The sequence below is a fragment of the Pseudomyrmex gracilis genome, unplaced genomic scaffold (genome assembly GCF_002006095.1).
Source record: "Pseudomyrmex gracilis isolate BER0280 unplaced genomic scaffold, ASM200609v1 scaffold_5, whole genome shotgun sequence".
Taxonomy (NCBI): domain Eukaryota; kingdom Metazoa; phylum Arthropoda; class Insecta; order Hymenoptera; family Formicidae; genus Pseudomyrmex; species Pseudomyrmex gracilis.
In genome coordinates this window covers 321,199-393,287 of record NW_018020589.1, presented here as the reverse complement: position 1 = coordinate 393,287, position 72,089 = coordinate 321,199, and the positions used below count along the sequence as shown (strand labels likewise).

Below are 72,089 nucleotides of genomic sequence, written 5' to 3'. Positions count from 1 at the left end.
TGGTAGGAAGCGCTTTTCGTCGCGGGCTCGGCCGAACGTGACCCGAGTAAGAGCCCGCGAGATAAGCCGAGCGGGTAATGGCTTTCGCTCGTGACACTCGCGCCATGTTCGGGGTCCTGGATGAGATCCCGGAAGCTTTGGACCCGTCGCTCGTCGACCCGGGGGCGACTAGTACGACACGATGTTAACGGCTGCTGTCGCTTTTCCCGCCCGTACGTACACTTTCCGCGAGAAAAGTCGGGATATGTTTGCTCGCGGTACACCACACAACGTGATAAAAAGTCCACGTGTCAGAACGTCACGTGGTCGGATTTTTCAATCGTCTCTATTTAAGACAACTATATAAGTAAAGTTTTTCGAGCAAAACCGGTAGAAACCGGAGCGTGAGAAATAAAAGTGAAACATCGAACTTCACACAAATCGTTCAAATAAGTTTATAAGAAATTGTAATTTGTGAAAAAAAAACAAATAAAACAATATCACCTCTCTCGATTTACATTTACACGATCGCGTTTTAATTAAACTTATGACATCTATTTTCTCTCGATATCTCCAACAAAAATTGCCCCCCACTTATGTAATTCTGAATTTTAATGATTTATTTTCTCGTCCGTTTTAAATCGAGCAAAACAATCAAACCGCGTAATCACCGTGGCCAAGATCAATAAAAGCGATAATAATCTTACCTATAAATTCTAAACACGGTATAGAGTTAATTGTCAGGTTCATAAATTTACCAGCGCATCTTTTTTCAATTTCGCGGCGCGCAAAGTATGAAAACAACGTTGCTCCTTATTTTCTCTTTAAATGGCGATTAACGTCACCGTCCGACGTAATTCCCGATACAGTTATATTAATGATCATCCGGCGTCGCTCGCGGAATGGCTTTATCGACCACGTCCAGCCGCCCACGCGTTAATTCCGAACACGGATCATCCGTTAGGAAAACTCGCGGAGATTGGACGTCAGCTGGTGCTTTCCGAGAGTGTGTTGCACTCGCCCGCTCGCTCGCTCGCTCGCTCGTTCGCTCTTCCCAGACCACGCCGAGCAAAACGGCCTTACGAGCTGACGGCTAATGCGACCTTATCATGCGTATGTAATGAAACCATTAGGAGGCTCACGTCAGCCCACGTGTTCCTTTACGTGGAATTAGAAATTCACCGCTTCTTGCACGTTGTTGCAACGCCTATCTCGACGTCGCCCCTCGGGGGCTCGAAAAGAGACAGAAGAGTGGTGGAAAGGAGGGAGGAGGGGGAAGGGACGAGTATACAACTACGTCGATAATGCACTTATAAGCGTCGGCCTTCCCGGCGATCTTTCCCACGTGAGCTCATTACACTCCGACTTCGATTTTTTAACGTCACCCACCTTGATGTCTTCACAATTCTAAACGAACGTCGCTACATTATCGCGCGCGCGCGCGAGAGAGAGAAGCGACAGCTTTTATAATTGCATTCGCAACTGAGATAAGATACACCGCGAACATTTTTTTTTTTTTCCGAAGAAAATGACGAAGCTCGTAAAAATTGTTTCGAAGACGTTGTTACGTCATGCGTGTGAATTATAAATTCGCAATTTTCTTTACAAGTGAAACACACATCAAAACGTAAAAACAAAAACCCCACACGAAGCTATTAGAAGAACCTCGCACACGTTTGACGATTAATAGCAGCGTTCGCGTTAATTGATCGGCGATCGATCGCGCGTGCCACGTACGATCGATTAACGCGAGCGATCTGTTTAGAGAGAATCGGCGGCACGGCCCATATCCGCGCGCGAGATTACCAGCCGGTTTTCGTCGGGAGGGACCGTGACGCAAAAACTCGTTGATTGGAATCTCGCGGCGGACGTACATACGTCTCGGAGAGGACGGGGACTACTACTACTACTACCTGAAACCTGTCGTGGAAGCGGGTTTCTTTGAGGCCTCCTGTGCGCGCCCTTCCCGCGCGCTGACAACACCCGAAACGACGCTTTGATTCCGCCCGAACAAACGGACAGACGAATGGGCGAACGACGCCGCGGCCTTGCCGAGAAAAAAAAAATAAGATAATTGTAGAATATTTATTGGGCTCGCTATTTTTCCTTATCGGGATCGCCGACCGAAGTGTCTCGACACCGCACTGCGACACCGGTTGCGATTTTCTCAATTTTTCTCTCTCTCTCTCTCTCTCTCTTTCCCGAAATCTCGTGACTCGAATGAAAACGAGCAAAGAGATGTGACGTCTTGAATAAAAAATTTCAATAGAGAATTCCGAAAATACGTTCGATGTATATTAGCTGACTGATCTCGTAATAAACAAAACAAAACGTTAATGAGATCAAACAGTGTTTTTTTCCCTTAATGTTCGTAATTCGAAGCGGTTTCCTTTACCCATTAATTTTTCACGCTTCAGGTGCCGCGTACGTCCCTATCCATCACACACGGCTCTGCTTTCTTCGTACGCTGGGAAAAAAAAAAAAGAGGAACCGAGGGAGGTTCACGCGGGGGCTCCTCGCGCTTCCCGCATATAATTCCCGCTACGTAATAGCGCTATAACTCCCGTGACATAAACGCGGCAGCACGCGGTTCTAAAGTATACAGCAGGCACGTTTCGCACTTTTATACTTTCCGTCTCTTCCATATCGTTTGAGAATCTTGCTCGGGCGACGCATACAATTACGAGCGCGGGATTGCGCTTATGTATATTCGAAGCACGAGGCCGGCGCGCGAGGTGAAGAATCGGAAGGAGGAAAGAAGAATCGCGCGTTGAGAATTGAACGGGAGGAGAGGAGAAGGACGGCAAAAGTCCGCGAAGGGCGGAAGCGAAATGAAAGCTTCAGGGGGTTGGGGAGAGAGAGAGAGAGAGAGAAGAAAATATGTGATTTAAAATAATTATAAACGCATTACTCGGCCGGTCGGTCGGTCTGCCGAACGCGCGCGGCCGGGCAGACGAGATTGTAATCTCCATGATTTGTTATGCCATTGTTGACGCCTAATGAGGCAGGTAGAGGGTGCGTATATATATATATATACATACGTACCCGCGGACATCTTCCATTGCCCGACAAGTCGACCGTGTGTGTATGCTTTGGAACTCGAGGTTTATCGGTCCGTTCATTCCGGTGGCGGATTTACAGCCCCGTGAACGGGAAAACACTCAGGAGCTCTTCGCATGTGTAATTCCTGGAGCATAATAGTTCTTTTTGTCCGTTATTAGCGATACAGTTTCGCATTGATTCGTGATGAAAAGAAAGAACGGAAAAAGAAATCGAAATAAAAAAAAAACCCGAATAAATTTATGTGATTTGCAAATGTTACAAATGTTTCAACTATTCAAATAAAAACAAGGCATACTTACTTTTGCATTAGGGAAGCTAAATGTCGCGAGAGCTGCGGCGGCGCGGTTATCGAAAAAACGACTCTGCTTGCTCTTGGACTAAATACGTCCGCGCAAAACGAGATATTCGATTTTCCGCTTACACGCGCGCGCGCGCGAGAAAGAGAAAGAGAGAGAGAGAGAGAGAACGGGCGGGCGCGAGCAGATGCGAGCGAGTCGCGTGCCAAAAATGTGCCACCGCGCGTGCGAGATATACGTAAGTACCGTTTTAAACCTTCCTCGCGCTCTCTCCTAGAACCGAGCTTTCCCCGGTTTAATTCGTTGAACGTAAACGCGCGCACCCCGAATATCCGTCGTCGGGCCGACAAACACGGCGAGAATAACGACAAGCGCACTAATACGCGTTAAGATGTTTCCCGAGTAATCTCGCGTGAATCAATCTCGAAAACATCCCGAAGAACTATTATAAAAGCGTCTCTCAAGAAGATCTCAATTAATTCTCTCAGTCTTCATTTTTATTAAAAAAAAAAAAAGTAGGTAATTCAAAAGTTTTTATATACTTAAGAAAAAAAGACTTTGATTGATGACTAATTGATTTAGTTTCCAAATAAGATTTTTTAATTATAATTTTTTAATTATAATTTTTTACTTAAAAAAAAAAGACAGCATACCTATACCATTCTACATTTGTGTATTCGGATTTAATTGGATTTGGAATTTATTCGCTTTCGCGTTCAAGTTATTTGTGTGACTGAAAGATTATTAAGCGATGGGTTTGGCACACTTGGATGTGTAATAGATTTTAACTTCAAAATAAAGATTTCACATCGCGGCCGATTCGATCGGAGGCGCGATATGGTAACTATAAGTGGCGCGTTATCTCATTTCCACGTTCTCGTTACAGAGGCGTTGCGCGCTCGTAACGCTCCGCTCTCTGACTCAATGCAATCTCTCAAACGTTCGTAATTATCAACCGTGTTCCGAAGTGTGGGATACCTTCCGAGAAATATTATTACTCCCCCCTCCCTCCCCGAGATCGCTTTCGTAATCGTATTTGCGACGTGTGCGCAACCGATCGGCTCTCTCGCTACTATTACAGAATTAATATCCACGTCACATGTTACCCAACTTTATTTGGCTTATGCGATTTCTTACGAGAAATTTGCTGAAAGACCGTAAAGTTACCAATTACCGGCTGTCAGGTGCAGCAGAAAATGTCAATCAGAAAATCATAACGTAAAGATAAAATCGGGAAAGAAAAAGTTTTCTCTGTGCGCGCACACGCGTAAGTAAATAAATTTATTTGAATAAATTAAAAACAAACAAAGCCCTTAAAATTTAATATTTTCGTGCGATTTTATTAATTACGTGTAAATAATAATAATAATATCAGCTTTTTCCACACATCAAAGAGTGTTTCGAGCGAAATTAATATGAAAACTCTCGGACTTTTGATAATGCCGGTCGTTATTGTTGACTTGCGCGTGTTAAAAAAAAAATTAACAAAAACTTGAAAATATCTAGGCACGCAGATGCGAAGTTGGGAGAACGAGAGAAAAGAATATGCGAGTATAGAGCGAGCTCGAATGAAGCGGACAGAATCGCCGGGGAGATTTATGCGCCCCCGATAAGATTCAAGCGGGCAAAAGAGTTTCGGTGCAGCTACGTTTACGAGCACCGAAACCAGTTTCTCGAGGAGGCAGGGCACAGGCAGGCAGGCGGACGGACGTCGTCGCGTAGGTACCTACACAGTTCTGGTCCGGACAAGGGCCCCCATGGATTTAAGAAAAGTAATCCCGCCTCGCGGGCACGTAGGGAAAAGAAAGAGAAACAGAGAGACGGAGAGAGAAAGAGAGTCCCCGGTCGACGATTCGATGGGATGATAAGCTGCCGCGCGCGCGCGCGTCGTAAACGCATCGATGCGTCGTTTTCCATCCACACACCGTTTCTCTCGCTCGTATCTCGCGTCACCTTAACTCTAAATTGCGCCTTCGTGTTGTCCCGAGGGATTCTTGTTAATTACTGAATATAGTTTGTAGAGATCGAATAATTTAAACGTTCGAGAACAGCTCGTCTAATTCCGAGGAAGAGAGAGAGAGAGAGATAGAGAGAAAGAGAGAGAGAGACTCCGGGTCGTTTGAAAGTCACTTATTAAACGGAATACAGCCGGCTATCATGTATTGCAGTCAGAGCGCAATTTGAAAACAAGTTGCTGTCGACATTAATTGCCGCGCGACATTAATCGCCAACTCGTCTCTTTCACGGCCGGCTTCAACGGCGGCCGATTAATCACAATTTTAATTCGTTGACATAATTTTTCCGAGAATTAAAAAGAAAATTCTCTTATCTGCAACTTTTTTTTATTTGACATTTATGCAGATACTATGTTGACGAATAAACAAAATGCGCGCGCGCGCGCATAGAGATAACACGCGACGAGGAGCGCGAGATAAGATCGCCGTGAATCACTTTCGAAACTGTGTGACACTTGCGCATTAAAAAAATAACGATTCGACACGATACAATTCGCGCCTTTATTTGTATCATATTTATTATTGTATGTACGTAAATGTGTGTAAAAAACTCTTGCGCGTTCTCTTCATCTTCATTTTCTTCTCCGGAATTTATCACGCGGATGTGTGTACGCGAAAACTATATTATATATACCCCTCCGTGTGCTCCGTTGGAACGAGCGGGTCTTCGTCGATTTTATTGGCCACGATCGCCGGGGTCTTATCGAGACGATAGTCGAGGCCTCTCTTTGTGGGTATCTCTCTGGGTGCGCGCGTATGGCGACATATATACACGCGCGGCGGCGTATAAATGCGCCGTTGCATAAATTATCCTCGATCGGCAGCTCGAACGGCCGCGGTTACTATAAATTAACGTTATCGGGGTGTTTACATTACTTTCTTGTTGCACGATTAGTAATCGCGCAATAAGAGCACGGCGAAACAAATCAGCTACGAGGCGGGGCGGCCCCCGATATATATACCGGCGGCAAATGCGTATTTATTGCCCGAGGAAAGCACGATAGAAAACGGTGCGGAGTTGCGCGGAGTTTGACGGAGAGAAAGAGGTCGGAACAATGAACTTGCCTCTTATAATAATCTCACGCGCGCCCGCTGGGACTGCAAGCCGCTGCTGCTGCTGCTGCTGCTGCTGCTGATCCGCACACGCGCGTTTTCTTGCGAAAAACCGCATCGCGGTTCGCGATTAGATACGCGCGTGATATCGCGTCGGGAATCTTTTTGCCCGCCGCGTTCTCTCTTTCCTGTTTTCAATTCGGTTTTATTGCTCCCATTTGAAATTGGCGTAAATCACATGAGCGCGAAAATATCGCGCTCACATGTAATTACGGAAAATTTATGGATGATGAAGTAACTGGCAGTAAATCATACAAGACGGTGATAAGATTACCGCTAAAATAATATAACAAGAGAAAGTGGGATAGATCATGGGTAAGCTAATGGATTTGGTTTAAGTGTTCCAACTGCGTAGTTTTCGTCGAGCGATTATATCGAACATTTTCCTCAGCGTTTTCCGAGAAATTCTCTCTATAAAAGCTTTTCACGGAAAAAGAGTTCGACATAGCAGAATCTACACCAATTAGCGCGTCTGCGTGTCGTCATCAAGATTAACTTCAAACTAATTTACAATAAAATTAAATAAAAAATACCGACAGAATTTTCTACTCTTTGAACACGCACACACACATGCGCACGCACATTGATAAGCGCTCTAAGTAAAACAAATTAGAAAGAAAGAACTTGAACCTCACGGAAACTTCTAGCATCTCAATTCAAAATGAATAATGACTTTTGGTCCAGGTCCAAAAACGATCTTAAAACTCTTTCGAAGATAAATCATTTCTGTAGTTTCTCTGTAATTTCCTGCCAAGGAATTTCGAAAAAGAGACGTGAAAAGAGAATTTCGTGATTTAACTTAAGTAAATGTCTGTGAAGTTTTTTTCAAAAATCAATCTCTCGTTCGAAGATATCTCGTCGAAGATTTTTAATCGTCTCGCAAGCGGAATAATAACCGGGGGGGGGGGGGCGCCCGGTATCGTTTCTGAAAACGATAGGAACACAATCGCTCGACGACACTTACGCGTCTCGCACACACACGCGGTCTCGCACGTAGAAGACGCGCACACATAGATTCGCATATGTCTAACGCGGTAACTGTGCAGTCTGCAGGTAAGTGGGTCGCACACGCAAAGCGCCCGGACTCGCTCGGACTCGCTCATGCAGGACGCCACACGAGCCGGTGTCGCAAGCTGTGACTAAGAGACGCAATTTTTCCCCGCGAAACTAGTTGGGCCAGCCATAGACATAACTATGGAGGCAATACATTGCGACACTCAACACCCACACTCCCCGATCGGGATATAGCGCGCGAGTTCCAGCGCGCGCGAAACGTCGACTACTACTTGCCCCGCGCCGGGGTTCCTTCTTCGTCCTGCTTATCGATCTCATCCTGCTTGTTTTTTTTTTTTTTTTTTTTTTGTTTCCTTTTTTTTTCGGTCCGATTTTGTTTTATATTCTCGGCCACGGTTCACGAGATTTCATCTGCGATGTGATTACGCAGTGGTTTGGTAGTAAACAATTAATCATGTGTATCGACCGCCTTGAAACGCGCATTTCTTATACGAATCTTCTATGATGTTTTTTTTTTCCTCTCCTAATCAAAGTTTCTTAATGTACGTTTCGTTTCCATTTACTGACAAGGTTGAATGCGATAATAATTTTAATCAACGAACAGAGACCGTCGTTCACCGATCAAACGTGTATCTCGTTGCAGATAAGAGAGAAAAGACACAAACAAATTTCTCTTTCTGTGCGTGATTTATACTCGGGGAACATTTTATTCTAATATAGTTTTTCGTATCGTCGAGACGTGTTTGAATGTATGTGTTCTCTCTATCGGTCGTGGAAAAATTCGTTTTAAACGCAACGACGCGTGTAATCGAAAAAATAAACATTGCTGGCGGCTTTCTTGAATTTCCTCTTGTTTCCTGAAGAACAAAAAGTAACAGTCTTATTACATGTCAATAGTAGATGTTGCAAGAGATGAAATATGTTCCATTTGTTATGCGAGAAGAAAAGTCTGGAACCGTCTCTCGGTTCTTCAACTAGTAAAGTGATTCGAATCATCTGGTGAGACTGTCTCGAGAGATAACTACAGATGAAAAGTATATATACGGACCACATCTCCCCATATAAATAAACATGGTCGGTATTCGATCCCAATCTATAAGAGCATCTGAAACAACTTAGCTGCGCGCAACTTTAGCTGCGACTGAGTGACTCGCAGTTGAACTGCTCAAGGATAAAGCAGCGCAGCGACGACTTTGGCTATCAACGTCTCGACATTTCCATCCGAGAGGCTCCGACCGGTCGAGGAAATCGCGAGCCTTCAGGCGAACGTTGTTATTCCTTGCAGCTCTCACAAATGTGGAGTATCGTCGCGCATCGACAACCAAGCAAAACAACTCGACCTATTGCGTCAAACTAATTAATAAATCTGCGCTTCTCGTGCTTCGCGCTCACCTTGCGTCCGTTTGTTTCGATCAAGCCTTCGTTCAGGTAACTTTTAAAGCCGAAGCCTGGGATCAGAGCGAAGTTGAGGCCGTCCCGGAGGCTGGATATTAATCCTTGATTCACGACCCGGACTTTGAGTCCGGCGTCTCTCTCGTCGATGCTCTGCTATTCGCTTACGAAATCGCGCGCGCGCGCGATATGCAACTGCGAAACGCACATTGCGGCGAACCAATAACAACCGGCTCTCTCCCGCACGGCTACGCACTTCGTGATCGTCGTCATCACCGAGCGTGTTTCTAAACCGTTCGATCGTGAAGAAATTGGATCCTGCGAGGATCCAATAAATTTTTTCAAAGCGTTCTATCGAAGAAGAACGTATCTATTGATCCCGACTCTTTATAAGAATACGTATAAATGTGTCTCTGTTTGTGACAAATAATTGTTAACGCGACAAGGATTTATGAATTTTCATGAGTTTTTCTTTTTTTTCTTCTTCTTCTTCTTCTTCCATGAATATATTATTCAGAATTCAAAAAAGATTTTTCCTTCATAAAATTCTTACTATGGAAATGTGACATTTTTATCTTAAATATTCATGCAAATCACTTCGCAAAGCTTATTTCGCGGAGAACAAGCTCGGCGGAAATCGCGTTTCTTTATCCGCACGCGGAGACCAAAACCGTTTGGTGCACTTTTTTTTTTTTTTTGTTTTGTTTTTTTCCACGTTAATAAAACATCTCTCGCGCGGTCTTTCTCCGTGTGTTTTCTTCGCTGGCTGGCATCTACTGTTTTCTCGCGTGTAAAACGATCATTCACCGAGGAGGTGAAGCTCTTCTTGAAAACGCGAGAAAGCCGACGGAAGCGACGACCGCGTATTTTTAGGGGACCTCGGAACGTTTTCTCCTTGTCTCTTTCTCTCTTTCTCTTCTCGCGCGCACTTTCGGTTTTTGGCGCAACGACAAAGTTTCGCGGTGCGCGACCCCGGTAAGCGAGAAAACGGGGTATATAAGAGCGATCTTAAAAATATACCGGCGAGGTGCGCGAGAGATGCGCGGCTTTGATAAATCTCCCCTCGACTCGGACGCCGTGGAACAACCCCGCCCGAAGGAAGCGAAGAGAAAGGAGTGTACGGCGGCACGTCGTCGCTAATTTCCAACGACGGCGAAAATAAATTGGCCGCGTCCCGCGCGAACCGCGGACCCGGCCCCGCGACACGCTGTAATTACGGCGAAAAAAAAAAAAACCCACCAACCCTGTCAAATGCATACAGAACGTAACAGCCGAATGTTCCCGGTCCGCAATTCTCACGCGATACAATTCCGCCTCGCGGTGATAAATTCGGCGACGATTTTTTTCTCCGGAAAGGATTTTTCTGCGAAGCAAATCTCTCTCCGTGCGGAGAACGTTTAATCTTCTGGCATTAAATATTCTGACAAATGAGCGATAAATAAAAAAGTTCAGTTCGGGCACGAGAGAACCCGTTAAAATTAATTGAGAAGTAAGTCTCGGATATTTATTCGCACGCCCGGAGGCTCGGTCGGGACCTTTTAATTTTAAATGCTAAGTAACTTCGTAATTATTGCTATCTCGCGGCCGGCGGAAACAAATATCATTTTTCTCGATTGGAACTTTAATAAACGGCGAGTTGATTTTTTTTTTTTTTTTTTTTTTTTTCAAAAAGACGGTCTGCGATCGCGAGATTTTTTTTACTTACGCGATGCGCGTGACGTCCGCGCGACGATCGACGAGCAATATATAATGGTATATCGTTTTTCTCGTTGACTCATTGTCACGTCAAGATCATGGATTATCAATGATAAAGCCGCGCTCAACGGTGAAACATATCGAGCTGACGGACGCTCGCGACGCATTTAAGAGTCAGCACTATCATCTTAAATTTCGTCGTCGCGTGACGTAGACGCGAAGGAAACTTCGACGTCAGGATTCGTGAATTATCGATGACAATGCTGACGAGGATGCATCGCAGATTTCCTCGGCAATTTTGACGTATTTCATAATGCACGGTGAAAAACGAAATATTACCTCGTCGTCGAGTTACAATGACGTCACGTGTATATATCGGAGATATACGTACATATATATATATATATATATCCTATCCCGTTTCTGTGACAGCTCGCGACGAGCCGAGCACGTCGGTGATTCGCGATTCCGGTGTTGAGTAGATCGCGCGTGCAACGACGTTAATTCGCCGACGACGATTTAACAACTTGCACTTGGCACGTTTTCAAAAGATTGGAAATTTCCATCGACGCGCGCGCGCACGCGCGTTAAGATTGCGGATTAGCCGCGCGCGAGCAAGAGAGCTACATCTCCGTCTCTTGTACGTGATTATTCCGCGATCGCGCGTGCAATGTAAATTATATCATAGCTTTCGCGACTCCTAGCTCAATTGACATGATTACAGCCTGCATAATAAGCGCTAATAACGTACACACACACACACACACACACATGTTGTTTATATATTCTCGGGAGAATTGCAAAAGAAGTCGCGGATATATATATATATATTGTACATACATAATATTTGTCTGTAAAATAAACGCCTTCGCTTCTGAAGAACTGGGGAGAAAATAATTGTCGCCGATGATGCGCGTGCATACGAACGTCGACTCCATAAAAAGAGATGATTCGTCGAATGACTAGATAATCGCCCGGGCGAATGCAGTCGAGCCGGTGTGCACGTCGGTTCGGTGACTCCCAAGTTGCACCACGTCGCGCGTCGTCTGTATTAAGGAGAGAATAAACGGAATAATAATTAAGACCGAGACGCCAAGTGGGACGACGACGACGACGACGACGACGACAACGACGCGGCGGCTTGAGGATTCACAGGTAGAGAAGAGAACAGTATACCAGAGCGTCTAAACTCGATTAGTCTAAAACATCGCCGCGCGGTCGATCCCTCCGTGCCAGTAATGTAACTACTCGAGTCCGCTCCCAGAGTAAACACAACAAACACATTCTGAAATGATCTCAAGACTCTTGTCCGTTTTTCTTTTTGAAATAAATATAAATCTGTTTTACGAGAAGAAAAACGTCGCGTCACACGTTTCGTTCACTAAAACGAGAAGACGAGAGATCTAAAATCGCACAACTCGAGAACTATTTTTTTTTCGAGAAATATTTGACTTCGAAGAGAAACTGATCTCGTCTCAACTGCGTTCTCCAAACGCACAAGAATTCATCTAACCTGATTTATCGAAACAAATAGAAACGAAACCGAGACGAATGCTTTCGCGCAAAGCGAAAAGTCAAAAATTTGTTTGTGAATGACGGGGGGCGATCGAGCGCCGATCGATTTTTGCGACTTGCAACAATTCTTTCAACACCAGCGGTAGCGGTATCCGAAGCTGCGAAACACAGCGATTAAACACGCGGGCCCGGCGCCATTAGGCAAATTGGGTCTCGTAAAGCGCGCGAGGAGTCTCGAGAATTTCTACATTTTGGTCACGCAATCCCGTCCCGCGTCGAATTTCGAGAAGAGGAAAGAGAGAATGAGAGTGGATAATAACGGAGCTCTTTCTCTCCCTTTCCTTGTCTCTCCCGGGAGGGCCCGTGCACGGACCCGGAGTCTGCCCTGCTCCCAGGAGCGGCCCCGTGAGCTGGCCCGTCTCTCCGCCCGCGCCCTTCCCTCGTCTCCGTTGGTCCCATCTATCTCACTGCGTCTTCCATCTCGCCAGAGCGAAGAGAAGGAACGAGAGAGGCCCGAGGAGAAACGGGAAGAGAGAGAAAGAGAGAGAGAGAGGGAACATGGGGCCCGCCGACCGTCTGGTGGGCGGACGCTAGCCTGCAGCAAAGCAGAAGAGATCGCTGCCTTCCGCCAAGGACAATCGCGCTCTTCCTTCCTCCTCGCTTCTGCATCCTCGATGCTTCTGCGTCGAACGGTTGTAATTTCGGGCAATGCGTTTCTGCTAATCTCAGACGCTATTCTTAATTCTCTTCGTATAATTTTTTCTCCGACGTAACAAACAAACATGAAAAATATCAAAAATCGTGACGATTTGATGAATTATTGTTTTATCGATTTTCTCGAGTTAGTTTCCGCGACGGTAAACGCGAGCGGCGCGCGTATTTGAGACGAGATAGACGATACGACGACGATCCCGCGAAATACAGCACAGACAGAGAAAGGTGATTTCGTTATCGTAATCTCACGGCGATATCGTCGAATTGCGAACGACACACAGCTCGCCGCTATCGCCGCGACGACGCAAACTGCAACGCAGGCGTGACGTTCTATGCTGCCAGTACCTTAAGTTAACATCGTTCGGACACGTTTGCACCCTTATCGGTAATAACATTATCCGTATCGTCTTTGGGATACGGCGAGCCCAGAAGGGCTTATACACAGGATCCCCCCGATGATGGTCGCCGCAGCTTTACAGCTCGCTCGTCAATTTCGATCCCTCTGTGCCGGTTGCGTTTCGCGTTCGTTTATTTCTTCAAACATGCGCGTAAATTTTTATTGTAAAGATAATAACTGTTCACAATAAGATAGCGTATATATCGAACGGCTGTGTAAAAAGATACTCGTAAAAATGTTGAAAAGTAAATTTTATATCTCTATAAAAATTTTTATATTTCTATTAAAATTTTATTTTGACAAATCTACTGTGTTTACGAGATTTTAATACATTGTATTTGAATAGTAGTGTATGGAGAGGAGAGAGTCCTCGGGTTCTTATTTGGAGATTACCAAATTTTGTGATTAATATTGGACGGTATGAACCATTAGCGGGATGTTTTGCAATTAACAAATGCTGTATGCAGACATGTTCAAACGTTTCGATTTTATTCTAAACTATGTTCAGTGGGTATACATTTATTATCACTATTTCTTGACAATAAATGTATGACGATGTATATGTTCAAATGTTAAATGAAAAATTGCTCAAATGTTAAAACTCTGATGAGGTTGTTATGTTGTAAAATTATCTTGTCAATATTGTATTTGTATTTTTATAAGAGATATTATATATATATATATATATATATATATATATATATTTTTTTTTTTAACAGATCGTTTTATATTACAGATAACTTTACTTGTAATTTATTTATTTTTTAATTAAAATTAATTAAAAGGTGTTGATAAATTTATCGTCAGTTTGAGCAAATCGACAGCAATCTAATGGATGCAATATGGCGAATCGCGTATCTCTTCTTGGCATAAGTATACAGTGCTTTACTCACAGGTCAGAACGGAACGACTTTACCGTGTCTGATTTAAAACCGCTCGCGTGATTCACGGCTTTCTCTCTTTCTCTGACTTTCTCTGTCTTTCCTCTTTCATCGCATCGCATCGCATCACATCGGTCGGACCGGTTTTGGCAGCGGCACGTTGAAACACGTGTTTCCAATAAGCTTTTATTGGTAGATAAATCAAGCGCGATCTCTCTTATTGTGGGATTATGATGTTTGCACGCACCGAGTCGTTTCATCGGACACGCGTGCACCGCGATGCTCGTAATTCGTGCGTTACGAGGCGACCTTTTATCCCCATTCCCTCTTCTCCCCCTCCTCTCTCTCTCCTAGCTTTTTTTATCCCGCGCAAATCAAGTCCGTTTTTACGACATACGCGGATTTATGTGCTCGTCCGGACTTTTTGCGATTGTATATAGACGGGTTTGCGCGGGAAATATATTGCCAGACGAAATGGCATTGGCACAGACATGAAACTTCGAGAACGTAGAAACGATCTTATCTAATTTGTGTTAACGATTTTGAATTTTTCAACAAAACCGCTAAGACGATACAATTGTCGCGCGTTAATAAAGAAACTCTTCGACTTTTGTTCACGACGCGTGTTCATTATCAAAGAAATAAGAGCCGACTCGTTCGAGTCGCATCTGGTCTCTCTCTCCCGGAAACGTTTCCCAGATTTTCACGCCAAAAAGACGTGGACGCGCGCGAAACGGTCTCGGGACGGACGCCCGCCGTCGTCGACTATTCTAGGAACGGAGGCTGTCTACGTTGGCAGGAAACGACGACGCGGCGCTGCGTCGAACTTGAGTTCGAACCGGAGACCTTGGACCAACCATTGACCTCGATCGCCACGTCCACCTCCACCTTCCACCACCGAGTACAGCCGCACGGCCGTCGCTCTATCCAATCCACCGCCATTCTACGTGTGACGTTTCTTCGTGTCGTTTTTTCTTTAAATCCTCACGCGCGCACGCGCGACGTCGTCGTCGCCGCTTGTTGCACGCCGATCGCGCTCTGATCGCGACTACTTCGTAAATCATAAAATGCTAATGAACTGTAATTGACTTAGTAGATACACGTAAGACAACTTGTAGCCCCCGCAAAAGACGCACACATTAAAAAAACAAAAAGAAAAAAAAGAATTGAGATGATAATTTATGCAAAACTGTTTATGCATTTTCTCTTCTCGTTAATTGCCAATCGTCAACGTGATAATGCGAACTTGAAACCAACGGATATTATAATGTTCAGCCGATGCGTGGTTATATGTAAAAATTTTATTATGTGACGTTTTATAGTGAATCTTATCTATTTAATGTCTATAATAAATCCGCTTAAAGAGCTGTGTCTTTTCTTACTTAAACTCTTTTAACTTCTTCTTTTTTTCTTTTTTTTTTTTCTCCTGAGAAAGCGAGTTTATTCTTTTACATAAGAGCGCTTTTATGGGATGTAACGTAGCAGTTTGCGGTCGCTCGAGGCGAGTATATAATACATGTAGCGCTTTAGAGCGCGAGTGCGATCGGGATCCCAACGCTCAAGCCTGCCTGGCCTCTGGTCACTTTACACCTCCGACCAGTGTCGATTTCGCGACCGAGGCGAAGGCCGAGCGAGATGTCAAACGCGCTCTCGGGAGAGCTGCCAACTATTCTAAGAACGGGAGGCTGCCGCTCTGTGCAGCAGCGGGAGGAAGCGCGCGCGCGCGTGCGGCTCCGCTTCTCGCGCTGAACTCGAGAGCTCGAACCCGAGACCTTGGAACAACCGTTGCCCCCGATCGCGCTATATGTACATACGTATTCCGCGGTAAGAGAAATCGCGCGGACCACTCGCGCGAGTTCCGATCTTCTCTCTCGCTCTCTCGCGCGCTTTCCCACCTCTCTTCCTATTTTTCGTGCACCGATAACTTGTGTGCGCGAAGAAAAAAAACATCGCGCTACACTCGCGCGCGTTACTTGCCGAGACTTCGGAAGAGTGGAATATAACAGACAATAATTTTTTTTATATAGAATACGATTTTTTCATTTTATCTTCGGAAAGTATAATAAATTAATAAATGATTGTGTGAGAGTGTTAAGATATAATGATATTTGTTTATTTCGTTGTACTCCGCGCGCGAGTAGGTAGTTAACGAAACTATTATTTTCTAAGAAACAGACTTGTACTTTCGGATAGAATTAAAAAAAAAATACTCGTATTCGGGATATAGCCGTCGATTTATTCTGTAGACCACGTGGCGACAAATTCTCGGCTTACCGAGAGGAAAGGTCGGGATATGAGCTTTCTCGCATCCGCGTCGTGAGATGCACACATTGTCAGATCGACAAAAAGACGTACGAACCACTCGCGCTGACCTTGCGAAAAAATCTACTACCGTAAAAGTAAAGTTCTTCTCGCGCGGGCGCGCGAGAACCGTTTCCTAGTGCGAAACGGTAAATTCGCTCAGGGTCGAATCGAGCGAACGCTCTGGGAACGAGCGGCTCGAATTACGGAGCGAAATCGACTCTCTCACCGATCTAACTTGCAGAGTCCGTAAAATGGATCATAACCTCGCTAAAGTCGTGAGATTCTGATTTCATAATGAAAAATCGCTTTTTGTGCGACGATTAATTCATAATTACCGTTTCGTGATCAAAATCCATGAAACATTTAATTACATTTTTCAAAACAATCAAGTCAACATAATTTTCCGCTCTCTTTGTTGGACTCAATTAATACGTTGCTAAATTTACTCGCGCCCGACGACGAGATCGATGTATTTTCTTTACGGAACAAAATTGTTTTTTCTCAGAAATTACAGTCGCGTGCAAACTTACGGAAAATTTTATTATATGTGTGTGTGTGTGTGTGTGCGTGTGTGTGTGTGCATGAGATGTTAAGTTTTTTAAAAATAAAAATTAATTGCGATATTAAGAAAAATATCGGAGAACAATCGTATATCTTAACACGCGAGCACACACATTGTACCGTTTAGAATTAATGATAGCGAACTACTCAAGCGTTTCGCGCGTCGCACGTATTATATATACGTATCCTATCCTATCGGTAATGAGGAGCGTCGCCCAATTACCGAGATCGCTATTATTCCGATCGCTCGCGGTGTATTCGCGCATTCGCGGCGCTAACGAAGCCACGTCATTCGACGTCAGTCGGTTCCTCACCGTCGTCACGGAGGTCTCCGACATTTATCTCACGCTTCGAATCTTCCGTGCGCGCATTCTCTCTGTGCACGCTGTGTGCGCCTCTGATCTGACGTTATCGTTCGCCATTCAGGGACGGCGGTTTGATTCGCGTAAGAAAGAGACGGAGACAGAGAGACAGAGAGAGAGGGAAAGAAAAAGAGTTCGACCTTCGTCGAGGCAGGCGTACGATTCCGGTAACGACGAATCATCGCTGGCCTCGAAATCCGTACCGATCGTTTCGTACCCGTGTATGCTCGCTAAAGGAAAATGCCATTACCATACGTTCCAGCTCGCGGTAGGTAGGTTCGCGCCAAGGATACTCTACGAAATGCCTCTCTCGCCTCCTCAGTCTCTATCTCTGTCTCATTCCTTCTGATTTGTGCATTCCCCGGCTTCGAAACAAAGCGCGAAACACACACGTTGGGAAAAGCCTGATTACGGCGCAGCTTTCGAAACGAGAATTGTTGCGCGTACATTGAAACGCGCGACATTGTATGTGTTTCGATCTTTTTTTTTTTTTTTTGTTTTTTTATTCCGATACAACCGTATTACAAAATACTCCGCGATACAAAGAATATAAATTCCTTTAAATTATTCTAAAGGAATATTTTTTTTGTTCTAAATACAGCACGCAAGAATTCTTTTTTATTTTGTTACCAGAAATTATTTTTATAATTTTATGATACGTGTAACTGTGCTCACGCACTTCTTCGTAATCGGAGAACGAGCGATATATTCGAGACTCTTACTCCGATCCCATTGTCGGTCAGGAGCCAGGGTCCGTCGGCGGAGTTTGCTCAAACGCTTCGCACCTGCGTCGAGCGCCTAAAGCGCAGTGCAGACGCACACCGTTGCGGGCGCCGCATCCATTACCGTCGCGTCGCCGCGCGCATTCGCCTCGCCTCAAATAAGCAAACACTAAATATTTATTCGGGCATGCCGCCGAACGTGTGTCCGCGCGGTCTTGTGAAGGACCGCCGGCTCGCAATTCCACGCCAAGTATGCACTTTCGGGAACAATCAACAGAAGCTTCGCGCTCGAAAAGTTTTGCTCGCTCGAAGGAAACCAGTTTTTTTTTTTTTTTTTTTTTTTTTGAGGTCTTTGCTTTCAAAAAGAATTTCGGCAAAGTGAGAAATTGAATGGTATTTAATACCGCGTAATTATATATATATATATATATATATATANATATTTGTATATAAATAACTAATCTCAAATCTGAAATGCGTTTTCTTTCACACGACGACGAGATGATAATAATGAAAGAACGTCCGTCGCCGTGACACTGACGAATGCGCGCCGAGGATGAAATTTAATTTGGGCTGACAGATTTATACGTGCCCGGAGAGCTCGCGCAAGTACCGAGTGGACATTCATGTCCGCGCCGTATTACACGTTGCATTAACAAGGTGATGATTTATAACCGCGCGTATGTGTAATGCGTTCCGTTGAATTTATCACGGTTGTCAGATTTCTTGAACCTCGCGGAAACTCGCGGTATTTATATTGATACACATTTCGGAAACGTGCGGAAAAGATCGTGCGAAAATTCGCGAGAGAAAAAGGAGCTCTTTGATTAAAGAGCAAAGCCCTCCGACGTGAAATCACTCCGCGCTTCGACCGATTAAAGTCCTTCCGCGCGAGGAAGATAACGAGATTTCCAGAAGTCGTCGCCATCCATCTCCTCCTCGGAAACGGCGGTTATACCGGCCCGTTCTCGGTTCGCATGTACGTTCGCCCACGGCGACGGCGGCGATTCGTAAAAACCAAGAAGTCGAAGACTCGAAGAAAACGCGGCTGTAAACCACGAAGGGAAGACGCGCCGTTCGCGATGGCGTGGGCGCCGGTCGGGGGCCAGGGGAAGAAAGGAGGAAGAACCGACTCGCAATAACGTGGTCGGTGAGAAAAGTGGAAATGTCGATAAAAATAAAATTATCGTCGGACGGGATGGGGTTTTTGCTCGACCGGGTTGCCTCTTGACTCACGAGGTATCCCCGAGCAGCGTCCGCGAACGGACTGAAAATCGCTTCCTCGGGAGGAAACCGCTCTGCGGTAACGAGTTCGCATTAGCGGTGGTTGCAAGCTGTCGTAAAACTCGTCGTAAAGCAACATTACATTACATGTATGTTTCTCTCGTTTTTCGCATTAAAAGAGCGTGCAACGAAATTTCTCGAAATTCGTGCATGTTCTCTCCGTCTCTCTCTCTCTCTCTCTCTCTCTCATCTTCTCTTTTGTGACCAAAAAAGATAAGGAGAGAAAGAGACAGAAACTCCGAGACACCTTGTAGATGGAGATGCAAATGTGAGATGCGGATATGTGGGAAAGAGAAGATTCGAGCGGCGAATACGGAAAGAGACAAGGAACGGGCGAGATCGCGGTAGCCGCTCGATACCGGACTCTCTCTCTCTCTCTCTCTCTCTCTCTCGCGAGAATCTTCATGATTCGCGTCGCGAACTCATCCCGAGCCGTTACTGCCGATAGGGGGGAAACACAAGGCGGAAAGACCGCGGAGCGTGGGAGTACGCGCAGAAGGACAGAGACACAGAGACAGAAAGAGAATCGAAGAGAGTCGGCCCTATAAAAAGCTATCGTGCCTGACCTCCCGCAACGAGAGACTTTTCGCTTCCGAGCGTAACGCGCGCGATACTCGTTTCTATTCGCGAGCTTTCGCGCGGTCGGTCGTTCGGTTTAACGAGATGCGCCTGACTTGCAGAAGAAACGACGTTAGAGCATTCGCTAATTTTACTCACGCCCACAATTATAATGCGTTTTTCTTACGAAAGCTCTTTCTCTTCACGAGAGCGCGTCTCCCGGGAAAACCAAAAAGTTGCGGAAAATACGAAGCGCGTACATAAATTCTTAATTGTTTTTGCGTTTGAAACAATCGAGATTATTGTTAAATGAAAAACTTTCTGAGAGAATGTTAGAAGACTTAACGGAAGTTCCCGAGTAAGTTGTTCTGTTCGAAAGCAGGTCTCGAAATTTTCGCGCGAGCAACCGAGCGATGATGAACACGGATGCAGAGATTCTCTCGCTTGCTCGGATGCAGCGCGACTTTGTGGCTACGAAACTGGCCGTGGCGAAGTGCGCCGCGATGGAAAGAGAGAAACGAAGATAAATTGACAGACGGATAGAGAGAGAGAGAGAGAGAGAGATGAAGAAAGACAGAGAGAGAGAGGGAGAGAGAGAGAACGAGGGATTCGAGGCGATGCTGGGCGCGAAAGAGAAGGCGAATCGGGACAGGCCAACTTCGCGAGAGAGCGAAAGGGAGAGAAAAGGAGAGCGAGATCCTTGAACCCCGATGCGGGACGAAGGACGAAACACTAAAAATATCCGCGCAAAAATCACCTCGACACGGTGCAACGGGTTTAATGGCGGTTTGGCATGCAAAATCTTTCGGAGGCGATACACCGCGCCGAGACTCTGCTGCATTTAACGGCGGGAGAGCCGGAAGTCGCGCCGCATCTGGTAGAAAATCGCCGCTCGTCTCGTCTTCGGAACGGAAAATAAGAACCGCTACCTCGTCCTGAGCGTGCGTTTTACATCTTCGAATTTTTGTTTTCACCAATCGAATATCGAACACATCCTGACGAATTAAAAATAAAAAAAATAAAAAAAAAAATAAAACAACTGACGATGTTGAAGGTTTTCGTTTAGACTCGATGCAATCCCCCCCTCCCCCCCCTTTGATTTCGCAAGTTTTTGTACCGCGCGCGTCTCCCACTGGCGCATCGCGCCCGTCAACTTTCAAGCGCCGCGCGCACGGTCGCCGCCGCGGTCGGAGAAACGAAGTGTGTAAATCGTGCCCGGTTTATATTTAGTGATACCAATGCGACTCTATCTCGCGTAGTTTCGTTCCCCACGCGACGAGCTTCGAACTCGCGAGAGCGAAGTTTTGACCGCATACGAGAAGGAGTCGGTCAACATCGGAGAAATCCCGAGTGGTTCGGGATCTTCAAATAGAAGATCTAAGAATGCAGAACTTCAAACAAAGTCGTCACAATGTATCAGTCGCTGTATTTTCTGAAGTATTCTCCTAAATAAATATGACGCTCCTCGCGTCTCATTTATTTTTTTTTTTTTTTTTTTACTTTCACATTATTATTTTAAACAATTTCGTTGTTATTTATTCCTTTCTGTTCCTATAACACGCTTCATTAAACCTGATTTTTTCATCAAAAAAAAAAAAAAAAAATCTAACCTTCGTACTACCGCGTCGTTTCTAAATATTCCGTCCACGTTTTGCCGTCTATAATTCTTCGAAAATCCGCCCGAATAGTTTCGTCTAGGGAAAGGCGCGGGGGAACGGCACGGGAGGGATCGTAGCAGCGATCTTTTCTATTAAACTACCGGATGGTCGTCAACACACGCGTTTGGCCATCTGTCCGCTCTCGTGATCTGGTACCTGCCCTCGCTACGGCCGGTACCTGCTTCGGTCCGCACGTCTCTCTGCCGTGGATTAACTGCCTCCCTTCCTCGTCCGTTCTCTCCGGTCTGCCTATCTACTTGTCTTTCCGCTTGCCTACCTACGCGTACAATCGCGCGCATTAGGGATGCCTCCGGGTACGCTCCCATCCGATCGCCGACATCAGGCTTTTCTCAATAAATGTTTGAGGAGAAAACAGCAGAGAATCTTTTTTTTTTTTTTCATTTAAACAACGAAAACTGCGCGAGTTCGAGTTTGTGTTCGCGAAGCGTGAAAAAAAATCGCCGAGTCACGCGTGCCTAGCTGGAAGAGAGCAGCGAAGAGAGTCCTGGAAGCGAAGACTCGTCGAAAACCTATTAATGCACCCGATTGTACAATACACCTTAACTCCTACTCGTCTACACAACCGGCTATCTGCTCGCTCACCTACCAACCTACCTACTAGCCGACGACGTACCTGCCCGCCTGGTCAGGAGGATAGCGCAGATACGCATCTTCGCTTCGCCCTGCGAAGAATCGATTTCGTTCGTCGACCGTGCAGCAGCAGGCGTGTCTTGGCCGGCTAAACAAGCGCCGACAAATCTAGACCGGGGCGATTTAGAAAACGCACAAGAACGCGCGGAAGCGAACGCACTCAACCGGCTATCCGCGCGGCAAGCGAACGTTTAGAGAGAACCGAGATAATGCAACGTGAAGACGTAATTTTTTTTTCTCTTTTTTTGTTTTGTTTTGTTTTTGTTTTTTTTTTCTTTCGAGAAAGAAGAAAGCAAAAGAGAACATCGCTCGTTGCGAAACGAACCTTTTACTTCGCTGCGCGAAAGACTAGAGATTTTCTCGTGATGATGACGAGAGCGAGCAGTTTTCCGTCTCGGATAGAGTCGGAGCAGTTCTTTGACAAAAAAACACTAAACTGCGAAAAAAGATGCGCGTAAAGAAAATAATAAGCTACATGGACTCGCTTTATTGTTCGAGATCGACTGCGCGGTATATATACGATTGTATTTACGGATCTCACGGACTATACTACTAATCTTTCCGCGAAATTGAGAAAACTTTTATACTATTAAACTTTTATACTATTTTCAACCAAATGAAGGTCAGTACGAGCCAACAATGTCGAATGTGCGTGCAAATATAATTGTTTAAACGTGTAATTCTAAAAATACATGGAAATTGGAAATTAAATTTGAAAAGATTTTTTTTGTTTCACTTTGTTTTCACATTTATCCCATCGTGTAACGCTTAACGTTTTTTTCGCGCAATAATTTTTTTTAATTTTATCGCAAGAGAAATTTACACGTCACGCGATTTAATTCGAAAAATACAAAGTCGGTGTTTTAAAATACACGAAAGTAGTTACGTTGAGATAATTATCGAAAAAAAAGTCATTCGTTTTACTTTTAAATTTACACTCACGCACTTCCGAAACGACGTCAAAAAGAGTACAAATCGTGTGATAACGATCAATTGTGTATCGCGCCAACTTCTCCGGTTGGAGTTGATACAAATGATGAAATTTTTGTTAATCGCGTAAAAAAAAAAAAAACGCGCACTCGCGCGTCGAGATTGAGCAAACGCGCGAACGTTAAAATTGACGCAACGTTTCAAGGGAAATTTTCAAAACCGAGAATTACATCATTTTCGCGAGGTAAAACCGGGTTACACGATCGCGATATAGATAAGCGGAAGGCTAACGCGCGTCTGTGTTTCTCTTTGGCTGCTTCCAATGTTGCACATCGGTTTGCGAATGACCTAGGCCCTGTAGACATCTCAAGCGTGAAGAATCCTTGATACACACACACACACGCACACACAACACGCGCATCTCAACACACACAGCGCCGCTGCGCGTTTATTCGTATATATTTAACGGACATACGTACGTGTCGAAACTCGATAAACATTGCGTTTTGGCACAACATTTTGTTTTGATAGAATATACTATGTGGAATATGCGCCGTAGTTAAAAGTAGCAATAAAATGCTTTTGTTTGATGCGCATCTATATGTAAAAAAAAAAAAAAAAAAANAAAACAAATCTAACCTGCGCGTAAAAACGTGTAAATATCGCGAAAGAAAAAAAAAGAAAGAAACTATCGTCCGAGAATTCGAGTTGAGTTTCGAAGGGCGTCGAAACACGAGAAACGTGAAAAGAAGAAAAGTAAACCCGAAGAAAAAACCGGAAATGACAAAGAAACTTCGACTCAGATTTTTTTTCTCTGACCTGAAGAACAGATTCATTTTCTAAGGTCGCCAAGAAATTTATCTTTTCAAGCATTTTGTCGAACTTCGTAGGAACGTATCGTTTTCGCTTAGTACAGTAACGAACTTCAAACGGTTAGGGTACATATCTCTCGACCGAGACGAGAAGCAAAGAACTTCTCCTCGCGAGAGAACTTCGAACGCGCGGGTTGCAACGCAAACGGTGAAGTGTTGTCTGTTGAAATAATTTGCAGTGAATGTAATTCATCTCTCCTCTCGCGTCCCGTTCTCGTCTACCGTTTCTTCTCTGATTCTGTTCGTGCGGACGCGGATATCAGGTGAGTTTTGACTGTTACAAGCCGCAATGGCAAACGCTCGTTTGTGAATTCTTTCTTTTTCGAACGAGGCGCGACGCGCATTTAAGAAACTCTCCGCAAAAGTCGTTCGCTTTTATCTGCTTCCGACGATTAAGAGGTCGGGAAACGGTCGCGAGAGAACTTATTTTTGAAATTATCATTACTAAAATAGATGAGGCGTATCGCGGAGAGCGCGCTTGCTATTTATCCCTCTCAATCACTCGGCTCTCGGATTGTTGGCAAACTCGTAACACGTGTCTCTCATCCGCGCCAACATAGTAGAACGTCGAATTATAGACTAGACGCGCGTGCGTCCACGTACACGAGCCGTTATACACACGCGGTCGCTCTCTCTCTCTCTCTCTTTCTCTCTTTCTCTCTCGTCTTTCCGTCTATATTATCTCCAATTCAACGACACCCGGAAGATTCTTTCCCCAAAAACACGTCTCGAACACTGTCGCGGAAACTGCCGCGCTCGATTTACGATCGCGCGTTAAGGTCTTTAATGAGCTGTAACGAAAGATTTAGTATTTTCGAGTTACAAATCTTCGGGACCTTCGGTTTGGGACCCACGTGTCGCGTTGCTGCTGCTGCGCGCTTAGCTTTCTAGATCCATGCAGCAACGATCTCCCACGCGATCTCCATCGCTCGTCTCTTCGATTGTGTTTGCATTCGTTATTTGTAACGTGTGTCCGTCGTCGCCGCGACACATAGGAATTGAATCGCGCGTGTATATGTACGCGCGTGTGTGTGTGTGTGTGTGTGTGTTGCAAAAGCGCGTGTTATACTTGTCAACCGTGGCTACCGAAGCGGCGATATACGCAACCGTGTTGTTGCATATGCATACAGATGCAGTCGCGCGTGCGTTTCGTCCGTAAGAGAGAGAGAGAGAGAGAGAGAGAGAGAGGAATAGAAAGGGAGGAGGCGTGAGAGAGAAACGGAGCTCTCTCTCACAAACGATGCAGCCGGCGCGTGTATACGCGATGTAAACAGTGCGGTTGCTGGCAGCCCTGACCGGCCGGGTGCAACGCCACCGCGGACCTTGAGCGATTATTTTACTGTGAACCTCACCTCTCTCTCTCTTTCTTTCTCTCTCTCTGTCTCTCTTTTTCTCTTCTTTACAGCGAGGAAACGCGCGCGTGCTTCGGCAGCTCCGTTTTACGTGCATCGCATTTACGAGTGCGGTGGTCCGCGGCAATACGAAGTGCGGGGTTTTACGCGCGCGTATTTCCACCAAAGAGGAGAGAAGCGGATGTATCGAGAGCGTGCAAATCGCACGGCTCCAGGGAACGAAAATAGTGGCGGCTCGTAATATCGTCTCTCGAGAAATGCGTGTCCTCCCGGGTCACCAGAAGGAAAACAAATAGCGGTCGTAAATTGTGTGCGGATAAACTTATTGCGGATCGATCGAATATTTCTGCGCGCGGCAACAATGTAAGCGCACGACTGAAAACAAAAAATGCGCGTGCAACAAACACACATAGCGACGCGCGCGCGCGGTTTGAGATACGCGATTAGCGACCTCCCGCGTTTTAGCGTTTTAATCTTAGCCGATTCCACGCGTCACCGACTCGACTACTTGGCACGTTTTTACGTCGCCTCGTTCGCGTGTTTACGCGCTCTTTGAGAAAACACTCGGGGTCGTCTCTCAATACGATACGTAGGTACTGTTTCGCCAGCGTTTTTTTTTTTTTATTAGCGCGCGCGTGCACGCGCATGCAACACATATCTGCAAAAATTACGATTATCTATTAATAACAAATCTCTCGAGTATCGCTAGTGTATGCGATACTCCTCTCCCGCGATCTCCTCTCTGCAACGCTCCTCTCTCGCTCGCCGCAGGCTCCAAAAATACGCGACTCTCGAGCGCGCGCGCGCTCCGCGGCGGTGACGTATCAACTAAACGAAGGAAAACACAGCCGCGAGAATGTTATTTCAATCATCGCGCGCCACGAAAAAGAAATCGCACTTGGAAAATATTTATCTTCTGTTGCGCGGTAAACGACAAGCCCAATCAATCGTGGAAACGCGTGATCTCTTGATTCGATGACGCAACAGCGTCTGTGTGATATCAGTCAGCTGACAAACGCATCCTTTGAGTTATCGATTGACCGCGACGCAACAAACGAGAGCTATCAAATAATAATCTTCGAAAGAGAGTTATGTGAGAAATGGAAATTACTTACCGTATCTCTCTCTCTCTCTCTCTCGGTTATGAGCGATATCGAAGAAATAAAGAATTGTCTCGCGTTGATTTCGGGATCTCGTGTTGCTGAATCTCGTTTGCTACTATCGCCGCTTCGTGCTCGAGCTCCGCTTCGGCAATCGCGAAGTGTTTCAGCACGAATTACCACATCTCGGCGCAGCTCCACGAAGGCCTTGACGAGGAGGAAAGGGCGGATGACTGCATACGGGTGTGATAGGATGAAATCGAAAGCGCGGCACGTTTCCACGCGCGATCGCGAGAGGCCCCGCTATTAATAGCATATTGCGCGTTATTATCACGTCGATGAACGGCCGGCCGCGGCGACAACTCGCCTCGCCTCGCCTCGGGGAGGAAACTCGAAAGAGCGACGTTCATCGTCGTCGTCGTCGTCGTCGTCGTCGTCGGGAATCTGCATCCTTTCTACGCCTCCCGCGCACTTTACTTATCGATTACTTACTTACCAAATCACGAAACAAACGTGCCTTCGGCGCAAATTGAATTCTCGACTGTTCCACAATTCGCCAAGCTGTTTTAGATGACCGAAAAGAAACAAAGTGGTTTGCGAATCGAATTTCGCTCGAGGCTGGAAGAGTTTCAAACAGATTTGTCTCGAAAAATTGCATAAAACGAATGCACGTATTCTATCGACATTCTGTATACGCAGTTTCTGTTTTTTCTGTTTTTCTTTTTAACAAGAATGCGAGATTTGCAGATTTTCTGAAAACAACGAGAAAAAAAAATAGACACTGGCTAGATATCAGAAACAAAGTTAAATTCAATTTCTTGCGATGAAATATATTTTTTGTAATCTCTCAAGAAGGTTTTAAATTACAAAATCGCATTTAAAGAGTAAATAAGGTGCGTTTATTTTTGTGGCACGCAATGCGATCCAATGTTGAAACGACAAGAATATAATTGCGATATGTATACAAGTGAAGTAATACTGTAACGATAACAAATTATATACCAGCCGTTACTTTCTATATTGCGTATTTCTTCTTCGAAGCGAGATATGAAATAATCAGTGCATTCTGCGTCTCTCATTCTGCGCAGCTGCGCGAAGGTTAATTAATGCTGAAAACGGCGACGGATCGTGAAAGGAGTGGTCATGGTTGTGGTTGTCCGGAGATTTATTATTACGAGATGTTGTGGTGCTCGCAAAAATCAATAAAGACTTCACTGTGGTGTATTTTTAAGTTATTTTTTAATAATTTCGTTAAAAAATGATACAAATAGTACTTAATAACAATATAATAATATGTTATAATGTATTATAAACAAGATTACTAAATACAAATGTACAGTTGGTATTTAAAGTTAGTCGTTATCGTCTGGCTTCCTTTTTTTTATTTTTATGTATATATGCTGAAACTTAGGAGCTATATATAATATATAACTTAAAAGCGCATATCTCTCTCTCTCTCTCTCTCTCTCTTTCTCTCTCTCTCTCTCTCTCTCTCTCTTATACATGAAATATATTTCATTTCTTTCTCGTAAAACGACGAAACTCCATGATGCTTCAGCTGAAGAAACGCAGTTATATTATCAGAATCATATATAAACAGAAAAATAAAGCAAAAGTCGACGATCCTCGACGGAAATAGATCTTCCGTCTCGCGTAACGAGTGCATACACGCGTGAATCGACGAAGTGAATAAGAAAAAAAAAAAAAAAACGGAAACGACCAAGCGACGCAAACGAAAAACGCAAACGATTGGCGCAACGCAATAGTTGATAAGAAAAAGACAAGAAAAGCAAAGATCTACAGACTTTTCCCCCTCCCCTGTGTTTTTTCTACGATTCGCGAGAAAGTTAAGAACCGACCGGTTATTGCGAGATACAGATTTGTGCAAAAATACGATCAAAAATTTACGCCATCTTCTCTCTTCTCGAAAGTGTTTGCTTCTTCTCTTTCTCTCTCGTTTTTTTGTTTTTTTTTTTTGTTTTTTTTTTGTAATATATCGCGACTTTTCTTGCCACATGAAAAATAGACATCTCGACTGAGATCAGCGCGTTACGTATCTCGATAAAGGTGAAGTTCTGCTTTCGGAGCTAAACGTTCGGGAATATTGCACTTTTGGTGTACTTTCTTCTCTCTCGCGCGCGAAAGACTGTGTGTAATCCTGTTAAGTGTTTTTTTTTTCGTTTTTTTTTTGTTTTTTTGTTTTTTTTTTAATTAATTTCTTTTCCGAACAACGTGGCATCGAGGAAATAATCTGTATCGGTGTTTTGTTTTCTTTTTTTTTTTTTTATTTTTCATTACGAAAGAAAGAAAAACTCTACGAAAACCTACCCGCATCCTCGATACATATTGATACAAGCGATTACAAATGTCACGCGACAAACGTCTAAGGTACACGAATGCATTAAATCCGATCAATATAGATATTACACGATAACCGTAAATAATGGCTCTCAATAAACCTTATCACGTACACCAAATGTAACTTGTATAGCCCCATCGAAGCGCAATCTCGAAATATATCAAAAAACCCCTTTCTTCTCGTCCCGCGACGCTCTCAATTGGACATATATACACGCTAAGAATTTGTTAGAAACTACTACACACCTATTTGTCGTTCATACACATATATATATATATATATATATATATATATTTATATATTTATATATACGAGTGCACATGCGCTCGCATCGATTTACATTCGGAATTGTCGTGACTTGAATGAGAAATGGAGTTAACTTTCTTATTTTTTCTTTTTCTGTTTTTTTTATTTTTTTTTTATTAGATGTTTACTTTTTTTCAATTTCTCGTACCTTTCGATCGAATTGCTGTGAAATCGAGCGACAATTGTCTTGCGACGATCCGAATGTCGACGAGCGGCGTAAAGTTTTTACGTGTTACTCGATGAAGTTTTTGTAAAAATTGAAAAATCCTAATTGCAACAGAGAGATGTTGTGTCGTCGGTGCGGCTTTGAGTCCGTCGAGGTGTGTGTTTTATATATATTTATATATGTATATATATATATCACGGCTTATACGATTTATTTGAGCAGCGATTTGTAGCGGGGCGGGAACGTGTGCGAACGACGCGTCCCTTCAAACGTTCCCACAAACACCTACACGTGGAACGCGACATTTGGTACGTAACAATTATCAGAGATCGGACAATAAAAAAGAAAAAAGACCCGCGATCTTCAAGTCGTACCGATGACATTATTCGTTAAGGATAGAAAGAACGCGCGATTGCGACGCGAAGAAGGCAAGAAGATTCGCGAGCGCAAGGGGACTCTCGCTGAGTCAAAAGTCAATCGTTCATTTTCGACGACGATAATTGGCGTATCTCATAAAAATACACGTGGAGAGTACAAGTTACGCGCGCGAGGTAGATGAATCAATTTGCTAGAATTGACTGAAGAAAGTCATAAATTTTTCAAAGCACCTTTATAAATAAAGTGCAAACTAGCGGCAGTTCGCGCTCGAAGAGAAAGTTGCAAGAAACAATTTGGATGGAAGCACTGAATCAGAATTTCTCGCGTTTCCGCCTCTCGCGGATGATGGGTGTGCGCTTTCGGCGTGAGACGGGAGCTCGAGAAACGCTCTCGCGATTTAACATCCCGCATATATCTACTCGAGAAAGCGAAACACGCGTCCGTCTTGCATTCTTCGCGGCGCGCCGCGACTTGTTTTTTTCTTTGTTTTTTGTTTTTTTTTGTTTTTAACATACACAATAACTACGTATCTCATTCCATATACTTTGTAACTCGTTCGTTAACTTCCTCTCTTTTTATTTTTTTTTTTTTTTGTGTTTTTTTTTGTTTACTCTTTTGGTCGCTTATATATCTCTCTCCATCGACTTGGGTTTATCTCGCTGTTGTACCCACTCGCATGCGAAATTCCCGCTCCTGTCCGCCGAGCGAACACGCTTCTCCATCCGCTCGCTCGCTCGCTCTCTCATCATCCACTACGCGCGCGCAAAATTATACGACCGTAAATAACGAATGCATGTTTGGACGAAAAGGAGCCTCATTCGAATAATCTATATAGCGCCAGCCATTAATTTGCGAACGCTCGTAAAAACTTGACGCAAGTTCGGACAGACGAAAACGATCAAACATGTATGCGAGCCGGTTTCTCACATTAGCCGAACAATTTTTTCCCGTCGGAGATACGTATGCAAATATGAATTTGTATCAGAAACAAAAATCTTCAGCGACAAACGACGTACCGCGGCAGCTATTATTCTTTTTCGTCGTTCGTTTTTTTCTTCAATTTCCATAACTCATAAATCATTCGACGGTCTTCGCTTTTTTATCTTCTCAAATGCACAACATCCCGAGATTGCGGTGTTTCATTTTGTCAAATCAATTTAATTAGACATAATTCTTATTGCATTTTAATTTTATCGCGTATCTATATTTGGAATATTTCAATTTTGGAGTTCATAAAATAAAAACAAAAACAAAATAAAAAACAACCCACAAGTCCGAACACGCACCCGCCATAATCGTAAGTCAAGAGAGAGAGAGAGAGAAAGAGAGAGAGAGAGAAAGAGAGAGAGAGAGGTCGAGCCTCTCACGAACTGTGACCCAGCTAACGTACATACGTGGCGATGCGCGTTGCGTACTTATCGTCGATCTCCATTCGCGCGAACAATGGCTTTCACAAAGTCACAGAGTCGCGAAGGCGGATCAAAAAAACGTTAAAAACCTAACTCTGTTCATTTTGGCCGATTCTCCGGAGTTTCTCCCGTTTTTCCCGTGCTCTCTTTCCCTCAAACCTCTTCCACCCTCTAGTTTACTCGACGAGAGATCCTTCGTAGTCGCGTGCACTTGGCTGCAAATTCATCGAGTCATTTACGGTATATCTTGAATTCGTATTTCGCTCTCTGTACCGCCTTCACACGCGAGTCCAAAGCTTCTATCTTTAATTTGGATTACACAGGCTTGTGAAGATTTTTGTTTTAATGAAAATGAACCCTTTTTTGTGTATATATATATATATATACACACAATATATATATATATATACACAATTGTATATATATATACAATTATTATATATATATATGTTCTTAAACTAATTTCAATTCAAATTTCGCAGGCCTGTGTTATTGAATTAGAGCAATTTTAAATCTCGATAATTGTGTGGGTGTTGCAATTTAACAATCGATATTTTTTTTCCTTTTTATTCGTTGCCTCATTAAAAAATCATTCCAAGCTGCAATTCGATGTGATTGTGATACAATGAGAAACGATCGGGTGTGAGATTTAATTATGTACATATTTTTCGCGCGTGTGATATTACTCTGGCAGTTCTCGTCGCGATAATGCGTTGGCGATGGTTCGCCACGCTCGCGAGACGTGTGTGGCATTACGCGGCCTGATATGTAAGCGCTCTGTTTGTTCGTAGCGAAGAAGCGTTTTCGTAACAACTTTAGAATCGACACAGCCTGTTGCTCGTGAAAAAGATCATTCACATTTTTATTCTCTTACAACGCACAACGGTTTGTTTTTTCAATTCTTCTTTCCTCTCCCTTTGTATCCGTGAGTTTTTTTTTTTTTACCGACTTCGATCTCGTTTCCCGCAACGCGTAACAATCGTGCGATAATCCTTCGGACGCTTCTCGCGATTCGTGTGATCCTATAAATATACGGAGACGAGAATTTCGGAGCAATCGCATTGTAATAATTCTTATTGCGCATTTTTTTTTTTTTTCGTGTAAATAGCTATCAACACTAACATTATACTTTGTTCCTCTTGGCCCTGTATATGATTTTTGTACGAGAGTTTCCAGACCGGAGTGGTAGGCACTGTGTTTCCTTTGTATCTTATTCTCTTTTTTTTCTCTCAGAGTTTCAACCGGTTTCTTTTAGGTCCCCCTTTTCCCTTCCTTCCCCTCGCTTCCCTTCCCAATCCCCTTCTCTTTTTCTTCTTTTTCTTCTCTGTCTCTTTTTCCCTTCTCTTCCTAAACACATCGTTTTCGCCCTTCGCCGAAAACGACGAGCCCTCTTCGTTCTCGACGGAAAAATCAAAACAAAAAAACAAAAAAAAAAGATAAACTAAAGCGTTGATTGCGACGCGCATTAATTGGCGCAGCGTGACGGCGCTCACCTCCACGTTGGTGACAGAAGAGAAGAAAAGTACAAAGACAAACAGAACTCGCGTGAATTTACGCCGAGCAACTCGTCTCTTTTTTTCTGATCGAAATTTTTATTATTTTTTTTATTTTTTTATTTTTTTATTTTTCATTTCTTCTTTGCGAAAGTTTCAAGAATCGATCGATCCGCAAGAATTTGTTTTTCGCGCCGATTAAGGAGGCGTTCGCCGAGTCCTTTCCTCTTTCGCCCAATCGCAATTCATAGCAAGTACAAGTAATAAAAAAAAAAAAAATGGTAAAAGAATCGTTATAATATAGTAATAATAATAATATCCATAATAATAAGAAGAATAAGATATCAAAGTGGGATTCATTTTACCTGCTGACGCGTCGTAACAGCACGTAGCTGCAGGTCTCTCAGAAAATTTGAGCTCAACCTATTTTCTCCCACAAAAATAAAGCTAATAAGTAATGATAATAATCGTAATTACACTAAAATAATAATAATAATAATAATAATAATAATAATAATAATAATAATCATAGATAACAATGTTAATACGATTAATAATAATAATAATAATAATAATAATAATAATAATAATAAACATAAGATCAGCTATGCATCGGAAACACAGCGTAAAAAATCTTATTAAAGATAGAAAAAAAAAAAAAAAAAAGAAAACAGTTGGTAGTGAAATCGCTGGTATCGGTGCGACTATCGATAATCACCGTCTTACGAACAATCGTCGAAAAATTAAGCGCTACGCAAACGTAAATACAAAAGACACTATGAGATCAAGAGTTTGATGTATCGATAACCGCGCGTGCAACCAAGCGTGGCTCGCTCGCTCGATCGTCGCCGGATCTTGACCGCTGGATCCTGGCGTCGATCGCGCGCACGATCGATCGATGAAACGGTCGTCGTGTGTACGTGCGTGTATGTAAATGTGTGTGTGTATGTGTGTGTGTGTGTTGGTGCGTATGTTCCTTCCCGTCCTTGTTCCCGTTTCCGATCGAAGCGACGCGCTTCCTTCCTCCCGACGATCGCCCTCAGACTGACGATCGTACGCCCTTCGTACATTCTCTTTTTTTTTGTTTGTTGTTTATTTATTTCTCATATTTTGAAAAAACTCTCTAGAAGATGTCTCGAGAACATCTCGTCAAACAATTCTATCAAATCACGCGTCAAAAGTCGTCGCAAAACTCACACAGCGAAAAATGATTCGATGAAATTTTTGATTTAAATCGATCGGGGGCGTACGAATCGTTATTTGCTTCTCTGTTCCAAATCGATATGAAACGAGTTGTATTGTTTGTTTGTTTGTTTTTTTTTCTCGAGGGAATATCTTAATGATCGTTCTTGCCGATCGTGCTTTCGCCGTTTCTCTGTGAAACGAGACGAAGCGATCATCGTCGACGTAGCGATAGCTCGCGCATTGTTCACTTCTCAACACTCTCCCACACACATCATTTATAGCAATATTTAATATATTATATATCTTCATTGGCGCAACACGCGCACATTTTACCGATCGATCGACGTTCTTCCTATTCAAAATTTCAGGTTTTCGATTGTTCACATTGTTGTGACAGTAAGTAGCGCACACATTTCAGACTTCCTTTTTCTCAGGACTCATCATCAGGCGAAGCAACTCTCGTTGCTCTACATTTTGCACGTCGCCCTTTCTTATCTTCTCACATGTTTTTTTTATCGATCAGAAGAAATATAGAAAGTAAAAATAAAAATAAAACATATATATATATATATATGTATATATATATTAAGAGCTCTCATTTTCCTGTGCCGGTGTCTTTCAATCATCGTCTCAATTCAATAAAACTCCCAAAACTCCCACGTATTTGCTTTACATTTTAACGCGTATAAACACTTTTATAATTTTAAGCGATCTAATAATTTATAATAAAGAATAAATTATTTTCTTTTTTTTAAATTACATCTTTTTTCAATCTCCTAATTTTTAAAATAGTTTAAATAAATTGTTTGTTTTATTGTATATTGTGTTAAATAATTTTGTCGACGTTTCGGAAGAACGTCGACGTCGTTGCAACATGTGCACGTCTCACATCAAACCATTGCTAGAGATTGTATTTACTTACATTGTATCTCGAATCTCTATATTATACGGTTTTTTTTTTTTTTTTTTTTTACTAAATACACATTCGCTATATATACAACAAAACAGTGGACAGTTGCGAGTCGCGCGGGAAACAAAACTCGCGCATCTCGAAAGCAAATGAAAATTTCGCGTTTTCTTTTCTCGATCCACCTTCGATCCGCACGTCCCGGATCTGCCCACCTGTGCTTATCCGTTATATATATTTAACTATATTATATTTTAACTTCTCATACAAAATATACTACAATACATATACAAAAAAATTGGATTTCGAAACGCGGCGCGCGTCGTGGGTATCGTTCATTTTCTTTATCTCAACAATCGATGAAGACTTTGCCATTGACTTGCCGTGCTGACATTTACAATTACGAAAAGCGCCAATAAATATATCTCTCTAATCGCTTTAAATATCGAAAAATTTCATATTGGCGGACTAGTTCGTTAGAAAAGTTCAGCACTATCAAATATCAAATCTTTGCCTTTCGCAATCATTAAAAAATCGCATTCGCGAAGAAACGGAGATCCACAATTGGCAGGTGGTCTGAAATTGACGAGAGATTTGCTGACTTAGCGTCTATCGGATTTTGCAGTCAGCGAACTAACGAGGCAAGAATTTTATATATTTGAAGGAGCTTTTTTTTTCTTTTCATTCACGCGAATGCGCGGATGACTCGCTACTCACAAAGATTGCAACTGTCGAAAACCAGTCAATTTAAACAATCGTATATTTCTGTTTCCGCGTGTGAAGAGAGACGTTCTTGAAGAAAAAAAAAAATAAAAAAAAAAAACCTGGCCTGCGTCAACCGCAAAAATGAAACGAAAGCCGCGACGAGCTCCGGTTCGAGGAGGCGAAATATCCTCAGTACAAAACACGAAGACACGCGATAGCGGATGACGATTCTTGTTTCGGTTGGAGTCTCCGAATCGGGTCGAGCTTGTACGAGATGCTCGTGGACAAAATCTTTTACCTTTAGCTTCGCGGCTGCCTTCGACAACTTGCGACACGAGCGCGCGTTGACAAACCGCGCGAGAGAGACCGCTGCAATACGACAAACCAGCAGATGAAAACAACGATGTCTCCGCTCGTCCCGTTCAATAGCAGGGCGCCTGCCACTCCTCGTTCACGCCGATCGCGGACACCATACCGTCGCCACTGAGATCGTGCGTAAACTGTAGGGGCGTGCTGGCGCTGAACGCCAGATCGCTCACGTCGATTGCCAAGCTATCCTCGATGGCCAGACTATCCTCGAGTTCGGACGGCATGTCGGACAACGTCAGGTCAGACAGTTCGGGATTGTTCATCAGCTCTTCCAACTTGACCGGGTGGCCGATTCCGGTGAGGGAATCGTCAAGGGCCTCCTCGAGGCTGATACCCGTGGTGCCCATTGTCGTCGTTGTGAGAGCGGACGGCACGGTAGACGATTGCGACGCCAACAGCGTCGTGTTCATCATCAAGGACTGTGACAACGTCCTCAACACATTGTTGTATCCACGTGGTTTCACGTCAAAGGTCGTCTTCTCCTCCTCCTTGATCGTGAAATCTGTTGTCTGTCGACCACCGGAATTGATGCGGCAGTACTCCTCCCTGTTGCTCGTTCGCATTGGTGGGAGCAGAGACGGGAGCAGCAGATCCTTCGAAGCGAAACTATTGTCTTCGCACTTCGGTTCTTGTTTGATCTTGGTGGCGATGTTGCAGATCGCATTGCTGGACGTGGCGCATTCCGGGCCGTAGCTGTCATCGTAAAAGGTAGCAGATTCCGGCGAATCCGGAGTGTCGCAGGTCGGACTGGTTGGCACCTTGGCGGATACTATGGGAGGCGTGTAATCCACGTCAGAGTGTAATGAATGCCTCGGTGTCTCCAGAGTATCCAATGTCAGCCGGATGTTCCTGGAGTTCGGCCTGGACATCGGTTTCGCGCCAGTTTGGAGTCTCTTGAGCGGTTTTTTCATCGTTTGCTGAGGGGTGTTGTTGTTGTTGTTATCGTTTTTCGTTCTTGCATGACTAGCACCGGGTGTAGCGGGCGACAACGAGGGCAAAGATGTTGATGATGACGACGACGACGACGATGACGACGAGGTTGTCGAGGCCGGACTGTTCAGAGATGACACTGACGATACCGACGCGGGCGAGGGCGTTGGCGACGACAGCGACAACGACGCCGATTTCCTCGTTCTCTTCTTTTCCTTCGCCTTTGACACTTCGGCGGGCTTCGTGGCCTTTTTCCTTGGCCGATACTTGTAGAACGGGTATTCCTTTTGGTGGAGATGCCTAAGTCGCTCGGCCTCGTCTCTGAAAGGCTGTCTCTCGTCCTCCGTCAGTTGTTTCCATCTTGCGCCCAATTTCTTGCTGATTTCGGCGTTGTGCATGTCCGGTTGCACTTCGCATATCTTCCTGCGCTCCAACTGTGACCAGACCATGAACGCGTTCATCGGCCTCTTTACGCGACCCGGCGTGTTCTTCTTCGTCTGCAACAGAGAAACAAGAAACGCACGTTTCGATTTACTTCTTTTTTTTTTTTTTACAAATTTTCCTCTTCGAAAGGCGACTCGGTTACGCAATCGCTCTCTTTCCAAGAGTCGATGTGTATTTTCAAAAGTATTTTTCCAACACATCGATAATAATCGATATCGCGTAACCGTAAAGATAAACACACATCTCGCGACCGACATCTGATGTGCCGCAATAAATATTAATGCCGAAGCTATTTTAACTCGAGCTAGATCAGAATTCCCCCGAAATTCAGCATATCGCTATGCCGAGAGAAAGAAAGAGAGAGAGAGAAACTTCCATGAGTCATATCGAGATATCACATATATTTCATCCGCGACGTTCCGACCACACGATTCTCAACTTACATATCGTATCGAATTGACCGGCGCCTTATAATAAACGAATATCCGAGTCGGAATCAAATAATCGCGTTGAAAATGTGGGATGCGACAAAATGCGGGTCGACGTGTATTTTTCTTCCTCCCTACTTTCCTTCTTTCTTTTTTCTTCTTCTTTTTTTTTTTTTTTTTTTTTGTTTCCCAATGCGCGTCGCTCCTTCGCATGCACGCGAAAAAGACGCGGACGTACAAAACGCGAGGCGAGGCGAGGAGAGACACGACACCCGTAATAAAGCGACCGCTCTCGTTTCGGCGTAATTTCCGACGTTTATGCTACAAAGAAGCGGGCGCGACACGGAAAAGACTCGCCGCCGTCGTCGTTGTCGTCGTCTTGGTCACGGAATCGAGGGGGTTCTGGTTTCCTCGGCCATGTGCGTGCGCGCGCGTTGTATATACATGCGTACACATGCACGGCGTGCGTGCGTGCGTGCGTGCGTGCGTGCGTTCGTGCGTGCGTGCGTGCGTGCGTGCGTGTCTGCCTGCGTATCGACACGTTATTCACAATTAGCCCGCAGCTGACGGAAGCGGGTGACCAAGGCCGAAGGAGTCCGAGAGACGGACTCGCATCTCAACAACTCGGTATACGTACGGCGGTGGCCTTCGCGAACTTGACGGAGCGATCGCGTGCGTGTGCAACGGCTCCGGGCTACATGCGCGTCGTTATTTCGCGTCGTGGATATCACACACGCATACCACACATGCGCGCACATGCTTTTCTCGCCAACTCTGCGTGACAAACCGCACGCGTAAAAAAAAACCGTATCACGCTAATCCCATCGAAAACTATCGGCCGAATTGCGACCTGATCGCAAGATCGAATTCAAAACACAAAATTCCGATCTCGATCTTTGCTCGCCGCGCATATGCAATGATTTCGTTTACAATGTGATTAATTAAATGATGTAGCGCGATACGACCTTAAGAAAGGACGTGCGCCGAAAGTTCTCTTACGTCAGACGAGACCGACACTCGTGCGCGAGAAGCATCGAGCCAATTTGGTTTCATTCTCGATACTACTCGTCGGATAAAAGAAGCATTAATATTTAGTATCGGTTAGATGTTAGGTGGCATCCAACGAGGTCTCTATTTTTTTTTCATCTCGTTTGATGTAATCGTTCGAGTTGAAGCGGAAAATCACACAGATAGGAACAGAAAGAGAATTAAAGTCCACCACCATTAAATTTACATTTTTAACTGATAAATGGAATAATAAATTACTCGAACAATAAATTACTTTGTACATATATATATATATATATATATATATAAAATAAGGCACTTCCAATTTTCTGCGCAACTATTATTTTTCTCGGAACGTTCGATTGAAAAACACCGATAATCGCGATCGCGATCAACATGCGAAATGACAATCGCGTCCCTCATTCGATTCATCGATCGAGGCAAAGGTGCGCGCCGCTCTTCCGCGATCGTGATCGTTCCTCTGCGGAAGATAGCGATCCGCGATAGATCAAACGCGGTTCGCGGACGTGCGTTATCGCTGAGAAAGGAAGAGGAAGAGATCCGCGCGCGATTGTCCTTTTCGGTCGTTACCGGTAAACTCTCAGCCCTGAGTCGCGAATCGCGCGAGAAAGGAAAAGAGCAAAGTCGTGTGTGTAAATGATACACAAGGACCCCGAGGATTGTCATCGTCGTCGTCGTCGTCGTCGTCGTCGTTGTCGTCGTCGTCGTCGTCGTCGGCGCTGACGCACAAACGCACGACGAGTCGCTCTTGTAAATCACCTCGTCGCTTCCTAGTCGCGCGGCCGTGAAACACGGAATTGTCATTTGTGAAGCGCAAAACGTGAGAAAGTTTCAAATGGATCGCGCCGCGAATAACTCAGCACGCCGACTCGGTTGGTTTCACGGTCGACCCAGACACTTCCCGTCGCGGACAACGCTTGCCTATAAAACGCAGACTCTCTTTGGTAATAGGCGCATCTGGCGCGAAGAACGATATTCCCTGTTGAAACTGAAGTGACTCTTTAAAAATGTTGAGAAGCGACGAGAAGCAGAGGGAGAAAAAAAACACAGATTTGAAGAGAAAACTTTACGACGCAGAAAATAACAAGAGAGAGAGAGTGAGATCGAAAGTTTGAATCGCGTTTTGTCTTTTCAAAGATTTATCGAACCTTCCCGATCTCCGTGTTGTTTTCACAACCGTGTGTTGGTTTATATAATTATATACGTACAACTATATACATATATTACACACACACAACTACATACGTAATTGTACAACCTTTAAAGCGTGTACGAACAGGCGTGCGTTGAAGCTTCATGAATATTACATTTATTTTTTACGTCATCTCCAATTTAGCAACACGGATATCGTTCGACGATAAAATTGACGCTCATCGTAAGATCAATAAGACCTGATGACTATTCATTTCGCGCGTCGATCGGGGACAAAAAAAAAAGAAAAAAAAAATATCGCGGCGCTCTTTCGTTTACCTCGCGATGTCACAATTACCCTAATTGACCGTATAAATATCCAGATGATAATCTCTAATTGATTAAATGGCCGAATATAACTGAATATCGGCTGAGCGGCGGTGTACCGATCGTCAGAGAATGATCATCATTTCGGCTCAACGACGACGACGTTACACGTCCCGTCATTCGGCTGAAGTTCGGCCGCGCGACTTCGCGCGCGAGAACCGATTTATATATAACATATCCGGTTAGGAAAATTAATATCGGGCGCGCAACGTCGTGTAACAATCTAGACTTCGGCTCCGACGATCGTTTCTGACGAGCTTACACGCCGCAAAAATGAGAGATATCGCCGAGCGGACGGCGCGATCGGCGTAATGGATTCTCTCGAGAGGCCGCAACACATGCGCCATATCCCGAATACGAAGTCTGAAAAAAGAAAAAAGAAAAAAAAGAAGAAGCCCGAGCCGTCGAAGCGGAGGTGAAGTCGTTGCCGAACCCCCCGGGGGCTCCCCATCGCCGACACCATCACCGGCAGGGCCCGATAAATCATTATCCTCGCCGACCGGCTTTTACCTGCGACCCGTGAAAATCGCACGAAACCACCAAATCGAGCGTGACCGTTGCTCGCGAGCGAATCGTGTCGAAAGTATGGTTTCGAGGGATGCGATGAGGTGATTGGGGTTTCCCTTCACCCCCCCCCCCCTCCTTCTTTTCCTCTCTCCAAAACGGTCATATATTCGAAAAAGTTTTGTGTGTGTGTGTGCGTGTGTGTGGCTCAGCCATATGTTCCGCGCCACGCAAGTAACGACGTTAGAAACAGATATCTGACCGCCACGTGTGTATCTCACGATAGATCGGAAAAAATAGTTCACGGACGGTTTTTTTTATTAGCACCCTACCGCGACTACCGTTCGAGTTTATTACCCTGCGGTTTCTTTTTAAGAGAACACGGAGTCTTTTTTTTTTCTTTTTCCCGTCCCGAAGGCGGAATATCGGTCTCTCGTTCGAGGAATAATAATCTGCATTTGTGCAACGTGTCAGCCAATAATAAAGTACGAAAAACGCGAAACGTGTATTTTATTACGATCCTTTATTCTTGAGCAAGAAATATACTACAGATCGTGTGCTCTCTTTAGCGAAACTCTCTTGAGCGCGCGTCTTGCGAAATTTGTAGCGCGCGATTTAATCGGGCGATTCGGCGATATCATAACGATATCGGGGGGATAAAGATATACCGGTTTCTTGCGAAAGAGAGAGGAGGGAGCTCGTCCCACCCCCTCTACCTCCCCTCACTTCCACGGGCTTCGTATCGGCTAATTTTCCCAGGCCGTTTCGCTCCGCGGACTTTCCACGAAAGAGCCAGACCTTGAACGCGTCGCTGATGCGCGCAGGGGACCGTCGCGCGTTACGCAACACGTAATTATCGAAACGCGAGAGGGGGAGGGCGGGACCGCGTTGGAAGGCGCGCGAAGAGAGAAAAAAAAAAAAAAAGAAAAATCGCGCGCGCGAACGCGCAAGGGCATCGCATTCTGATCTGCTCTCGCGATTTGCGTTGCTTATTAGACGGCGGTGTATGTTAATGCGGCTAACGCCGTACCCGGCGAGTGTTATTATACTTTCAGATGTCCGACGGTCGACGTACCGGGAGATCGCGAGGCTGAATGTAGGTTACAAGAAGAGGAGAGGACACATCACCTTGCGCGCGCCCGTTCAATTCGCATCCCGACGTTTATGTTTCCGACCCGCGATCTCCCGTTAGAGGAACTCAACCCGGAGAGTATCGTCCCGCTCGATCTTGGCATTGGGCCTCTCTCGCGCGTGACATTAGTCGCAGCCAAAGAACTCGAATAAAAAAGAAGCGAATTTTTCAACCTCGAATTTTGAAAATTTCTCGCTTTACGATCGTCTCAAAAACTCATGATTAATTCAGTATTTGCGCGAAAACGAGATATATTTCTGACACATCTCTAGTATTTTAATCGTCTCTCAAGCGTCGAAAGTTTTTTTTTTTTTTTATTTAAGTATGCAATTTTATAACACACACGTGTAGAAACGTTGAAAGCGTCAGCAGTAATCAAATGTCTCAAAATACATACAGCACGTGAAACAAACATAAATGATACTTAAGAAAATATCTATTTTGCAAAAACGACGATATGTTGAAGGCAGTCATTTGAGAACTTCGGAATTTCGGGTTCGAGTTTTAAGAGACCGAAATAAAACTCGACTCTTCCGAGGTTGTTCGAAAAAAGCGAGAGAGGCGAAATATTCAAGCGAAGAGAGAGAAAAAAAAGAGAGAAATATATATTGCAATATTCTTCTATTGAGAAAAACAATTAAATACTATTATCACAGTCTCCAATTATTTTTTCATATAAAAATTTCAAGCAATTGTATTTTTAGTCATTCGATTCTCTTTATTCGTTCGATTCCATATTATTCTTCAAATATAATTAATTTATTTATATATTTGTGCGTCGCGTATTCCGTATAACGTTTGGAAATCAAAACGCACGCTAATTAAAATATCGCAACAATATATTCTAACTTAAAAATCAAAGAGTTAATTTTTCTAATAATATCCCTTTGACCGACCGCTCTTGTTGCATCTGTGTGTTTACACAACATTTTAAATTAACATTTTAAATTAACCGTGTCTGGAACGACCAATTAACAGAAACCATAGACGCGAAAGAAAAGTTGCCGACGATGCGACGCAAGATTCTCAGGTGGCGAAAAAGACCCGTCTTCCGCCGATCGGCGGCTTATACCAGAAAACCGGTATGTACAATGTACATACGTACGAAGATCGGTAATCGAACGGCAAAGACGAAGAGCAAGAGGAGCGACGGCGTGTGCCCCGAAAGTAATTTCGTGACGCCCGGTCGTTATTTACGAGCGCTTCTCGCGCGCGCGCGCCTCTCGGCGGTGCATAATTTCGTGGCGTGCAACAAAGTGGCCGGCTGCTGTTTCTGCGGTAAACAACCGTTCGCTTCCGTTGCTGCTGCAACTTTCTCTCTCTCTTTCTCTCTCTTTCTCGGCCTCTCACGTTGCTGCTGTTGCTGACTGCGTTCTCTACCGATCCGATTCCGACCGATTCTCAATCGGATGCGAAATGGATCGCGTTTTTCTCAACGCATCTGGTCTTGGCCAACCCAACCTCGTTCTTCTGCCCCTCTTGTATATCGATTTTTTTCGTCTATATTTAGAGATCGGAAAAATCGTACTTTTCCTCTTCACGTAATAATATTCGCACCTGCGTAATTCGCGCGCGCTCGAAACTCGCCGTTGCGCAAATTGTGCAAATCGCGTTCGACCGAAAGTCGGATGCTGTAAACAAAATTTGCGCCAAAGAAGCAAACCGAGAAGTTTGACAGTTTCGAAAAACTCATATTTATACGCAATTATATAATATTAAAATTTATATTCAATGATATAATATATTGAAAAGTTACGCATTTATCGGCCGATAATTTAAAACTTTTATCAATTTTTGCGAGTTAAGAAAAACAAATCTGTTAAAAATGCAAATTTATGAATAATAAAACTCAATATGATTTAATTCTAGAATCGTTGAAAATGACGTGATTCCCAACTCAGGTATCTTCTCTCTGGAGAGAGTCACGCGCGCAACACAGTCCATCGATCTTATGTCTCCACGTGGAGGAGATATGTACGTCACATCCGTGTCGTCGTTTATGAGACATCGTGTTACCGCCTGGTAACACTGCGAAACAAGCGGCGATTTGGTAAAACTTGATAACGAAGTTTCGAGACTTCTTTCGTTATCTCTCTTTCTCTCGCTCTTTTTTATCTTTATCTGTTGCCGCGTTGTGTTAAATGCCCGTCGTAGTGATTCATTCTCGCGCTTATAAAACATAACGACGCATCTATCTTTACTCGACTTCTTCAAGCGTTTTTTAAGCGTATCGACTCAGAAACATATTGGAATTAATCACAATTATTAAATTAACGTAGATAATAATATGACTTAATAATGTGTGATAATGTGATATAACGATTTAAATCGCAATTAAACAAAATTAGGAAATCACAATTGCAAGCATTATTTACACAAATGCGATAATAGAAGATTTCTTGCACACAATGAGAGATATCAATCATTATTTGAATTTTTCCAAATTTAATATACTTGTTCTTTTCTTTTACAAACATATCTTTTTCTTTTTATATACGTGTATAAACGATACAATTTTTTTTACAAAAGTAAACAGAGAGAATCGCGTGTGATATCATAATAAAACTCTTACTTCTATTAATACTTTTGCTTAGCGGTTCTCGCCTTTCGCTTCACGAACGCGCGATTTCTATATGAAAAGAAAACAAAACAAAAAAAAAACAAAAAACAAAACAAAAAAATAAACCACCGAGAATTCCCCCTTCTCCTCCAGCTCAAGGAGTTAAAATCAATTCACCAGCAACATCGCACATTTGATCCAGCAAACTGTCCGACTCGATCGTACTTTCGTTTGACCTTCGTCGACACAATTTACCGCTATGAATCTGTCAACGCGACCTTGCAATAGACATTAATCTTGCCCGATCGACCGTGGAGAGGCTCGGAGGAGAACGCTAAAAGCATTTTTTTTATCGTCTCCCCCGGCGACATACGAATCACTTTTTTTTTCTTCGCGCCGCCACAGAGAGGCCTCTTGCAACGTCACGTCTAGGAACTCGCGCGAACGTTTATTTCCGGGTCGGAGGAATCAATCGCTTCGTTGTTTTGCCACGTAGCTTTTTTCTTTTTTTTTTTTTTCACAAAGATAGAGGCGACATTGCGCACCCGATACGATCTCAATGTCATTGAGATTAGATCGATAGAGATAACGACGCGATAGGCAAATAACCGATAACGTTCGAGAGACTCGCGTTATCACTTACTTCTCCTCCGGCTAGTATATTATCGTAAAGATTTCGTAAACACAAAAATTGTACACACGTACAATTTACATATATATTTATATAAAAAAAAAAAAAAAAAAAAAAAACAGGAAAAAAAATATTCAAGGATAAAAAAGGTCGTACCGACTGCATCGTGACGCGGATTTTTGAAAATTAAATTTTAAACGTGTAGTTACACAAGTAACAGATTTGAAATCCGTGTTTGTTTAAGCGCGCGAAAACGCAGATTCCACGCGCTCTTGTCGATTGTGTCTGTGTACACAATGTTTAACTTTCTCCAGCGATTCAAAACGCATGATTATATTTATAGTTGGTCTTTTAAGCGCGGTTGATCGTCGCGAGATAGTCGCGCGCGCTTTATATTCTCATAACCGTAACAATAACTCGCGTCGCCACCCAAGTAGAAATCCCGGGGTCTTATCAGGATCACTTACGGCCCACCGTAACTCCAATCTTTACGGCCGATTTTATGCATACTCGACAAAAGACATAACTGTTTCCCGCGACGACGACGACGACGATCGCTTTTCCTCGTTTTCTTCCCAATTCCCGTTTCTGCCTCGCGCTCCGGAATCCGAGCGACTGTCGCGGAGTCGTCGTACGCTCTATATATCGTCGTTTCTATCGTTCGCGCGCACAAAGTAAGCGCGAAGTAATTACAACGTGACGCGCACACGCGCGCGTAACTTTCAAAGAGCGAAACCGACCGGCGTTCTCATCCCGCCATTTCACTGTCGCTTTTGTAATACCGTTACACCGGTTAACACGGAGTTACGGCATCGCCCCGACGGTTTCACCGTCGCCGTTAATAATCCGCCTGCCCGTAGATAATCCGATGATTAGTGATCGATCCCGATAACACGTGACCTTTTTTTTTTTCCACACTGACGTTTGCACAAAATTGTGCGAACAAGCCAAAACAGATCGGGGATTTTGAAAACAATGATTTGAAAAGTTTGGAAACAATTTTTATCTGATTTTTTGTTTCTTCTTTTTGTATACAATTCTTACTGCGAAAACAAAATGTAATGTGTGCTAAAACCCGCAAAATTTAAATAAGTTTTATAATGTAAAACATTTTGTGTTTTACACATTGCAACGAAAAAGACACACGTTGTGAGAGAATATTTTTATCATCAGCAAATATTCATACAGTAACAACTTGATTTTGATTACTCAAACAGTAAGAAACGTAAGAAGCAAAAAATATTATTCGTTAAAATTAGCACCGGAAATTTGTTTAGATTAAGTATCTACGTTTCTTCACGCTCACTAATTTGTCATCCAATTATCTCATATTTTCACGCACTTGTGAAACACGTAGGTATGTGCATCTGTCTTGAAAAAAAAAGAGAGAAGAAAAAGAAAATAATTTAAACTTACGAAAAAATGAAACAAGCTTCTCATCAGCGATATTACGTAAGCGAATATTACTTGTTAGACTTCGCGTGTCCTTCATCACGCACAATCTAGGCCTGAACAAAAATTTGTTTAAATTTCGCGTTTTAATTGCACGTTTGGGAGGATCGCGAGATTCAATATCGACGCGAGAATCAAAAAAGCGCGATTGACGCCAAACGTGACACGAGCCTCGATAACCATTTTCGTAAATAGAATGATCGTGCGACTGCAAAATGTCACGTTCACGCGTACGCGTGCGGGGAAAGTGTAACGAGCGATTTACGTTTCTGCGTGCGCCTCGTTTCCACACGAGCAAACGTATAATCGGACACCGTGTGCTGTGCTGTGCTGTGCTGTGCCTCGGTATTGGCAATTGTGTTCGTTTATGATAAAACACGGATCTCTTTTTCCCAGTCGCCGCCGCCGCCGCCGCCGCATCACAACCGGATGCGCTTCCCAGAAACGTCGACTTTATTTCGTGCCGCGCGTTATCACGCGAGCTTTCCGTGAAAGCGAATCGAGAGAACGATGCCGGCGCGCGTTCACGTATCCGCTCCGGAGTTTTTACTCTCAAGTGTGCGAGTTCCGATAACGCGGGGAGACCTCTTCGTGAAGTCGCGAGATCGAGGAATCGTTCGCTCGATTAAAATTCTACTGCGCTCGTTTTGCGTAATTAACGCAGCTGATATATGTATATATGTATATATATATACGTACGAGTGTTTCTTTCCACCGTTTCTACGAAGATTATTTAATCGCTTGCGTATATATATTGTCATGTATTTTTAGATAACTCACTTATCTGCTATGCAAAAGAGATAATTTTTTTTTCAATATTATAATTGATTGTTTGTAATTAATGAGATTCAGGATTTTAAGTTCTTTAAAGCCGGCTGAATTGCGTTCAATGTCACCGCAAGACGAGGAGCACCGCGTTTAGCGATAAATTACCGTCATATGCGTGTGTGTGTATATGTGTGTGTGTGTGTGTGTGCGCGCGCGCGTGCGTGCGCGCCAGCAGCACGCGTTCGACTTCGAAATCGTCGTTAACGTCGGTACGCGCTTGTCTCTTGTATTAGAAAGGCTCTCGCGCGTATATCGTCAAGGCTACAGGTAATCGGGATAATTTGATGGGATTGTACCTATCAGGAGTGGAGGAGGCGAACGGCGACGGAGACGAAGAGAGAGGGAGTCGGCCAGAGAGGCCGAGAGCAGTCAAAGAGAAGTTCAGAGGGCCAATTTACTGGACGAGATTAAGCCCGCGAGAAAAAGAAATTGGAATCGAGACGAAAATTACGGATCCCACGTTCTCTCCCGGTCGAGTCCCTTTTTCGTCCTTTCGTCCCGCGTCGCGCGTCTTACACGCACGACCCCGGTTTATTTATATTTTCGAACGTTTGATTTACGTTCGAAAATAAAATACAACGGCGAGATATTGGATCGCTGAACGTTCTCCGCGTTAAAAATAAAGCTCGCAATCATATTCGAAATTTTATTATTAAAATGTTATTTTAAAAAAGGTTCATTCTCATGGATTGTAAAAATTATTTATTTCGTAAATCTTCGAAACGAAGTTTGACGATGAAATCTGCGGTGGAATTGAAGTTTTTGAGACATTTATAATTTACAGAATTGCATATTTTTATCTTTCCTTCGTTGCATTCCAAACAAACATTCGTCACGTATTTGGTTGCGGTTTGATTTCACGCGAATATCACAAGCCGGATGTGCCCGAGATTTGATAACGCATAATGCAGCAAAGTTACGGCACGGTCGGAGAAGATTAAGATAGTTAACGTAATTGCGCGATGCAGCGCGATCAGTTCGAAATATTTATCTCAAATTACTTAGATAAGACAAAAATAGATAAAAATTCTGAATATTTATAAAGCTCGATAAAGCCAATTATATCAAATCTAACAGGGCAAATTACATCGATAGAATATATAAATTGTTTTACGACAAAAAAGTATTTCACGCGATATGCTACGAAATATAACGATATACATGCAAAAAAAAAAAAAAAAACAAAACAAAAAAAAATATGTTATCAAATCCGCGGAACTGCGGATGCCGAAATGGAAACGTATTGGATCCGTTCGCTCCCGATTCGGTGCCTTATACCGATCGAGCGGAATGGACGACGATATGGTACACACCGTGGAATTACAGCCCATCGAACAGTCCTGGAGCAGCTGCGGAGTCGTGCGTGCGAAATCAAAAATCACGACGATGACGCGATCGATCGATTATTCCGCGCCGCGAACCGATACTCGATCGGAACCGCCGCGCGTGTATATATCTGCGAACGCTATTTCCCCGGGAGCGATACGAAATACATAACTCCGGAGGAGAACTACCTGGTCGGAGCGAGCTATAGAATTAGAGCCTCTCTCGAGTCATTAAAGTCCCGAAGGATAATAGTTGACCGGGGCCGGGCGGAAGATTCGAAGGCCGGGACTTACCGAGAAAAATGTCGGCGTGTCTCGATCGGATCTATCTCGCGTGTGTACGCGCGCGTTACGAGTAATTACCCCCGCGACACAGGGGGGGAAAGAATATCCGGTCCATATCGGCTGGCTCGGCTGTGAGAGACGAGCAGAGCCGACGTCTGGAAATACCGACGAATTTTCACGCGGGCCATATGGCACCCTGTTGTCGCGGCGCACTAGGAACGCACAGTCATCGCGCACACATGCGTGTGTTTCTCTTTCTGTGTGTGATACATGGGTCTGAAAGCAGTAAAACTCGATAGGCCCATGAGAGAAGCAGGCACACGGTGCACATCTTGATGCTTGATTATCCACTCTTTGATGTTTTTTCGAAACCGCCTGAGGTTTCTCTTTTTTTTTTACGGGGATTTCGGAAAAAATCTCGCAAGGAAATAGTTAAAATTCTGATGATGACATTTTCCCGCGAGCGAGAGAAATTGATAAATTAAACAGACACTTGTTTCCCTATTTTTCACTTTTTTTTAAATTTCCAACATCCAGCGATATGTTTGCACGTGTTACGCGAATCCTGAAATATTGTTATTTACGTTATATTTTTTGTGCGTGTGTTAAAACTTTCCGTAATCTACAAATAGGACAAATGCACTAAAAACAACCGATTTCTTTCGAGCACTGTTTATGACATCGAGGAGACTAATCTTGCAAACAAAAAAAAAACACAACATTGGCGATATTTTGTATTTTATTCGGACGAGTTATCTCAACGCGCGCGCGCGCGCGCGCGCGCTCTAAAATTCTCTTCTCGACAAAGTCTGGAATCGCATCATTTCGAATGCACCGAACCGATCGGGCGAACTTTAACTTCACGGTTGTTCCGCTTTAAAATTACGTCGTTTCTCTCGAACGGCACAGATGTTTCCACTTTTCCTCTAATGCGGATCATAAGTTGCTACGTAATCAAATGTGAAAGTTATTTCTTAATTCAGCGAATTATTTTTCATGCATACGCGTCTTTATGGAAGAGTGAAAATGGAAAAATAAAAACTGTCAGCGGATATTGGAAAATATTTAATAAACACGCTTCAATAGAAAACTGCACAAACATTATATCTCAAAAACTGCAATATCGCCGCGTGAATCACATGCACGTGCGATGTTACGAAAAATCATCGCGCTTATCATTCCCAACTGTGCGCGAACGATCGTTCGTCATAAATTCATAAAAGTTGTCGCATCGACGCGGCTGCGATATGCGGCCCCGAAATACACCGTGCGGCAATCACAATTTCGTAAACACCACTCGGAGATTTAAACACTTCGCCACGTGCACCGAAAAAAAAAAAGAAAAACACATACCTTGCAACACTGTGAGAAAAAGCGTATTTATTTTTTCGGATTATATATCCCTGGGTTATTTTCGTAATAATGTGATAATAAACGTGGGTTTTGTTTACGTAATGCAATATCTCGGAAAATTATGAAACACCGATCTGAGACTTGAAGAAACTTTCGATGTGAGATGTGCAAGTAACATTCGGCAAACAGACATTGGCAACATAATGTGAAATCGCATTGTGTATATTTTTTTATTTGCGTATAACTTATCTTTTCAAATCAAGCAAGTCAATTCTGATATCGGAACATCACTCGAATCGCGCATGCTTGTTTATTATTGCAAATTTGTTTTTTTTTTTTTTTTTTTTTTTAATCAATTCCGCAGCTTCTCTTTAAGTTCGGACAAAAAACACAAGCGAACATTTGAAATCTTTTGGTCCACGATCAGAAAAGAAACTGTTACAAGTGCCAATGGATCTGCCTATCTGGCTTTATGGTCAGCTGTCAGGCAATCTATTGGAATCGCTCTGCTCAACACGAGCTCGTACTCAATGCACTCTCTGTTTGACGTAACTTTTTTTTTTCCTCGCTATAATCGCGCCGTTTTTCTTGCCCGTTATTTAACACGTTATAACAAACATAAGTAGCAATTCCACGATACAAGCCGCATAAATACAAGTTTTCACGTGATATTGTCGATATGATAATTAAATAATGATTGCAATGCTGAAATTATCTCGAAATAGAAACTGCTTGTTTTAAACTGCGTTTTTTTTTCTTTTGAATTTCCGTTGCAATTTGTAGCTAATTCTCTCAATTTACAAAAAAAAAATATATATATATATATATTGAAGTTCTTTAAGTCGTGATACAAGATCAAAAAAGTAACAGAGAATTGACGAAAGATTGAAAGATTTTTCAAGTGTTAGTCGTAAAAATGAGACAAAATGTAATTACAGAAAATCTAATCTTGGAAAAACACGTCAGTGAGATTTCGTTAATCTTTCGGAGCTTTCTTTACTCTTTTCAGATATTTTTTAGATATTTCAAACTTCCAGACGCGCACATACGTACGTTACAATATCGCGTGTATTTTCGATCAGAGATTTTTACAGGCAACAGTTTATAGCGAGTAAAAAAAACAGTGCACAATTGTTATTAAAAAAAAAAAAACAATTGCGATGACTTTGGCCGTTCGACGAAAAATTCACAATTTTTTCCAAGTGATAGAGGCAACTTGGTTGTTTAAATACCTGGGTCGCATCTGAATACGGCGTCAGCGAATTTTCATCCACAAGAAGCGAGCCGAATACGATATCCGTATAAACCCCCGAGCTCGAGGGGTCCTGTTGTGTTGGCACCATTTTTTTCCGGGGCCGGAACAACTCCGCGTAACACTGCACTTCAATTTAACAATGGTAAGTCGACGACGTGCATCACAATCCGTTATACACCGGCAGTTTCCTCTCGTGAACGCGACTCGACTGGATATGATGGACCGTCGTGCGCGGATCCGGCGCGTCGCTATCCCCTGCGCGCTAAAAAAGACACCTTTTTCCTCCTGCTGAGCTTTAATCTCAGGAGGGAGACTACGCACGTTATATTACTTCTCTATCCACGTGCTCGCTGAGCAGCGGTCGAACTTTTGCGTGTCAAAATTCGAGAGAGGCGCAATCTTTCCACCTTGTTATAATTTTTCTTTAATTTCTCTTTATCTCTTTTTCTCTGTCTCTCTCTTCTTTTTTTTTTTTTTTAGTACCGGATATCGACAACGTCGCACGCACAAGTTTGTCAACTTTAGACGTTAGGATCCTCTCTCACAGTCGCTCGGCGATCACTGACTAACATTCTCGCCCGTTCCGAAACAAGGGTTCGATCCCAATGCTCACTCTGCGAGCGCTCATCTCCTACTGAGACTAGCATGCGACTTGCTGACTGGTATACAGCGCTCAGCTGTTAGGAATATCCCCACCGCGGCCACGAGCGGGCGCGCCGACCAATCGCGGCGCACGCCAGTCTCTCTCGTTTTATCCATCGCACTTTTACCGCTCGCACTTGCGTCGCGCGCACGCACACGCATGTACAAGAAAGAGAAAGAGAGATAGAGAGATAGAGAGAGAGAGAGAGAGAAAGAGAGAGAGAGAGAGAGAGAGAGTAAGAGCTGTATCTCTCCTTAAACTCGATCGCTAATCAGCCACTGTCAGTGTCAAACGCGGTCGCAGCTTCCCACCCCCGCCACGCGCGTTGCTTCTCCTCTCCCTTCGGGGCCTATCCCTGCAGGTGGCGAGATTTTAACGGGAAGACGTAGAACTTGTCATCTTCGAGCACATTATGACGCTCGCAGAGATATTACATAGAGATTGGTAGTAAAATAGAGTGTGTGCGCGCGCGCGCGCGGAGCACACGGGATGGAAGAAAGAACATTACAATTTTCTGGTATTGGAATAATATACAGTAGCGTAATAAGAGAGAAGGAATTTTTGTATATAGGCGCTCTCTCTCTCTCTCTCTCTCCTCAAAGTTGAGATTACTATATTATATATACGTCAATCTCTCTCGATGATGAGACCAGTTTTTCCCACGAAATTCCTCCGAGAGCATAAAAGTAAATAATGGCCATCTAATTAAAAGCGCGCCGCGCAGCGAGAAGGTTAATTTATATACGTATAAAAAGAAAAAAGAAATAGAAGAATCGCGAATCCTCTCTCAATTTAGTTTGAAACCGGAGATAAGATAAGAACTTCTTGAATCGTGAGAAGGAGGGAGGAGGAGAGGAGGCTGTGGCGCGCGCGGGAGGATGGAAGATATGTATGTGTTCGATATAGTCGATGTCCTTGTATAATAATATTCTTCCCGCGATTAGTTTAATCCTGTGCAACCTGGCGCGACCGCGAAATACTCCGCGTTGTATACCGGTTTTTGGATGCTCGAACGCGCCTCGCCTGCGGGGGCGTAAAAACACATGCGAAATTAAGAGATTACGATCAAGAAGCCGCGGCCTGCACTTTCCCATATGACGGGGGCTTTTTTGATTGCGGTTCCCCTTACTTACATGTTAGATGTATAAAACAAAACAAAACCAAAAATAAAAAAAAAAAAATGCATCCTGGAAAGGAGCGCGTTGTTGCGAACGAGAAATTTTGAATCCGCAAAATCTCGTGTTAAATTTTAACCTTGGCATTTTTAAAACAAAAATACTCCCACACACAAACCCACGTGTCTGTTTAAATAAAAGGTTTCTCAAGTTTCCGCGCTTTTCTTACATCTCCAACCGAATGGAATTTACTTCACAAAAACATATTAGCCATGTAAAGTTTCTTTAATAAGAAAGTTTCGCAAAGTAAGATAACGTACCAGACAAGTTTCGCGAGACAGATCGAAATAAAAATGTAACACGCGAAATTATGCAAATGCAACTCGTTTGATTTCGAAGAGAGCAACTGTCCTAAATAAAAAAAAATAAAAAACAAAAAAAACAAAAAGAGAAGAAGATAATTCGCGAGGAACGGGAGGCGCTTAGATTTCAGAGGAACACTTGATTGACCGGAAGGAAAATCCGTGCATTGATGATCAGGTCGATGACACTCGCACAAGATGCGATGTATCCTTATATATCGCTGTTTACGAAGTAATTGTTTACTTAGCGCGCGGTCGAGTGATCGTGGGACCGTAAAATAAAAAAAAAAAAAAAATTGATTTCCTCCTGCTTCGCGTATTAAAGCGCGCGGATACGACATCGTAAAAAGAAAGGGAAAAAAAAATAGCGAATGTGCGGTACAGACTTTGCGCGTAAACAGGTTTAGTGTCGGTGTCCCGATACCTCTCTTGTGCTCTCGAACGTAATGCCTGGCGTGCTGCGCGTTAGGGGAGTTGCATAATAGCGCTCGAATCGCCGCATTTTCCATTCTCATAGAAATTCTAGAGCCGCATTAGCCTCTCTCGTCAGGCGTGCATGGTGCGTGCACGGCCAGCTGCGCTCTTTTTTTTTTTTTTTTTTATTTTCAATAATTGTTTTATGCGTCTCCGGGCCTCATCGAGCCCATTCGTAACGTACAAAAATCAAACCGCGTGTAACAATAATAGTTGGCTTATTTGATTTGTTACGCGCTTTCTATTCTTATCATCGTCGTCGGAAGCGCTTTTATGTTCCAGCCAGCTGGGCCTTCTCCGGCCGGGCATAATCGCGCTTCACATACGGAAATAACAGTCTATTACGGAGTCTTTTCATTGAATAAGCATATACATATTCAACACATTTGGTCTTTTATTGAAAACTCAAACTTTGCGCCGGCAACATTATTTTTGTCTTCATGGAACTCATAAAAAAAAAACTTTGTGTACTGACTCCTCGCAAAGTCGTGGTTTTGTCATCGCGTAAATATTCAACATAACGAAACGATAAAAATTGGGCTCGACGGTATTGGACAACGCGCTTTTTTTTCTATCGTGAGAATCGAGAGAAAAACAATACACGTGCGATTTTTTGCGGCTTCCGCTCTTCGATCGCGTCGCCCTTCAATTCGGTAGAGACGAATTTCTTTTTTTTTTTTTTTTTTTTCCTGTAAATGCCCCGATCTATAAATGCAGTACGGCAGAAAACGCGGTACGCCCGCGGTCGTTTCGCCTACGATATATTTTTAGTAAGCACGCCGCACAACGACAACGACGACGACGACGACGACGACGACGACGACATATGTGTGTGTACGAGAGCGAGACGAAACGCCGGGGGCCGTCGAAATTCTTTATTTTGCGCAAACACGTCAAGAGAGGCGCACGTTGAAAGTCATACAAATATAAACCATATATACGGGACCTAACGAAAGTCTTTCGGCGAAAACGACGACGCGACGGGCGCGACGACGGAGACGGCGGCGTCTGACCGTTTTTCTTCTTCTTTCGCGCTTGTTGCCGCTCGAGAGCCGCTCGAGAGCCGCTCTCGAAGAGCGAAGAAGAGGAAGCCTTGCGCAACGCGATCAGTCCATAAACCGAAGTTCCCATGCTATCAAATAAAACCGCATCTCTTCCCGACGTGATGTTTCAGGAATGACGACTACTTCATCGCCCGAACGTGTTTCTTCTTTCACGTCGCTCGACACGGGATATCGTCGGATCTCTTAATTTTTGGCACAGCCGCAAGTCGTTTTCGCTTATAAATACGTCATTCTCACCTGACTGGATCCCCGAATTTTTTCTTCCTTCCAGTGCCAAGGTTAACCCTTGAAATATAGGTCAGTTCTGCGAAATAGACTACATTTCTGCGAAAAAAAAAAAAAAAAGGGACGAGAATTATTTTTTTACGACCGAATCTCCCTCGTCAGAAAAAAAAGAAACGCGTGTGTGTATATTCGCGAGAAACCGATTAGCTTCAAGTCTCTCCCAACCTTGTCACGTTTAACAATAGGTAAAAATATTTGATACTAATCTATTTAAAGCAATAAAATATCGCCAAGCTCGTCGTATCGATCGTCGTCTCTATATTTTTTGTTTGCGAAACGAAATATTCGTTTCTCCATTATAATGCAGATCGCAAAGTCTACGAAGCAAATCGATCGCAAACTGACGATAAAAAAAAAAAAAAAGAAAAAAAAATACACACCCGGCAGTAGAATATCGATACTCTTTTCGCCTTCTCGGAATCGCGCGGTTTATTGCGGACAGGTAACGAGCCGCAGGATCTCCGAGGATCGAAGGAAATCGAGGAGAACGGCGAGACGTCTAGCCGCGTGTTCGTATTTCGAGCGCGTTAACATAAAAGCGATATAGGTCGGCGGCAGCCCGATCCCGTCAAGGCTCGTGTTAGGTCCCGAAACGAGGCTAAGCAAAAAGGAAACGCGTCTCACCCGGCTCTCTCCCCTCTTCCCTCTTTTTCTTTCTTTCTCTCTCTCTCTCTCTCTTTCTCTTTCTCCTTTTTCTCCTCGTCTTTTTGCTAACGGAAAAAAAGTGTCCGATGGGCGCGGTCGCGCCGCCGCTCTTAACCGGATGCTTACTGCAACTTGAGAATACTAAATACCGACGATGTGTTTACGAGAAGTACGTACTTCTCTCGTGATATTGCGAGCGTTCCTAACACACGCCGCTGCAGTTCAACCTCGGCTCACCGCGATAACCGTACCGCTCGAAAAACAAAAAAAAAATCTTTTATTATACACTGACCGCGCGCCGTCGCCGCCGCTGCCGCCGTCATCATCGCCGTGCTTCTCTTTTGTAACGCCTTTCCGCCGTGAAGAACACTCTTGTGGCATCCATTTGCCGAGCAACAGAGCGCGCATGTGTGGTTTACGCTTTTTTGTATGCAAGAAGTTCTACCCAATTCGAATTCGCGAATGATTGTCGAGGTTTCGTTTTAACACACCCCGAGATATTTATTGCGGTGAAATTTGTTTCACAATTCGAAATTCTTCCGGGGAATATGTGAAGAGACTCACGATATTCTAATTAATCTGTTTAAAACACATACGCTTTATACTTTGGGAAGCTTCGAGAGATAAGCTATCTTCTAAAAATTTCAGAAGTCATGATAAGTTTTTTTTCTGACTACGTGACGAGTTATTGGAAAATGATAAATGTTTTTTTTTTTTTTTTTTTTTTATACTCTAGTAGCTACGCTACCAACGCTTGTTGAAATTCGTTTGCAATAGTATATCAGGAAATATAAATCACCATCGGGATAGAGATACGCATGCACATGGTCGCGATTTTTTATCTGACCCTGTTTAGCGCAATTCTAACGCGCTCGTAAACGCGTAATAGATTTTCCACTTCTCGCGCATTAAAAACATCATAAATAGCCGAAGCGCAAGAGGAGAGAGAGAGAGAGAGAGAGAGATAACGCGCAATTCTTTTCGACCGCGCTTCAGACGTGTGTGTTGAAATCAATCAATGTTAAGCAGGGTCAATAGTCATGCGGTGGTGCTCGCGATAATGTTCAAGATCGGGAATTATCTGCGCGCGCGGCAAAATACATTTAATCCCGATAGCCCGGCGATGCATCGTCCTCGTCACGATGACACTCACAGCGCGAACATTCGAACGCTCACACGTTACACAATTTTAAGAGCAAGCTTATGTGTGTATCGTAAATTATATATGCACATTGTCGTAAATAATAATAATAATTTACACATCAATCACGGTCGCGTGATTTAATTCAATCGTGCTCGTAATGCAATTGCGCGCAGCGAAATCGACGGATGGTTTGTTTCTTTTTTTTTCTTTTTTTTTTTTATTGCTCAATTAACGTACACAACGGCATTTTCCGTACGCGGCGTGTTAAAAAATATGTAATTATTACGTTACTTGCATCATTTCTGTGATCAGAGCAAATTTGCGTCGCGTGAACAGTGGAAAAGTTTTTAAAACTTGATTCGAAAAATTTATAAAATTAATTATAATTGATATTATAAATATATATTAAAATAAATAGCAATCATTGTTGCTTGTGTGAACGGTATGAAGAAAAAAAAAGCGAATCTCTCAATTTTTTATCAAAAAGTCCACATTCTGGAAATTAGCATTACTGATATTGAAATATCTGTGACATGACGCAATATCAAAGAAATATAGCGAAATCGCAGAACGTGACAAATATGCGCGGAGGTTAAAAACCTCTCGTCTGTGTCCATGAAACGGATAGAAAAAAGGCTGTGTGCGATGCGTCGTGATTTCGACAACGCGAATGACGCAGCTGATTTCGTGCGCTTGAAAAGTACATGCACCTCGGTTTTCCACGAAAGCGATTTGGCGCGGGTTATCGTCGTTGTTGTGTTTCGACATCGATGAACGTCTGACTTTGATTAATCCGTTAGGATCCGCGACAGAGAAACCTGTTGTCGCGATAACACTCATCGATAATGTCATCATTCGATTGAACATTTGCATCGTATCTTTGTTCATACCATATCTGTATAAATATCATAATACGCAATAAGCGGAAATAATTTCATCGGCTTAATTAGAAGAATTTAAGTGTAAATGTATATATATATATATATATATATATATAAATATACGGCAAATAAAAATCAAGAGCAGAATGTAATGCAAATAACTTTAAACAATGTAATGGTTTCGAGAGTTAACATTTCGATTTTAAATATCAAGTCGTATTCGGTCAATGAAATCAACAATAATAAATTATAATGCAAGGCAAATCTTCTCATTATAATATGTTACATAACTTCTATTCTTCATAATTTGACAACATTTTGATTGAGTTACGACATTTTACATTAAGGTAGGTGGAATATCAATGAAAAGTTTTACATCGTATTATAATTCATTATGAAGTGTTTGTTGATTTAAGTATGTTTCAACGACTGAAGATGACTTGATATTAAAGTCGGGACATTACACGTTCGAATTTATTTGCATTACATCCTGCTTTTGGTTCTTATTTGCCGTATCTATACACTCACACACACATTAACCCCGTTAAGAGAGAGAGAAGATATTCCTTATAACAATACTTTATATACTTTATGTAAAACAATTTAATGTTCATCATTGTGCGATATTAAAAAATACTCACAAATAAGGCTTATGGAAAGATCAAACCAGAAAAAATTTTGTAAATATTCTGTTATCGAATTATTGCTTAAATTGTCAAGGGTACGTTAACAATTGCGTCACAAACTATGTTACTGTTTAAAATAAACACAATACATAACTCTATGTACTCCTATGTAATCCTATGTAAACGTTTTTTTACGTACATCCTGTAAATCCTGAACATTTGTGTCTGACGCGATTTTGTATTGGTTAAAACGTTGCAAAAACTCTACAAAAATTCACGAGGCTTTATTCAACGTTCTGTATTAAGGAAATAACATTAGAGTTTCATATATTTTTTTATTTTTTAGAAATTCCTTCACTAAATAGTTAGCAAGATTTTTTTATTTTCAAGAATTGCTCGGATCCAGGATTTACAGAATTAGGATCTGTATCTGAGGATCTATAAGAATTCTATGTGTAGTAATTCTATGTCCTTCTTTTTGAAGAAATAACTTTTCATATATATATATATATATATATATACATATGCACACACAAGTATACATAAGCATTATAAGATGTATCAAAGAGTTTTTTTTCGTCTAAATATATAACACGTACGTATACCTTTATACTATTATATACCTAAAGAATTTGTATTATTCAAATTTTCCTGCTAATCCGAGAAGTTAAAATTCATTCGGGCTTGCAATTCGAGAACGGCACGCAGTCTAAAGGAGCTACCGAATTTTAGAGTCTAACAAGTTGCCTGTTTTCGCCACCTGCCGCCCTTCCTCACTTTCTGTCAAAGACCGTCGAGATCTCCGCGCCATTTGGAAATGGTTTCTTTACCCGAATACAGAACTTCCAGAAGGTTTCAATGCGGGGACACAACATATACTTAAAAACCCGGCTCAAGAACGAGATACCTGCGGACCGGGTGTGTGAAAACTGTAAAACGCACTTCTTTTCTTCGTTGTCGCGTGGAAAATCCTACGAAGATTTAACCGGCAGATTTAACAACGGATCCAACAATACATCCACGTTCTTCGCCAGGTATGCGGCGCAAAAGAGGACAATACATCGAGATGGCAACGTTGGATACAGAAAGTTTTTCCTTGTCTGGAGACACGAGTCACGATCGACGCGAGTGTAAACCGAAAAACGCGCGTTGTGTGCCAAAAATTGTTCTCGTTTTTCGACATAATATTTACGAGACTAGAAAAAACAGCGAAGAATAATCATCAACCATTATATCGAATTACATGCACAATTATCATAATTGTTTGTGTTTGTGTTCGACGTTTTATCATTATTGCAAACGCAAGAGAGAAACCTCAGTTAAAATTTTCCGATTTTTCCATCTGTTTCCACGATGCATTTTCACGCCACGTGCGTTCCGAGATCGAGAAATTGTATCGGTCGTCGCGAATAAATAGTCGCGTCGCGTCGTTGCCATGGCAATCGTGACGGCATCGAGTTAATTTTCAAGAAGACACGCTCGACGACTCAAGCTAGAGGAGACGACGACGGTCGGCCCGGCACCCAACATAGGTCACCAACGAAAACGTAAGGGGCCGAATGCTAATTCGGCGCGGGCCTGATTGCGAGACGAAGCTGGGTCGCCATGCGAAACGAGCCATTAACATGTAATTGCTTTCCGCGAATCCACCTACTCGCGTCCAGTTGCTTTTGATAAAGCTAATTGCGGGTTTGCCCACGCTAATGCCTATTCACGAATATCCTACGAAGTAGGTAGGTAATGATACCCGCCGGCGGGGAATAATGCAGGTACGTCTTTTTGCGCAAAGAAAAAAAAAACACAAGACAAGAAAAAATAAAGAAGATGACGAATCCTGTTATCCGCATACAACGGGTGAAAAAAAATAAAACAAAACAAAACAAAGGAACGGCAAAATAATTTTCGCAACAGAATGAGGGGTTTTGAAAATCTAAGTCACAGTGCGAAACTTATACAGAACTTCTCCCATGTGATATGATACACATGTGTACTATGTATGTACTATGTATATATATGTGTGCAAAAAATTTAAAATTAAAATTAAAGAGATTTTAGTACACAAATTGTTTTCAAGGACGTTTAAAATTTTTGTATAAACATCAACCAAACTTTAAAACTAAAAACATCCGTCCCGCTAGATAAAAAAAAAAAAAAATATCTATTTTTTCACGACATTAATCTGCGTCATTTTTGCTTACTTATTGATTATTTCACAATTTTAACGATAACATTTCCCGATGCTCTCGGAATGTTAATTCCATATCGATTTTAATCTCGCCTCGCGCAGGTGCGATTTATTTCTACAAGAAATTCCCCACTGTGTGTGTGTATTCTAAGAGATTAATAAATCGCGTCTAATCGCTCGAATGTGCTCGGACGCAGTTATCGCTGACGTCTCTCGCGCGCTACTACGCGGGCGGGGAAGAGGCGCGCGACGGCGAACGAACGATTCTGAGAATTAATGCTCAGCCAAAGAAACGCTTGAGATACAACGTTAATTAAGATAACGGTACCCCCGATACAAGTGAATAAAAGAGAGAGAGAGAGAGAGAAAAAAAAAAAGAAGTGCAGCCGGAATATGTATTTGACCTAGAGGAGCAGGGGGCTGCTAATTAGACGCGAGTATTTTTACGCGACCCGTGACCGCGACCACATTCGGGGCGAGCTGCCTAACAATGTTATTTATAATTGAAGAGCTCACGTGTTCTCGGGCCCGAACTTGCCCTTTTAGACTTTCGGCAGCGCGTCATTTCTCTTATCTCGACGAAACAGATCAGAACGAAACAAAGTACACACATTCCTTTCTACTTTTCTCTTTGTTTTTGTTCTTTTAATGTATGTTAAAAAATACGCGCTTAAATTGAAATTCCACAGTTAAGAGCAGAGAGAGCGTGATTTTTTACGTTTCTTTATATTGTCGCACTTACGTATGTGGACATACGTAAATACGATAAGTGTCAGGATAATAAATAGGTGTACACACACATACACACACAATCGATAATAATGCAAATGTTGTCCAGGTTACTTCAAGCACGTTCTTGAGTTGCAGTAAACGAGACAAAGAAAACCCCTCCCCCCCCTCCTTCTTCCACGACCGTTTATTATGACTAACTCTGATTCACGAGGACACACACCGCAGTTGAATCGAAAGGTCGAAAGCGCGTCGAAATACCCTTGCAATTGTATGTACGTGAGCACCGCGGAATAAAGCGCTGCAATTGTATCATTTCCCTCTTCTGAGCATTCTCCGGCTGCTAGTCACTCACAAATGTATCTACCCCCCACATCGAAAAGTCGGAAACGAGCGGTTGCGCACTTCTCTCTGACGCACCCGAGCCGGGGCTTTTTAACGAATGCGATTATCACCCGCGATATTTCCCTTTTTCCCGAAATGGCGCGTTGACCAGTTGCTCGCGGTGGACTGGCAAAGTCCACCGGCGGTGAATTTCGCATTGCGAAACGATCGTCCTGTCATTCCACCGCGGTGTGTACGGAACACCCGCGCCGCATTTCAGCGCTCTGAGTCAGGCTATCTCGCCGGTCGCGCAAATCTTGCGCAACTCTCGCGCGTGTAAGCTATCCACTTAACAACCGGGGCCTCCCCCCCCCCCGCTTTACTTCTGCATCGCGTCGTTAGCGAACCGCGCGATTCGATTCGCTATAAACGAGACGAAGTCGCGTAAGAGGAGACTCGAAGAGATTCTTCACGGCGATTCCTCTCCTCGGCCTTTGCCTTGTGAGAGAATTTGCAAAACACGCTATTTTCTCAGCGTTAGAGAAGAGAAGTGAAAGAGAGAACGAGACAAATAATAAAAATTATCAAAAAAATCATCAAAGAATCCAAATACAAAAAATATATTAAATAATGTAAATATAGAATATGTTGATGTGTTTGTTGTATATTGTATATTGTAGCAAAGCGGGACACAAAAAAGCGACTGATGAGATTCAAGAATTACAAGTGTTTAAAATTAATAATACAATTGGATATCGCAAAGCGTCGAGGCGTGCGCGGTTGAAATTTGTTTCTGGAGGCAATTATCCGCAGCTGTCGTGTAGCGGAAGCGTTACGAGAGCGCTTCTAGCGCTCGGAAATGGTGTATAAAGCGGCATCGTGTTTTTCTCTATCGAGCTGCTGCTACGAGAGTCCTACGTGATCAGCCGCAGGCGATTGCTCGCGAGCGCGTAACTCGCCCGCGATGCTTAAAGCGAATTGCGTCACACTCGACTCAGAGCAGACTAGACGACGCCGGTCTCGCACGAGTGACCGCTGCTGCTACTCCCGCGAATATATACGCTATAAGCGAGTAATCGCCGATAAGCTGCTTTCGCGATTCGCGTCGCGATCTCGATTATCAGCGTTTGTTGCATCGGCAGCGCGAACGGAAACGCTAGGATGTCAAAGTCCCTCTTCCCGGAGATTTTTTTTAGATCTAAATTGGGAGAGAACGATTCGTTTTTCATTTCTTGCATAAATTTTGTGTTGGGAAAAATTCCCACAAGATGTTATTGTTTCGAAAGTTTTTCTTTTTCAAAGTGAATATTTCTCTGAGTTATTTTTCCAAATTTACTTTAAAAAATTCTCTCTTTCTCGTTCTTTTTTTTTTTTTTATGTTTCTTTTATGTTTATTTGATGTTTCTTTTGAGTATCTTCGATATTCTTGCTACGCCGCGTACAAGTACCTACGTACTGTGAGACGCGGCTCTCTTCGAAAAGTATAACCTCGTTTACCTACCAAATTATAAATTAATAGACGAGAACGCTGAGCGGCACGGTCGGATGAGCTCGGGTTGTCATTAGCCGGCGCGCTCGAGATAATGCTAGTTTTCTTTGCGCGACGCCGCGCAGACTATGTCGACAGATAATTGCATAATGCGAGCGTATCCGTTGCTCTCTTCGTTGCCGCGCATATAAGTATATTTATACGTGAAACCCGCGCCGCGTGTTCTCGTGTGTGTTGTGGGTGGGCACAAGTGTCCTTGGCCTTGAACATATCGGCCCTCATGCGACTACTACTACGACGACGACGACGACGACGACGACGACGACGGGCAGAGAGCTACGTTAGCCGACGACTATGTGGAAAATGCGGGCCGCACCGCACCGGTCGTCCATGACGCGCTTGCCGATCTTTCCTTCCGCTCTCGCCCTCCAACCGTCGCTCTCTTCTTCCTTACTGTAAGCACGACACTCTGATTCTCCGGTTTCTTTCGATGCCTTTACCGACAACGATTCCGTTTTTTTACGCGCCGTTTCTCGTGTCTAATCTGGTCTTTTTGAACAGACCGCTCGATGTCTCGCGCTTTTGTCGGAAAGCGTCAAAGAGCCAGCCCAGGGCTTCGCATTAAAAGCCTTCCTTCCTCCGGAATACATCAGTTATCGCTTTTCTTAAGCGAAGCGACGTTATTGATTTTGTTAAATCTTGTAATAAGTTGTGTGTGTGTGTTATCTTATTATAACATCGCTATTTATAATGCTCGTGGAAGCGGGCAGAGATCCAACATTGGAAGAAAAATTGCTCGGACGAAACAAAACTCGCGATAACCTTCGCTCCAATTAGTATCAAGCGCATTGAACAAATTATGTATCTCTATCGGGACGGCAATAGCTATTTTCAATATTTGCTTGTAAAATTGTGGTTTAACTGAATCAACAATATGATATTGATTGCCGTGTTTTCCGCGAAGCGCGGAACGTCTATTACATATTCATGAATATGATAAAAATATATATATATATGTATATATATGATGTACGAGAGAGAAAGAGAAGCCAAGACCTCAAATAAGAATAATAATACGACCTTAAGAGCCAAACGTTTATATAGGCGCATAATATTGGACGAGTGTAAATTCTTTAATTCAAAAATATGCTCGTAATGTGCAAACCACATATCCGATATGTAAAAAGTTATTTAATTAAATTTAATTTTGTGTGATAATTACGTTACTTACGTTATTTGATTGCATTAAATTTTTTATGCGATGTCACGCGCCTACGTCAACGCTCGGTTTTTAATATAGCACTACATTTATATTCTCCGTTCGAGTAAAAATATAAAATTACATAAGAAATAAAATAATAAAACACACACATACGTAACATTAATATTTACGATATATGTGTCGAATATTGAAATTCTTTAGCGGAGCTCTCTTCCGCACAGAAAAGCGTGCAGGTATGTCGAGCCAGCGATGGGATAAGTGGGCGTTTGGCCCAGCCGAGCATCTGTCCCGAAAAATATGCGAAAACATCAGCTGTTCGATTCGAGCGACGTGATCGTCTGCCTTGCCTTACGGAAGGCAGAGTCGACCCTCACGGACGGAAAAGGGCCGACCGGTCGCATTCGATACACACACACATAAAATACATATGCGTGTGCTCTTCAACTCCGCGCCGATTTACGCGGCTCCAGACCGTACCCCATTTCACGGAATTACACAACTGTATATAATATTATACGATGACTATATAATGCGCAAAAATTATAAGGAAAAGTAGAAGAGACTCTTTGACTCTTATCTCGACAAAAAATTTAATTTTAGATTCAGATGTCAGAGTATAATTTCAACTTATCGCACACACATACACACACAACAAAAATATTCGAATAAATAAATATATATATATATATATATATAATGCAGACTGGAAAGATATCATTGAGATGCTCATCACGTCTTGTAATTACGTAAAACGTTATCATCAATCGCAACGAACAAGATCGAGAGTGCAAGAGAATCGCTTTCGACGAGTCGAGGTTCTCAAACGCGTCTCGCCTGTGAGTGAAAACAACAATTTCGGTAGCAGGAAGTTGGTTGGTTCCTCGAAGTGGGTCGTCGATACTACACAGCTCGCCACCTCCAAGCGAGCGAGATAGCAAATTAAATCACTCGTGTTATGCGAGTGCGCATACGGTCATTTAATCGTTTCGGATTCTCTCGGAGGCGCATGTGTGTCGGTGACACCATTTAGCGCAGATTAGATACGGACAATCGCATCTGACGGCTTTGCGCGTCGAGAGTTGGCTCTCGCTCTCTTCGTCGCTCGCTCTCCTCGTTATTCGGCGGAAAAAATCATCGTCGTTTTATCGCCGGTGCAGCGACGACGGCACCAGCTGCGTTTCCACAATAAACAAATATTTTGTTTGAACAAATAAATATCGAGTAGTTGGTATACTCGATAACGAACACATATCGAACGTTTCATCTCCTTTTCTTTCCTTCTCTCTTTCGTTCTTCGCGCGCGTTGGGATCGAAACGCGCGCGCGTCTTCTAATCGATGAGCCAGCCGGCGTTCCTTCGTGCGACGAGAGAGATAACGTTTCCACGATATTCCTCTCTCGCGATCGTGTACCGAGTCGCTCATTGGCAGGATGTGGGATCGCACTTTAAAAGAACCCACTTCCTTTCGAACAGCGACACACGAGACGGATTGGTTCCATACGTCTTCTTCCTTTCTTCGAGCCGTGTCGCGTCGCGTTCCGTCAAGCTCGAGGGCCTCGTCGTTTGAATGGAATATCACGGGGTTTTCACGGAGCTTTGACAGCTCTATATAAGCGCGTCATCAAATCTGATCTAAATATTGTCACGTCCAAAAATTTGCGCGGTATATATCATTGATAAAATATAAAATACGTCACGTGTAAAAGATACGTAATTCATCGGGCGGAAAAATAGAAATTGAAAAACCTAAATTTCAAAAATATTATACATCTCTCGAGTGTAACTAAAGCAATGACATTTAAAAACTTTTACTTTTTTTTGTGTGAAATCCGCGATTGTTTTGCACAACTTTCTATATTATTATTTACTTTCCATCGTATATTCGTTGTATAAAAATTAAAAACTGTCGGGCAATATGATATCCTCGATAAAATCACGACGATACCTTGCGAACCAAAGAATCCCGTTACAACGCCCGACTAATTTCATAGGCGTGTGCGTGTGCACGATTTTATGAGTCAACGCTTTCAAGCGACGGTAATCGAAAGCGGAAGTCACAGGCACGATTGCACGTCGCACGCTGGAGCGTCAACATTGCTTTCTCGCTCGCTCTGTTTAACAGAGTATGAAATAATTATACGGTACAAAAATCTGATGCGCGTTACACCCTGACTGCTTCGAGCGATATAGCGATTTCGACGTTCGTAACCTTCGCAGCGACGCAACATTTTTAAAAGTCTCTCTCGCGGTCTGTTTCGCTTTCGCTTCGAACAAAATCCAAGATCTCGAATAGAGTTTTTTTTGTCGCGAGTCTTTGACGCGATTTAGGTAAAAAAACGGAAACATCCCATAAATAATATTCCATATAATCGTAAAAAATGCAAAAGTGAATTTAATGATTCGTGACGGTTGTGAGGGTTAGACACAAAATGTGCGCGGTGAGCATGACCGCGACGCGACTTGTGCGCGTTCGATTTAAAGTTTAAAGCGCTTCTCTTGGGGCACACAGCTTGCGCACGCAGACACGGAGGGGGGTGAACTTTTTATAAAAACCGCTGCCATTTCGGGGTCGCCGATGGGGCGGCCCTTTAAAGGGCCGGCAAGGTCGTCGCACCTGAGCACGACGTCTGTGAGAACGGTATGAAAAGTGATCCAATATCGGGAGAGGGGAAGAGGAACGGAGGGGAGATGGCCCACGGAAGAGGTGTACGCGCACGCACATGTGAAGCACGCGCGTGTGCGCGCGCGCGTATGTATGTATCTGCACGAGTTTACGCAACACGTGTACACACACACACACACACACGCACACACACGGCGCCTACGTGCGTGGCGCACGAAAGCGCCTGGAAAAAGGAAGGATGTGGTCAAGAAGACGGCGAGCGAGAGAGCAGGTGACGTCGACCCGCTTGGCTTGGCCATTTCTGATATTACACAAGGTACGATGGGAAATTAGCATTAACCGTTTCCGCCACGAACGCTTTCGATCGGCATCGGACGGGAGCGTCTTCGAGGCACGTCCTCCGCGATCGTGAGAAATACAGTTCCCGGAACAAGCCATTATCGAACAAACACGCTTCTCAAAACGGAGAGAAGATTCAAGTCTTCAGAGACATATATCGCAGTTAGAGAAAATCTATTACAAGTTCTAAAACCAAGACGGCGCAAAGTCTCCGAGTTCGAGTTTGTTTTGAGGGATTTGGAAACTTGTCAGTTTGCGAGATTCTATTATCGTCAAATCTTCTCTGCATTCTGTGTTCAAGTGCTGAGACATTTAAGAGTCTTAATCGGCTGAGAATCTCAAAATAGAATGTCGCTGAAGTTTGGAACGTTCGTCGAGCAAAAAAAAAAAAAAATTTTTTTTGATGAAGACGAACTGTTTTTGGCAACGTGAACATGATGATTCATCGTATAATATCTATCATCTGTAATAAAACTTTTGCTTTTTGAAGCAAGAGCCTGAGAAAACGCGTCGAAATCCGCGATATGATTTGTTTAAATAAACGAAGACGTTCCGGATTCTTTTGGTGAACATCCTATTCATATATCTCACTCCTGTACGCAAAGTACTTTTCAATGAATTTTAATCTTGATTTGCAACCGAAGATCCTCTTACTATCGGTAAAAATTCATTGAATGGAATTACCTTAGTATATATTCTCGGAAAAGATTACAAATTAGTTGTTAGCACGAGAGAGAATTTATTCATGAATCAAACCTATTAATAATATCGCGAGCGAAGAAATCGATGCGCAGGAAATGCGCATTTCCGCTATTCCCTAATCGACTGCGGCGGAATATAATGATATGATCAGCGTCTTTCGCGCCTGCCCGGCGGAAAATTGGTCAGGAATATATATATATAGGTGCCGGTAACGGGTGGTACGATCGCGCGCGCAGGTGCATCGTCGGCCAACACCTGTCCGCTCCTGCAAGGAGCGAATGAAAAACAAAAAAAACAACGACAGTCTTGCTGCCATACTACGCACCTTTTTTTCACCCGTAGAAAGCCGCTTTTTGCGCGCTTTGCGCTCGTGTCGTCCGCATGCGGAACGCTCGTTAATGAGACGTTAATTCGCTTAACGACGCTCGCGCGCGGTTCATAAGTGATCGTGCAAATATCCCGTCGCCGGTTTGCGGCTCACGAATTAAACTCGTGCGGCGCGATGCGAATCGTCTGCTCGCGTGTGAAAATACGGAGATATTAAAAAGAAAAAAAAAAAAATGAAAACGCGGCATTTTTTACGTTAATATTAGAAACAATGTAAAAAATATCGCGAAGCAGTATGACAAGAGTGCAACAAAAAATTGTAATAGATATTTTTAACGCGTTTTTACGCGCACACGTGTTTTCTCTTTAAAATATAAAACTGTAAATAAAATACTTTGAATAAAAATTCGACCCTATTTACAACAATAAAAAAAAAAGCTATTTTTGTACTACAACTTTTTTGGATTTGAAGTGACGATAAATATTTAAGTGTCTTAAAAAAGGGAGTCGCGCACATATTTATCCCTCGTCAAGTCCGTTAAAAGCTTCTTCGGTTTCCTTCAGACACGTTCCATTAAAAGGACTTGAGAGAGAAATAGATGGAACGTTACGTAAAACCGGTTAAAGTATGTCTTACTGACTGAATAAGATAGATTAGCCGGTATACTCGTCGAAAATCGCGGCATGATACGCGACTATATAACGAGGAGAAGCTAATCCCAAGTTCGTATGAAGCGGCACGAGCAATCGTAATTTAAGAAAGAAACGCACTCGTATATTCGCGATCAGAGAAGTGTAGGTAAGTATCTGTCGTGAGCAGGCGCGAGCACGAACGAAACTTATCGTTTAGAAGAGATTCAGATGGCATTTTAGGTTAACGAGAGCGCGCTTTGTGAATCTTACCAAATTTATTATGAAAGAGAGAAAGAAATTCAAACTTTTATTTTTCAAAATCAGAATTTCGTGAGATAATGTATGAATATTTTTTAATGTTTTTTTCACATAATTCTAGATTACATATCTGTCTGATTTTTTTTTTTTTTTCAGTAAGTTTTTAACTCTATTTTATATATTACGAACATTTTATACTAGCACAACACAGGCGCACGCTATTATTATTTTTATTTTAACGTATTGTGTCAGTGAACACAACCTCGCGATGACAGCTAGTATATACGCATCTTACGAATCATATAATATACATATGAGAAATGTCAGAAAAAACGCATGAAAAAATCAAACTCGAAAAATAGTGAAAGGGAGGAATGGAAAAAAAACAACACGTGACTAAAGTCACGTGACTTTGCTTTAGTCACGTTTTTAAAGACACGTGATTAAAGTACAGTCACGTGACTTTAGTCACGTGTTGTTTTTTCACTCCTCCCTGTCACGTGTCTTCAAAAACGTACGACATGAATCGAGAAACACATTCGAGAAACGTCCAATCAGCATCGAGAAAAAAACGGTAACAATCAAGATCGATAGAATTGATTGTGATTGTTTACACACACGTTTTTTTTTTTTGGTAGAATGAGTCGTGGTTCTGACTTTCAAAAAATATTTCTATTTCAAGTTGCGAACAATGGTTCTATTTCCGAGATACTAATATTGATAGTCGAGTCTATCGATATTTTTGATTTCATCTATAATTCGTCTCGCGTAAAATAGCCGGTGGTTCTACATTTGTAGTTCTGAAATTATAGTCCGGCACGATTCTCTTGGTTCTTATCTTATAGTATCATTATGTAATTGGAAAGACAGAATTATATACAGCCTCTACAACATGTCGTACAACATCTGTTACAATTCATATCATCTACACATCGTAATTTTTGTACACAATCGAAAATATTTCATAACGACACATTTTTTGGTGATATTATTGTGTTTAAATAATTGCTGTATATTTATTTTTTCCTCGGAGACGGATTTTCTAAAAAAAATTGGTGAAAATAAAACAATCAACTCACATCTATTTTTAACAAAACTTTTCCAACAAAATGAAAGAGCGATTTATTTGTGCGATAACGTATCGCCAATGAATAATTTGCTTTCCCCGTAAAAAAAGCTGAAGCCAAAAAACATATCCACTTCACACGGAGCCACAAATTGAAACGCACGCAAAGACTTCGGAAGTCCACAAATTCACACTTAATCTCGTTCGATTGTGGGAAACCGACTCAAGTGTGTTTCGCGCAATAGCAAACGACTATATCGATCGGTTTAAAATACTTATGACGACAGCTCGCATACACGTTTACAATCTGACATCCCGCTCGGGTATTCGTTTTTGTGAGTTATATGCCATCGAGGTTTGTCTCAGGTAGACAGGGTCGTCAGTGAGGTTTTGTTTCCGTAACACGTTCGAGTAGAAGATTCGAATCACGGGTTCGATTTAGTGTACGTCGGACGACCTGCGATGTATCGCAGAGAAACGCGGCTGATCGAAAAGTGCGGCCCTTAAACGCGAAGAGAGTCCTCTCGGTCGTCTCGTGATAAATTTCCGGATTCTTCAACTGGTGACTAATTGTATATTTTAGATTGTAAAATGAAAAGGAAAGATGTAAATTCGTTAACGGACATTTGTGTTCTTGCTTTTCGTTCCCGTGAGTAACTCATGCCCGGTCGGCTCCGTTTTCGGAAAATACAGCCGTATCTTAAAATACATCAGACATTAACATGCGATTTCGCGCGACGATCTTCGCGGCGCGCGTGCGTTAACACCTAATTTATTATTAAATTACAGTAACAAGTCTCAGGATTTATTGTGTACGTTATATCACGAACTTTAAATACACGTTAACTTCTCATTTGCACGTGAGAAGAAATTAAGCGGATATATTACGTACGCACGAAACACGAGCGATTTCCTCTTAGCAGGCTAACAATATTAATTAATATTTAATGCTAATTGGAACATTTCTTTGCATGGGAAAATGTTTCATCTCCGCTCTTTAAACACCGCTTTAGAGATTGTAATCATCTCTTCTGCTAATTATACAATACATTATTATTAAAAATAAAACACGCGGACACAGAGATGTGAATTTACCTGTTACTTATCTGTGTGATAAAAGTGTTACTTTATGGATCTTTAAAGAATATGTGGTACATATTTTTTTCTCCTCACACATCTTTTTCTAAAATTCATAGAAACTTGATCCATTCCGAGAGAGTTCGTTGCACGGTGAAATTCCGTCAGCTTCTACTCGGTCAGTCTCGATCGGGCTGAAGAATCCCAACGATACGAGATCGATCCTGGGCGAGTTCCTTACTCTCCGGCAGATTGCGAAATCCAGACGGAGAAATGGGGTATAGAAACCGGGCGAAAATCGAACACGTGGTTTCGTCGACGAAACGTAGATAGGTATGCCATCGGGCATGTGCAGCCCGAATAGCGGTACGTCTACGAATCACGAACGTTTCTGCGGACGCTCCGAATGCTAACGACAAAAGGGTCCGTCTCTCTCCGGTAAGGATCGGAAAGGGTCCGCAGGTACGACGAGCTGGAATTAATACGAGTCAGCCCAT

At 43.1% G+C, this 72,089-nt stretch overlaps 1 protein-coding gene across 1 annotated transcript; it reads right to left on the bottom strand.

Annotated features, from left to right (window-relative positions):
- Positions 1-34,674: 34,674 nt before the first annotated feature.
- LOC109857227 (putative transcription factor SOX-15) lies at positions 34,675-52,018 on the bottom strand. Its single transcript, XM_020433365.1, has 2 exons — positions 51,357-52,018; positions 34,675-37,132 (listed from the first exon to the last, which is right to left on the bottom strand). Exons 1-2 carry the CDS (start codon positions 51,465-51,467, stop codon positions 35,759-35,761), a joined length of 1,485 nt encoding a protein of 494 aa, XP_020288954.1. The 5' UTR covers positions 51,468-52,018; the 3' UTR covers positions 34,675-35,758.
- Positions 52,019-72,089: the final 20,071 nt, after the last annotated feature.

What these genes read in the sequence shown, in the direction of transcription:
- LOC109857227 (XM_020433365.1), bottom strand. Translation starts at nt 51,467, where the DNA reads ATGGTGCCAACACAACAGGACCCCTCGAGCTCGGGGGTTTATACGGAT. An exon ending in CGTATTCAGATGCGACCCAG is followed by an intron (nt 37,133 to 51,356) that starts GTATTTAAACAA and finishes TCTCTGTTGCAG; the next exon opens with ACGAAGAAGAACACGCCGGG.